We start from the raw sequence: 72,089 nt of genomic DNA on the forward strand, positions 1-72,089 counted from the left end.
ATACATACGTCCACACACGCAAATATACATACCTACACAGCTTTCCATGGTTTACCCCAGACGCTTCACATACTTTGATTCAATCCACTGACAGCACGTCAACCCCGGTATACCACATCGCTCCAATTCACTCTATTCCTTGCCCTCCTTTCACCCTCCTGCATGTTCAGGCCCCGATCACACAAAATCTTTTTCACTCCATCTTTCCACCTCCAATTTGGTCTCCCTCTTCTCCTCGTTCCCTCCACCTCCGACACATATATCCTCTTGGTCAATCTTTCCTCACTCATTCTCTCCATGTGCCCAAACCACTTCAAAACACCCTCTTCTGCTCTCTCAACCACGCTCTTTTTATTTCCACACATCTCTCTTACCCTTACGTTACTTACTCGATCAAACCACCTCACACCACACATTGTCCTCAAACATCTCATTTCCAGCACATCCATCCTCCTGCGCACAACTCTATCCATAGCCCACGCCTCGCAACCATACAACATTGTTGGAACCACTATTCCTTCAAACATACCCATTTTTGCTTTCCGAGATAATGTTCTCGACTTCCACACATTCTTCAAGGCTCCCAGAATTTTCGCCCCCTCCCCCACCCTATGATCCACTTCCGCTTCCATGGTTCCATCCGCTGCCAGATCCACTCCCAGATATCAAAAACACTTCACTTCCTCCAGTTTTTCTCCATTCAAACTCACCTCCCAATTGACTTGACCCTCAACCCTACTGTACCTAATAACCTTGCTCTTATTCACATTTACTCTTAACTTTCTTCTTTCACACACTTTACCAAACTCAGTCACCAGCTTCTGCAGTTTCTCACATGAATCAGCCACCAGCGCTGTATCATCAGCGCACAGCAACTGACTCACTTCCCAAGCTCTCTCATCCCCAACAGACTTCATACTTGCCCCTCTTTCCAAAACTCTTGCATTCATTTCCCTAACAACCCCATCCATAAACAAATTAAACAACCATGGAGACATCACACACCCCTGCCGCAAACCTACATTCACTGAGAACCAATCACTTTCCTCTCTTCCTACACGTACACATGCCTTACATCCTCGATAAACACTTTTCACTGCTTCTAACAACTTGCCTCCCACACCATCAATAAAGATCTGTCGGCTCCCCAGAAGGAACCCGAAAGGCATTTAAGTACATTTAGTCTTTTACTGCAATTTGTTACTAGATAGTCGACATGACTTTTCCAATTTAGTCTTTTATCAAAATTTAAGCCGAAGAATTCAACCGTATTTCGAAACGGGATCGGGTTGTTGTCTAACGTTAAAAGCAAATTCGGGATATTAATTTTTCGGGTGAAGACAACCGCGATACTTTTGTTGGGTGAGAACTTAAATCCCCATTGTAGCGCCCAACGATGAACGGACTCAAGCGTAGCTTGAACCCGCTCAGCCAAAAATTGTGCACTAGGCGAAGATGTGCCATAGCGCACAATCATCAGCATAAACCGAGTATTTAAGATCTCGCGGGACGGAAGTTGGAGACAGAATATCATTAATCACAATATTAAATAATGTTGGGCTAAGAACGCTGCCTTACGGCACACCATTCTCTTGGACAAATGTGTCCGAAGTGACACCGAGCGCTGCAAGTTTCACAGAAAAAGTTCTATCGTTTAAAAAGTTTTTAATACATATGGGTAAATAACCTCTTAAACCAAAAGCATAAAGTTTGCTTAAAATTCCGTTTCGCCATGTCATGTCCAAGGCTTTTTCTAAATCGAAAAATACGGCAACCAAAAAACGCACTTTACTGATTGACTCTAGGATAGAATGTTCTAGGTGTATTAAATGATCCAATATGCCTCTGTTACGACGGAAAGCACACTGTTGATCATTTAATAAACCCTTTGATTCTAACAAAAAAAAAAAAGTAGCCTTCTGTTAACCATTCTCTCCATGACCTTACAAATGCAGCTCGTGAGCGCAATAGGTCGAAACGAATTTTGTATTCGCAAGGCGTCCGGAGCCTTTTGGGATGGGGATGACGTGCGCAAAGGCCATGAGTTTGGAAACGTTCGAGACGTCCAAATCTCATTGTACAATGCTAACAACTTAGGTTAGCCTGACTAAGGTGCTGGATCATCCCGTAAGTGATCCCGTTGGGTCCCGGGCTCGAAACTTTACAGGATTTCAGGGCAAGAAGCAATTCCTTCATTGTGAACATTTGGTTGTAATCAAAGTATCTTCTGTGGCAAAGTCTGGTAACTGTAGCTCGGCCTGTCGCTTGTGGTGTAGGAAGCGCGGGTCGTAATTGGCCGAGCTGCTGGTTTCTGAGAATCTCCAGGCGAGTGTGTTGGCCATGTCCACCGGGTCGTCGATTGCTCGATCTTGGCAGAGGATTTGAGGAGGAAGTGGTGGCTTGTATTTTCTCTTTATCTTATTAATTGTGGACCAGACCTGACTTAATGGTGTGTCCTTGTTCACGGTAGAGACAAAGGCGCGCCAGGAGTCTCGTTTGGCTTGTTGGATAGTTCTTCTTGCCTGATCCCTCGCATGTTTGTATGCAACAAAGTTATTATCTGAAGGCTCGTTGTCGACCATCCTGTATCTCCTATTGCGTTCACGCAGTGCATTTCGGCAATCTGGCGTCCACCAAGGAACTCTCTGCTTTGTGGAAATTGTAGAAACCTAAGGTATAGAGGTCTCAGCAGCCCTCAGTATGGTGGAGGTGATAACCTTGAGGACTTTTGCATCAATGTCACCATCGGATATATCCAGGACGGCTTGCCTTGTAAATGACACCCAGTCTGCTTCTTATGGTCAAATTTAGGCGGAGACGAGACGGGTTGGTAATAATGTCGCATGAATAAGAAAGACAGATCGGGAAATGGTCACTTCCTAGGGAGTCGTCATAAATACCCCGATGTCGTTATGTATATCCGGCGATGACAAGGATAAATCCATTACCGAGATATTGCCAGTTCGGTCATCTACACGAGTTCCACTACCATCGTTCAGAAGAGCGAGGTTGGCGTTTATCATAAAATCAACCATTTGTTCTGCCCTGGCGTCTACCCGGATGTTTCCCCACTGATAATGATGAGCATCGAAGTCTCCTAAAACTACTTTGCGGTGGGACAACTGATTAACAAGCAAGTTTACCTCATCATTATCAAGTGCATTGGAACCAGGAGCAATATATTGAACAAATAGCCAGGTATGTGTTATTAAATTTCACTCTACATGCGACAGCGTCTAGAGTAGAATTTAAAGTCACTCGTGTGTGAGGTACATTTTGATGTGCATAGATAGCTGTCCCACGATTGTCGTCTCTTCTATACGAGTGATAGCTATCTAAAGCGGAACAGTCTTCGACTGTGCCGTTTAGAAGGGTCTCCTGTAGACATGTCACGGCTGGCCTATACAGTGCAAGCAACAGTTGTAATTGTGCTTGCTTATGCCTAAGGCCTCTACAAATCCACTGGATGAGGTTGAACGTATTAGTTTAAGAGTTATTTAACCGACCAGTTTTCTTAGCCCGAGTCCCCAGGGGAACATGATCGGTCCCTGGAAGTGGATGTTCTGGCTTCCATCACTTCTATGTCCTCCAACGAAGACGACCTGTGAATCACAGACCTCTTTGGTGGAGGTACTGGTCCGATGACATGCGACGTAGGTTTTCGAGTTTTGTTAATTTTAAGGATATGTTAGTCTTATTCTCTTTCTTATCTTTATGGTTGGATGAGGATGTGGTGTTGGCATAGGACTTTTTGTGGCCTTTGGATGGAGAAATTGGTATAGGATTAGGTGGAGCTGGGTTCTTGGCAGTGGCGGTCGGCGTGTCACAAGGAGTTTGCGTCGAGATCGTACGCATAACCGGCTTACATTTCAGAGCCGACGCGTAGGATTCATTAGGTTTAGGAGTCTCATGAGACTCCTTAACCTTCCTCCTAGCCTCGCCAGTATGAGATGTTATTCTGAGTCTTAGTTCTACACACTTCTTTCTCAAACTGGAACTGGGGACAGGCCCGGTCCGAGCTTGGGTGGTTGCCATTTCAGTTGACACACAACATCCTGTTACTCGTACAATCTTCCGCAGTATGACCCTTCCTCAGCACACTTCCCGCACCTTGCAGAGTGCAAGATTTTGAAGGGTGACCAAATTTCGGGCATTGATAGCAACGTATGGGATTTGGAATATATATATGGACGAACTTGATAACGCATGTAACCAAGAGAGATATTTTCAGGTAAACGAGATTTTCCGAAAGTTAAGGGTTATCAGGGGAGTTCTACGTCGTTCGCCAATGATAAATCTAGTGATGAATCTGGCAGTGATAACGTCCTCGTTTGCCAGTTCCTTCACAATGACGTCCTCTGACATAGCCATGACATCAGTGCAGTGAATGACTCCCCAGCATGAAGTCATGGAAACGGGTTATAGAGACCACAACATCATAAGTATGGAATTTGGTCAACTTAAGTAGTTCCGCCACCTGATTCGTTCATTTCACTTTTACCAATAAGTCACCACTAGCCAGTTTCCTTACCGTTTCAACAAGCCCAGACCATCCATCAATGACCTTCCTGAGTAGGAAGGGACTGAGGGAGGCGAGGGTCGTTTCTCCGGTCGCATGAGCCAAAACATAATCAGCATTTTCGTTTTTGATCGATGGTCCGTCCCCAGTGGATGGCATACCCGGGTCCATCCTAGGGGGCCTAACCCCAAGGTCTAGGGTGGCAAACCACCCCAGACAGTGGGAAAAAAAATTAGCTACCCCCCCAAAAAAAAATATCAGGCAATTGTTCTATGCAGAAAAATTTTCGGGGCTGAGCCGGTTGCACAAGGCCAGGCGACGTTTTGCGGACACCCGTCAATAAAATATCAATTTTGCACAAACCCTTATAAAGATATTGATGAACACTAGCTTTAGAAAAATTACCTTCAAAACAAAGTTAGGGTAGCGACAACGCAGGGGGGAATAGCTACAACTTGGCTCTGAAAGACGACAGCAGCTTCGTACACGTCGGTAGCTGGTGCGCGACTGCGCCGTACCTCTGTACTTCCCTGGGTGACGGCTCCACCATGAGTCTTGCCGGACCGCACAACCATAACTCTCCACCACAACCGAACAAATAATGACGCAGGAGCCAACAACGTAGTCACTAGTCACGGTTCCGAACATCGTAATAAACATAAGCGTTGTCTCAATCCGGCTAAATGACTTACATACCATTTATGTAACGTTCGTCTTGCACTACATGCTACCCAAAGAGGCCAACAGAGTGGCGTGGAGGCATCCAAAAATATAAAATGAAATTGAAGGTTTTATTAAATCCCCTTTGGCGGCGCCGAACGCCATTACAAGGGAATAGTGACATCTAAAGAGAGAGACAAATTGAAGGTTTACTTAAAAGACCCTTTGGGTGTGCCAAAGTCCAATGAAGTGGCATAGCGGCATCCAAAAATAAGAAGAGAAATTAAAGGTTTAATATAATCCCCTTCGGAGGCGCCAAAGGAAATTACAGGGGCATAGCGGCATCGAAATGCAAAGAGACAAATGGAAAGTTTACTTTAGTGCCCCTTTGGGGATGCCAAAGACCAAAAGAGTGGCGTGGAGGCATCCAAAAATATAAAATGAAATTGAAGGTTTTATTTAAGTCCCCTTTGGCGGCGTCAAACGCCTTTACAGGGGAATAGAGGAATCTAAAGGGAAAGAGACAAATGGAAAGTTTACTTAAAAGACCCTTTGGGTGTGCCAAAGTCCAATAGAGTGGCATGGCGGCATCCAAATTAAAAAGAGAAATAAAAAATTTAATTTGAATCCCCTTTGGCGGCGCCAAAGGCAATTTCAGGGGAATAGCGGCATCCAAATGCAAAGAAATAAATGAAAGGTTTACTTTAATGCTCCTTTAGGGGTGCCAAAGGCCATTAGAGTGACGTGGAGTCATCCAAAAATATAAGGGAAAATTGAAGGTTTTATTTAAATCCCATTTGGTGGCGCCAAACGCCATTCCAAGGGAATAGCGGCATCTAAAGGGAAAGAGACAAATAGAAAGTTTACTTAAAAGACCTTTTGGGGGTGCCAAAGTCTAATAGAGTGGCATGGCGGCATCCAAAAATAAGAAGAGAAATCAAAGGTTCAATTTAAATCCCCTTTGGCGGCGCCAAAGGCAATTACAGGGGCATAGCGGCATCCAAAGGCAAAGAGATAGATCGAAGGTTTACATCAATGTCCCTTTGGGGGTGCCAAAGGCCAATAGAGTGGCGTGGAGGCATCCAAAATTATAGAATTGAAGGTTCAATTCAAATCCCCTTTGGCGTCGCCAAAAGCCTTTACAGGAGAATATTGGCATCTAAAGGGAAAGAGACAAATTGAAAGTTTACTTAAAAGACCCTTTGGGGATGCCAAAGTCCACTAAAGGGAAAGAGACAAATTTAAAGTTTATTTAAAAGACCCTTTAGGGGAGCTAAAATCCAATAGAGTGGCATGGTGGCATCCAAAAATAAAAAGAGAAATTAAAGGTTTAATATAAATCCTTTTTGGCGGCGCCAAAGGCAATTGCAGGGGCATAGCGTCATCCAAAGGCAAAGAAACAAATGGAAAGTTTACTTTAATGTCCCTTTGGGGCTGCCAAATGGCAAGAGAGTTGCGTGGAGGCATCCAAAAATATAGAGGGAAATTGAAGGTTTAATTCAAATCCCCTTTGGCGTCGCCAGAGGCCTTTATAGATGAATATTGGCATCTAAAGGGAAAGGGACAAATTGAAATTTATTTAAAAGACCCTTTGGGGGTGCCAAAGTCCAATTGAGTGGCATCCAGAAATAAAAAGAAGAATTATAGGATTCATTCAAATCCCCTTTGGCGGCGCCAAAGGCAATTACAGGGGCATAGACGCATCCAAAGGCAAAGAAACAAATGGAAAGATTACTTCAATGTCCCTTTCGGAGTGCCAAATGGCAAGAGAGTGGCGTAGAGGCATCTAAAAATATAGAGGGAAATTGAAGGTTTAATTTAAATCCCCTTTGGCGTCGCCAAAGGCCTTTACAGGGGAAGAGTGTCATCTAAAGGAAAAGAGGCAATTTGAAAGTTTACTTAAAAGACCCTTTGGGGGTGCCAAAGTCTAATACAGTGGCATGGTGGCATCCAAAAATAAAAAGACAAATCAGAGGTTTAATTTAGATCCCCTTCGGCGGCGCCAAAGGCAATTACAGGGGCATAAAAGCATCGAAAGGCAAAGAGACAAGGTGAATGTTTACTCAGAAGACCCTTTGGGGGGGTGTCAAAATCCAACAGACTGCCATGGCGAAATCCAAATATTAAAAGGGAAATTGAAGGTTTAATTTAAATCCCCTTTGGCGTCGCCAAAGGCCATTACATTGAAATAGTGGCATCCAAAGGGAAAGAGTCAAATTGAAAGTTTACTTGAAAGACTCTTTGGGGGTGCCAAACTCCAATACAGTGGCATGGTGGCATCCAAAAATAAAAAGACAAATAAAAGGTTTAATATAAATCCCCTTTGGCGGCGCCAAATGTAATTACAGATGCATAGAGGCATCCAAAGGCAAAGAAACAAAATGAAAGTTTACTTTAATGTCCCTTTGGGACATTAAAGAGAGTGGCGTGGAGGCATCCAAAAATATAGAGGAAAATTGAAGTTTGTATCTAAATCTCCTTTGGCGTCGCCAAAGGCCTTTACAGGTGAATAGCGGCATCTGAAGAGAAAGAGACAAATTGAAAGTTTACTGAAAAGACCCTTTGGGGGTGCCAATGTCCAATAGAGTGGCATGATGGCATCTAAAAATAAAAAGACAAATTTAAGGTTTGATTTAAATCTTTGACGGCGGAAAAGACAATTACAAGGACATACAGGCATCCAAAGGCAAAGAGACAAATAGAAGGCTTATTCTAATGCCCTTTGGGGGTGCCAAAGGGCAAGAGAGTTGCGTGGAGTCATCCAAAAATATCAAGGGAAATTGAAGTTTATATCTAAATCCCCTTTGGCGTCGCCAAAGGCCTTCACAGGGGAATAGCGGCATCTAAAGTGAAATAGACAAATTGAGAGTTTACTTAAAAGACCCTTTGGTGGCGTCAAAGTCCATTAAAAGGAAAGAGACAAATTGAAAGTTTATTTAAAAGATCCCTTTGCGGGTGCTAAAGACCAATAGAGTGGCATGGTGGCATCCAAAAATAAAAAGACAGATTAAAGGTTTAATCTAAATCCCCTTTGGTGACGTCAAAGGCAATTACAGGGGCATAGAGGCATCCAAAGGCAAAGAAACAAATGGAAAGTTTACTATAATGCCCCTTTGGGGATGCTAAATGGCAAGAGTGTTGCGTGGAGCATCCAAAAATGTAGAGGGAAATTGAAGGTTTAATTCCAATCCACTTTGGCGTCGCCAAAGGCCTTTACAGGGGAATGGTGGCATGTAAAGTGAAAGAGACAAATTGAAATGTACGTAAAAGACCCTTTGGGAGTGCCAAAGTCCAATAGAGTGGCATGGTGGCATCCAAAAATAGAAAGAGAAATTAGACGTTTAATTCAAATCACCTTTGGCGGCGCCAAAGGCAATTACAGGGGCATAGAGGCATCCAAACGCAAAGAAACAAATGGAAGGTTTACTTTAATGTCCCTTTCTAGGTGCCAAATGGCAAGAGAGTGGAGTGGAGGCATCCAAAAATATAGAGGGAAATTGAAGGTTTAATTCAAATCCCCTTTAGCGTTGCCAAAGGCCTTTACAGGAGAATAATGGCATTTAAAGGGAAAGAGACAAATTGAAAGTTTACCTAAAAGACCCTCTGGGGGTGCCAAAGTCCAATATAGTGGCATGGTCGCATCAAAAAATAAAAAGAGAAATAGAAGGTTTAATTCAGATCCCCTTTGGTGGCGCCAAAGGCAATTGCAGGAGCATAGCGGCATCCAAAGGCAAAGAGACAAATGGAAGGTTTACCTTAATTCCCCTTTGGGTGTGCCAAAGGCCAATAGAGTGGCGCGGAGGCATCCAAAAGTATAGAGGGGAAATTGAAGGTTTCCTTTAGATCCCCTTTGGCGGCGCCAAACGCCAATACAGGGGAATATCGGCATCGAAAGGGTAAGACACAAATTGAAAGTTTACTTAAAAGACCTTTTGGGAGTGCCAAAGTCCAATAGAGCGGCATGGACGCATCCAAAAATATAAAGAGAAATTGAAGGTCTAATCTAAATCCCCTTTGGCGGCGCCAAAGGCCTTTACAGGGGCATAGCGGCATCCAAAGGCAAAGAGACAAATGGAAGGTTTATCATAATGGCCCTTTGGGGGTGTCAAAGGCCAATAGAGTGGCGTGGAGGCATTCAAAAATTATAGAAGGAAATTGAAGGCTTTATTTAGATCCCCTTTGGCGGTGCCAAACGCCAATATAGGGGAATGTCGGCATCGAAAGGGAAAGTGACAAATTGAAACTTTACTTAAAAGACTTTTTGGGCGTGCCAAAGTCCAATAGAGTGGCATGGACGTATCCAAAAATATAAAGAGAAATTGAAGGTCTAATCTAAATCCCCTTTGGCGGCGCCAAAGGCCTTTACAGGGGCATAGCGGCATCCAAAGGCAAAGAGACAAATGGAAGGTTTACTTTAATGATCCTTTGGGGGTGCCAAAGTCCAATAGAGTAGCATGGCGGTAATTCAAAATAAAAAGAAAAATTAAAGCTTTAATGTAAATCCCCTTTGGCGTCGCCAAAGGCAATTACAGGGGCATAGCGGCATCCAAATGAAAAGAGACAAATGGAAGGTTTAATTTAATGGCCCTTTGGGGGTGCCAAAGGCCAATAGAGTGGCGTCGAGGCATTCAAAAATATGGAGAGAAATTGAAGGTTTTATTTAAATCCCCTTTGGCGGCGCCAAACGCCATTACAGGGGAATAGCGGCATCTAAAGGGAAAGAGACAAATTGAAACTTTACTTAAAAGACTTTTTGGGAGTGCCAAAGTCCAATAGAGCGGCATGAACGCATCCAAAAATATAAAGAGAAATCGAAGGTTTGATTTAAATCCCCTTTGGCGGCGCCAAAGGCCTTTACAGGGGCATAGCGGCATCCAAAGGCAAAGAGATAAATGGAAGGTTCACTTTAATGCTCTTCTGGAGGTGCCAAAGGCCAATAGAGTGGCTTGAAGACATCCAAAAGTATGGAAGGAATTTGAAGGTTTAATTTAAATCCCCTTTGACGTCGCTAAAGGCCATTACAGGGGAGTAGCGGCATCCAAAGGGAAAGACACAAGTTGAAAGTTTACTTAAAAGACCCTTTGAGGGTGTCAAAGTCCAATAGCGTGGCATAGCGGTATCCAAAAATAAAAAGAGTAATTAAAAGTTCAATTCAAATCCCCTATGGAGGCCCCAAAGGAAATTACAGGGGCACAGCGGCATCGAAAGGCAAAGAGACAAATGAAAGGTTTCCTTTAATGGCCCTTTTGGGGTGCCAAAGTCCAATAGAGTGGTGTGGAGGCATCCAAAAGCTTAGAGGGAAATTGAGGTTTTTATTTAGATCCCCTTTGGTGGCGCCAAACGCTATCACAGGGGAATAGCGGCATCTAAAGTGAAAGAGACATATTGAAAGTTTACTTAAAAGATCCTTTGGGGTTGCCCAAGTCCAATAGAGTGGCATTGGGTCATCCAAAAATAAAAAGAGAAATTGAAGGTTTAATTTGATTCCCCTTTGGCGGCGCCAGAGGCAATTACAGGGGCATAGCGGCATCCAAAGGCAGAGACAAATGGAAGGTTTACTTTGATGCTCCTTTGGGGGTGCCAAGGGCCAATAGAGTGGCTTGAAGGCATCCAAAAGTATAAAGGGAAATTGAAGGTTTAATTTAAATCCCCTTTGGCGTCGCCAAAGGACATTATAAGGGAATAGCGGCATCCAAAGGGAAAGACACAAATTGAAAGTTTACTTAAAAGACCCTTTGGGGGTGCTAAAGTCCAATGATAGATAGAGTGGCATTGCGGCTTTCAAAAATAAAGAGAAATTAAAGGTTTACTTTAAATCCCCTTTGGCGGCGCCAAAGGCAATTACGTGGGCATAGCGGCATCCAAAGTCAAAGAGACAAATGGAAGGTTTTCTTTAATACCCCTTTGGGGGTGCCAAAGGCAATAGAGTGCCTTGAAGGTATCCAAATTCGTAGAGGGAAATTGAAGGTTTAATATAATCCCCTTTGGCGTCGCCAAAGGCTATTACAAGGGAATAGCGGCATCCAAAGGGAAAGAGGCAAATTGAACGTTTACTTAAAAGACCCTTTGGGGGTGCCACAGTCCACTAGAGTGGCATGGCGGCATCCAAATATAAAAAGGGAAATAGAAGGTTTAATTCAGATCCCCTTTGGTGGCGCCAAAGGCAATTGCAGGAGCATAGCGGCATCCAAAGGCAAAGAGACAAATGGAAGGTTTACCTTAATGCCCCTTTGGGTGTGCCAAAGGCCAATAGAGTGGCGCGGAGGCATCCAAAAATATAATGGGAAATTGAAGGTTTCCTTTAGATTCCCTCTGGCGGCGCCAAACGCCTTTACAGGGGGATAGCGGCATCCAAAGGGAAAGACAAATTGAAAGTTTACTTAAAAGACCTTTTGGGAGTGCCAAAGTCCAATAGAGTGGCATGGCGGCATCCAAAATTAAAAAAAAGGAATCGAAGTTTTAATCTAAATCCCCTTTGGCGGCGCCAAAGGCCATTAGAGGGGCATAGCAAGTCGGGTTAGCGCCTCCAGCACTGCATTTTTGGTACAGGATTCACACCACGCCCACCTGCTGGTAAAACTAGAGTGGTCTCCCCCTCGAGGGTGGCTATGCCGGTGCTCTTCCTGCCCATTTTCTATCACAGCGACCGTCACTTGTTTACATTTGGAGGGTGAGTGAATGTGGAGGAGCGGGTGATGGGTTGATGTTGACATGAGTGGCGTTACAGGATCCCCAACTGTTACAGTGATGTTTGAAGTGTGAGAAAAACGATGGATCACGACCTGACCAGTGATAGGTTTATGGAGTTTGACGGGGATGATGATGCCTTACTTATTCAAAGAATCGACTCGAACGAGATCGTCTACTGCCCTCCTAGAAGAAAGTACAAGGTAATCAAGGCTTAAATGGACCCAATTTAGCGAGTGATAAATCACTCATTGGGGTGGGTTTCTTTGTTAACGTGGATGCTTTCATTCGGATATCTCCTAAATCGTCAGTTCATGTCTAAATATGATGAGTTGCTACTGAAAGGGAAAATAAATGCCCATCCCTTGTAATGATACAAAGCTTATCTGAATTTTCTCTACACTTGTATATCTTGTAATTTCAATTGCCGCTATGAAGATTATGTTATGGCTTTATAAAGTGACAAGCTGTATAAAGTGACAAGCACTGGCTATGTTTGCTTGAAACGTTATTCTTTGTGATTGGTAACATCCAAATATGCTTCAAATGTGCTACAGATAATACTGATTAGAATTCTGAACAAGCATGTAGTTGATAGGCACTTCGGAAGTCATTTGTTAAAGTAGAAGAAAAGCATATCAGTGGTCTCTTAACACTCAGCAGGAGTGATGCAGAAGGGTGCTGATGACAAATGACAGGTGCACAATTATAGACAAGGGACAGTGGGGAGGGCTATGAAAATCAGGGAAAGGATAGGGTTGTTTTAAGAGTAGGTAGAAGACTTCTATAAAGCAACAGATCCTATGTAAGCATTACCTAACTTTATATAGGAGCCAAGATTGACCTCTTTGTTATTATAGTCTTAACATAGCGGTGACATGTCTTCATTCTCCTTCCACTTGGTGAAGAATGATCACTAAAAGCAGTTACATTTGGTGAGAAGGGCTGTGAAGAAAACACACTTACACTGCCTAAACCTTTCTGCAGCTAACTATAAACATAAAGCCAAAAATTCTTTTCCTTTTAGATCACTTGGAAACTTAGGTAGATTTAGTTGAGAAGGAGAGGTTTTTATAGGTTCTATTGATTTATATATTTTTCATCCACTTATGCCCACAGTTTCCCTAATCAACACATTTCTCTCACTGAAACTTACCTATTTTAAGATGACTTGTATTATATCTCACCATTGCCCTTATAAATCACTTTTGTTAAGGATATGAGTCCATTGATATAATTTTCTTCAATTTCGATAAATATCTTCCTTAAATTATGATCCCAGTGATTTTTAAAAGCTCCCCTCACACACCTCACAAAACATATCCTAGATAGCTTTATCTAACCACAGTCCCCCTTCCACTGTAGACATCATCAAAGCATTTGATGCTGATACATGCCTTATGCAAGATATACTGATACCATCCCCTACAACACTGTCAAACATTGGTTTGCCAAATTCATACCATACTGTTAAGCTAGACTCATTCACAAAGGCATTACCTTTGAAACCCCTCAGATCTACAGTTGAGTTCCACAAGGAGCAAATCTTTCTCCACCCCTCTTCATTCTCTTACCGCATGACCCCCTATCACCACCTGCAGACCTCAGTGTGAAGGTCCTCCTATATGTTGATGACTTTGCAATCAAATCACAGCACCCTGACACCCCAGTAGCAACAACAAACATGCAACACCATTACACAATAAGAACAGTGACTCACTCACCACTGAAAGACTGTATCCCCAGAGAAGTCTTCAGAGACACAAGTCCACCTTGCACCTTCCCATCACCTTGAATGGCCAATCTCCCACTCAACAAAACCCTAACTATTCTGGGCATCACATTTGACATATGTGACATTCACTCCCCACAGCACAAACATCAGTACAAACAATGAAATAAATGCCCTTAGAACACTTACTGGCATCAGATTTGTACAAGAAAAGAATTCTTAGCATACTCTACAGAAAATTCATCTGCTTCACTCTAAAGTACCCCACACCTTCCTTGGTCCTTCTCTTTCTCAAAAGCAGATATATCAAAGCAGTAAACCACATAAAAAAGCTTTCCAAACAAGCTCTGGCTGTCTAGCAATCACAGATAATCAATGCTTACATGTTTAAACAAAGATCCATCCATTGCTTTCCCACTTCAACATGCTCATCTCTCAGTTCTTTAAAGCAACACTAGACCACCCACCCAAACCATTCTATAACCAACTACCAACCCTAGCTTCACAGTTCAACAATCTCTACTCACACGTTCCCCATCCCCAGCAAACATAATGCTGACTAAAACGTGTACACTGAAATGACACAAAACGCTGAACAACTGCCCTCCCATCTTATTCTTGAATTCCATCATTCTAGACATACATCCATCTGAAACCAAATTTCCCATGAAAATACAAGTCACACTTTCCCATTTATCCCCTGGACATCACCCATCCCAGTGTTATTACAAACACCAGTTCACAACATCCCAGGACCCTTTATGCCCATGATGCATTACCCCAATAAAGACACCAAACTCACTCTGCTAAGATGCCTCACACTCTTCTCACAGGTGACACCAAAACTCACCCTACTCAGAGGCCCCATTTCTCCTCACATTGAAAGACACACACAACATCAGCACTCTTTATAGTCCATGGTCCTGCCCAGTTGATGTAACTGGTTTCCTGAGCAGTGTGAAAGTTTCATAAAGATGGAAGGGATGTGTGGGGCTGGAAATGATTAAATGTTAATAATTGGTTAGCTAGGATTTTCATTGAATATATGTATCATGGTGATTACTTGAGGATTGGCAGAATGCAAAGGGTACAAAGGTGAATGGATGAATTTCAGTGGACTAAAGTAACTGTTGAGTGTACCTGATAAGCTGTATGAGAGAATGGTGGCTTGCCTGGAGCATCATATTGGTTGAGGAACATTGTGGTTTTCAGAAGTAATAGAGAATGTGGTGATCAGATGTTTGCTTTGAAGAATTTGCCCGAAAAATATTTACAGACACAAGGATTTGAATGTGATACTTATGGGTTTGGAGGAAGCATATATTAATGTTCATCAAGATGATTTGCAGAAAGAATTATGAGAAAAATTGTCAAATGATACTTGTTTGAAGCAGAGGAGTTTCTATTAAGAAAGTAAGGCATATATGCAAGTAGATAGAGAGAAGAACGAATGGTTCCACGTGAAGGTAAGTATGTGGCTCGGTTGTGTAATGTCACCATGGCTGTCTCAATTGTTTATAGATGGGATGGTGAGCAAGGTGAATGTGAGGGTTTTGGGGAGGGGTTGGTCTGCAGTCTGTATGGTATGGGGAGGGGGGAAGCTTGTGAGACGAGTCAGTTTGCTGATGATACGTTTTTGGCAGATTTAAGTGAGAAGCACCAGAAAATGGTTTCTGAGTTTGGGAGAGCAAGTGAAGGAGAAAGTTGGGAGTAAATGTAAATGAAACCAAATTCATTAGATTTTGCAGTGCAAAGACAGTTTAGTTGGGGTTTGAGTGTATATGGAGAAAGCATGGTTCAAGTTAAGCATTTCAGATTCCTGGGAGTGGATATTGTAATGAATGGAGCCATGGGCACTGAAGTAAGTCATAGGTGAGGGGATGAAAGTTCTGGTTGCATTGAGGAGTGTGTGGAAAGAGAGGTCACTGTCTGGAAATACACATATCAGCATGTTTGATGGTATAGTAGTTCCAGCAGTGTTGTATGGTTGCAAGGTTTGATATGTAGATGAAAATATACAAAAAGGGTGAATGTGTTTGAAATTCAATGTTTGAGGACAATACGTGGTGTGAGGAGGGTTGATCAAGTAAGAAATGATAAGAGTGAGATGTGGTAATAAGAATGTGTTTCAGAAAGCTGAAGAGGATGTGCCAAAATGGTTTGGACATATGGAGAGAATGAGTGAGGAGATATCGACAAAGAGGATAAACAAATCAGAAGTGCAGGAGACAAGGAGAATGGGAAGACTGAATTGGAGATGAAAAGATTGCTTTGAAAAGGTATTGAATGCCAAGCGTGAACATGCATGGGATAGGGTGAATTGGAGCAGTACGTTATACAAGGGGCAATATGCTGTCGTTTGATTGAACCAGGCATATGAAGCGGTCAGGTGAAACCACTGAAAGGTCTATGGGGCCTGGTGTGGATATGGGGCTGTAGTTTTGGTGCATTACACATGACAGCTAGAGAATGGATGTGAGCAAATGAGATCATTCCTTCATATGTTTGTGGATATGGGACTGTGATTTTGTTGCATTGCACATGACAGCTAGAGAATGGATATGAGCGAGTGAGGCCATCCCATCATATGTTAATGGCACTGCCTTGCTGATATGGGAAATGGCTAGCAAGAATGAAAAAAAGCTGGGGCAGAAGTGTAGATCATCCTTTATGTAATGTGGTGATACATGATCAGTTGTGTGGCCATGTGCTTTACAGTTTTCATCTCAGCATTGTCGTCGTTGGCATCATTGGTGCAGCTATTGTCACTTTAGTCTGTATAAGGAATGTATTTGGAATGCTGTCTGGCCCAAGTGCTGATCTGTACTGTTGCTTTCCTTATGCTCCTTTCTGTTATTCCAGCATCATTTATGTCATTCTTATCATACTGATTAGATACTTCATCACCCCTTTTTTCTATAATTTCTGTACTGATTACTGATTTGCACTGATCATATAGAATCTTGAATATTTCCTTGGGGTTCCTTTCGCATCATATATTCTTCCTCTCTGAGAGGCTAGTTTTTTTTTTCATATATGAAAGTACTTAGTACTTTTGGAATCTGTTCCATGCTATGGTATTCATGTGAGATTCCATAATTTATTTGCCAGCATTTTTCTTTATTTTTTGTCGTCCAGCAACTGTCCCTTTTGTGCATATTGCTAACATTTCTTCATTTTCCATGCATACATCTATTTATCCAGTGTTTTCTGTCCCTTGGTGCTTTTAATTCATGCAATTTTTCTTTTTAAGTGATAGCTATCAGTCCCTTTGATTATTTTACTTACTCTCATGAGAATATTGTGTTGTTGTTAATGCTGTATTTGCACTTACATTGTTAATTTTTTTCACTTGATCTTGTTGCAGTGGAAATTCATGTTGCACACTATCCATTCATTTTCCTTTGCTGTCATGTTTATCTTTATCCATATTGACCTTATAGGGTGTCCTTATATAAGTAATATTGTGATCTAGAGAAAATCTTTGGAAAACATTGATTTGAAGAATTTTTCTCCATAGGGTTTGTTTGTCCTACAAGTCCTAAGAGAATCTCTAGAATCACAGGAGGCTGTAAATTTGAGTTTGATTTGTACTGGGAATGGAGGCTGAAAAAAATCATTTGCACACGGAAAGGTTTAAGATACTGAATTTGTTTACTTCATCTTCATATTCAGTGATTTCTCTTATCCACCTCCTTCATGTTGTTATGTAGTCAGGGCTTGTGGGATAAACTAACTGGAGGAGAAGCATGTAAGTCTTCCTGTAGTTGTTGTTTCCTGTCCTGTCTTTCCCTCTCTTTCGAGAAACAGTTTGATATCCACGTTTGAGAATTATGAGGCAGGTCAGTCAGTACTGCAACTTTGGGACAAAAATGTCATCATCAAATGGAGGCTTCTGATTGGGTGGAGGGTTGACCAGAGGCAAACCATAGGCCACTATTGTTGAATATGTGGTTAGAGAAGGTTGAGAGGCATTTACCTCACCTGTAGGCATTGGATTTTAAGGTTTGTAACCCTTACAGATTGTAGAGATTCTCTTAAGACTCACTTGAATCAATCCTACAGAAAATATTTTTCCTACTCAAGAACTTACCATTCTGTTTGCTGGAAGCAACACGGTGACTGGAGGGTAATGAAGGCCAATTTGCTGTTGCCTTAAAAACTAACTTAGTCATTTGTAGCCTTAAATAGTATTAGGACAAGATAGAGCTATTGTCCTCAGAGGTTAGCCTGTTCAGGTTCAGAAAAGTTTTACAATATGATTTTTTCCTTTTCTCCCATCAGTTAGTCGGCAAATATGTTATGGGTGACAAATTAGGAGAGGGAAGCTATGGGAAAGTGAAAGAATGCCTGGATTCAGATACCCTGCAACGACGAGCAGTCAAGATTATGAAACGCAAGACTCTTCGAAGAATTCCGAATGGTGACCAAAATGTTCAGCGTGAAATAAGACTACTACGTAGACTGAGGCATCGGAATGTTATTAGTTTATTCCACGTGTACCACAATGATGAAAAAGGCAAAGTAAGGATTTTAAAGTATAACTTATAAATTGTCTTATAATCCTAATAGGGTTAGTCTGTTAGTGTTCATCACATCATACTCTCTCTTTACAAATTGTATATTTGCTGCTAAAGTTTTAGAAAACAAACTACTGGCTGAAAAGAGTCTTAGAAAGTGTATATATTTTGAGATATGGTGATACTAGATGATTCAAAGCATCCTGCATAGGCCATCCCATCCAGAATGTGAAGAAAAGTACATTTGTTTTTTAGATAAGCATATATACTATACTGAAGGTTACTGATTGCTATAAAAGTTCTTTTATTTTATTTATCTATTTTGCTTTGTCGCTGTCTTCCGCGTTAGCGAGGTAGTGCAAGGAAACAGATGAAAGAAAGGCCCAGCCCACCCACATACACATGTATATACATACACGTCCACACATGCAAATATACATGCCTATACATCTCAACGTATATATATATATATATATATATATATATATTTTTATATATATATATTTTTTTTGCTTTGTCGCTGTCTCCCGCATTTGCGAGGTAGCGCAAGGAAACAGACGAAAGAAATGGCCCAACCCACCCCCCATACACATGTACATACATACACGTCCACACACGCAAAATACATACCTACACAGCTTTCCATGGTTTACCCCAGACGCTTCACATGCCTTGCTTCAATCCACTGACAGCACGTCAACCCCTGTATACCACATCGATCCAATTCACTCTATTCCTTACCCGCCTTTCACCCTCCTGCATGTTCAGGCCCCGCTCACTCAAAATCTTTTTTACTCCATCTTTCCACCTCCAGTTTGGTCTCCCACTTCTCCTTGTTCCCTCCACCTCTGACACATATATCCTCTTTGTCAATCTTTCCTCACTCATTCTCTCCATGTGACCAAACCATTTCAAAACACCTTTTTCTGCTCTCTCAACCACACTCTTTTTATTACCACACATCTCTCTTACCCTATTATTACTTACTTGATCAAACCACCTCACACCACATATTGTCCTCAAACATCTCATTTCCAGCACATCCACCCTCCTGCGCACAACTCTATCCATAGCCCACACCTCGCAACCATACAACATTGTTGGAACGACTATTCCTTCAGACATACCCATTTTTGCTTTCCGAGATAATGTTCTCAACTTCCACACATTCTTCAAGGCTCCCAGAATTTTCGCCCCCCTCCCCCACCCTGTGATCCACTTCCGCTTCCATGGTTCCATCCACTGCCAAATCCACTCCCAGATATCTAAAACACTTTATTTCCTCCAGTTTTTCTCCATTCAAACTTACCTCCCAATTGACTTGACCCTCAACCCTACTGTACCTAATAACCTTAATGTTATTCACATTTACTCTCAGCTTTCTTCTTTCACACACTTTACCAGACTCAGTCACCAGCTTCTGTAGTTTCTCACATGAATCAGCCACCAGCACTGTATCATCAGCGAACAACAACTGACTCACTTCCCAAGCTCTCTCATCCACAACAGACTGCTTACTTGCCCCTCTTTCCAAAACTCTTGCTTTCATCTCCCTGAACAACCCCATCCATAAACAAATTAAACAACCATGGAGACATCACACACCCCTGCCACAAACCTACATTCATTGAGAACCAATCACTTTCCTCTCTTCCTACGCATACACATGCCTTACATCCTCGATAAAATCTTTTCACTGCTTCTAACAACTTGCCTCCCACGCCATATATTCTTAATACCTTCAACAGAGCATCTTTATCAACTCTATCGTATGTCTTCTCCAGATCCATAAATGCTACATACAAATCCATTTGCTTTTCTAAGTATTTCTCACATACATTCTTCAAAGCAAACACCTGATCCACACATCCTCTACCACTTTTGAAACCACACTGCTCTTCCCCAATCTGATGCTCTGTACATGCCTTCACCCTCTCAATCAATACCCTCCCATATAATTTCCCGGGAATACTCAACAAACTTATACCTCTGTAATTTGAGCACTCACTCTTATCCCCTTTACCTTTGTACAATGGCACTATGCAAGCATTCCGCCAATCCTCAGGCACCTCACCATGAATCATACATACATTAAATAATCTTACCAATCAGTCAACAATACAGTCATCCCCTTTTTTGATAAATTCCACTGCAATACCATCCAAACCCGCTGCCTTGCCGGCTTTCATCTTCCGCAAAGCTTTTACTACCTCTTCTCTGTTTACCAAATCATTTTCCATAACCCTCTCACTTTGCACACCACCTCGACCAAAACACCCTATATCTGCCACTCTATCATCAAACACATTCAACAAACCTTCAAAATACTCACTCCATCTTCTTCTCACATCACCACTACTTGTTATCACCTCCCCATTAGCTCCCTTCACTGAAGTTCCCATTTGTTCCCTTATGCACTTTATTTACCTCCTTCCGAAACATCTTTTATTCTCCCTAAAATTTAATGATACTCTCTCACCCTAACTCTCATTTGCCTTCTATTTCACCTCTTGCGCCTTTCTCTTGACCTCCTACCTCTTTCTTTTATACATCTCCCAGTCATTTGCATTTTTTCCCTGCGAAATCGTCCAAATGCCTCTCTCTTCTCTTTTACTAATAATCTTACTTCTTCATCCCACCACTCACTACCCTTTCTAATCTGCCCACCTCCCATGCTTCTCATGCCACAAGCATCTTTTGCGCATGCCATCACTGCTTCCCTAAATACATCCAATTCCACCCCCACTCCCCTTATGTCGTTTGTTCTCACCTTTTTCCACTCTGTACTCAGTCTCTCCTAGTACTTCCTCATACAAGTCTCCTTCCCAAGCTCACTTACTCTCACCACTCTTTTCACTCCAACATTCTCTCTTCTTTTCTGAAAACCCATACAAATCTTCACCTTCACCTCCACAAGATAATGATCAGACATCCCTCCAGTTGCACCTCTCAGCACATTAACATCCAAAAGTCTCTCTTTCAGGCTCCTATCAATTAACACATAATCCAATAACGCTCTCTGGCCATCCCTCCTACTTACATACGTATACTTATGTATATCTCTCATTTTAAACCAGATATTCCCAATCACCAGTCCTTTTTCAGCACATAAATCTACAATCTCTTCACCATTTCCATTTACAACACTGAATAACCTTCTTTCTTTCTTTCATACTATTCGCCATTTCCCGCGTTAGCAAGGTAGCGTTAAGAACAGAGGACTGGGCCTCTGAGGGAATATCCTCACCTGGCCTCGTTCTCTGCCACATTACTCATCTTTGCATTCAAATCGCCCATCACTATAAACTGGTCTCGTGCATCAAAACTACTAACACACTCACTCAGCTGCTCCCAAAATACTTGCCTCTCATGATCTTTCTTCTCATGCCCAGGTGCATATGTACCAATAATCACCCATCTCTCTCCATCCACTTTCAGTTTTACCCATATGAATCTAGAGTTTACTTTCTTACACTCTATCACATACTCCCACCTCTCCTGTTTCAGGAGTAGTGCTACTCCTTCCCTTGCTCTTGTCCTCTCACTAACCCCTGACTTTACTCCCAGGACACTCCCAAACCACTCTTCCCCTTTCCCCTTGAGCTTCATTTCACTCAGAGCCAAAACATCCAGGTTCCTTTCCTCAAACATACTACCTATCTCTCCTTTTTTGTCATCTTGGTTACATCCACACACATTTAGACACCCCAGTCTGAGCCTTCGAGGAGGATGAGCACTCCCCGCGTGACTCCTTCGTCTGTTTCCCCTTTTAGAAAGTTAAAATACAAGGAGGGGAGGGTTTCTAGTCCCCTTTAGTCGCCTTCTACGACACGTGAGGAATGCGTGGGAAGTATTGTTGTGTGTAAAGATTTTTTTCCAATGGATTTGCTCCTATTATGTTTTCCATTTGATAAGGACTGTATATGAGATTTGTATAAGAATGAAATGACTGCTTTGATTTTTGTTATTTTTCCCACATTGTTCACCATTTTCCACATTAGTGGGGTAGCACCAGGAATAGACTAAGAAGATGCCTCATTCACTCATATCCATTTTCTAGATGTGAATGTTAACTGAAACCACACTAGTCTTTGTTCTGAATCATTTTATTTAGCTGTTTTGTCTTCAGTTTTTATTTTAGTTAGGTTAAGAGGACTGAAAATTACCATACAGGAATTTACTTTCAATTTATAACATTATTTTTATGGGAAAAATATTTTTGATTTACACTTTTTTTATATGTGCATCATAGATATCAGGATCTTGAGCTTTAATTGAGAAGTGTATGAATCTTCAATGAGGGAGTGGTGCCTATTAAAAGCTTTTTGTTACAAGGCCTTGACAGTGCTTTATTTTTTTTAGAAAAGCTCGTCAGAGACAGACCACAGGGAAACTAGAAAAATTAGAAGTTTGTTTGGGGAAAAAATACAAACTCATGAGTGCCAAGTAATGGGAATATGAAATATAGTTTTCCTAAGAGTAGAAATTAACATTTTTGTAGTCAAGCGTAATCTTTAACTTCAAAGTAATACATGTTCTAAAGTTAAGGGTTATGTTTCCTCTAAGGAACTACAAAGCTATTAAAAAACTGTAGATGAAAGACAGTTACCCATCAAGATATCAGGTGAATGGGAAGGATTTAAGTGTAGCTTGCAAAATGGTAGTGTTTGTACTACCTTCAACAAATGATTATAAAATCTTTGTTTTCTTAGGTTCAGGTGGGTAGTAAAAAAGGAGTAGAAGAGATGAATAACTCATTAATGTAGTAAGAATTAGAATTGTTTGGGTAATGTATGAAAGACCTGTAAGGTAGTATGGCCATGAAGGATATATTTGAGATGATTGGTTAATGAAAATCTTCGAAAGTTTGGTTAAAAGTCTAAGGAAAAAATAAACCAAGAAATAGATGGACAGATGCAGTGAGTAACTGTTTTGGGCTAAAGGTATTCCTTTTGATTTTATGGGAATGTTTTTTTGACCATTTGCATTGGGTGACTGCTATGTGTATGGATGGAGCTGTGAACAGGGAAGTTGGTCTTACTGAAAAAATCAGCTTTGTAAGCAAAGTGAAAAATAATTTCTTATATTAGTGTGAGTACCATTTTGTAATTTTGCGTACTGGATGTAAGTTTAGGTTAAGATGAGTTAAGATTAAGGTTAAGATTAACTTGATTGATCCCAGATATATGGGTGTAAAGGTTATAGATAATTGTATACAATCTCTTGCTACTGCATGCAATTTGAACAAAACAGTAGAGCATACCTTCTCATGGTTATGCAGTCTCGTCTCAGAATGTTTGTCGATAATCTTTTCTTTGATGTTTGTTTGCCTTGAATATTGTAAGCAGATGGAATGAGCTGTAGTTATAACCACCACAACATACTGAATTGATAAGTAGAATTTAAGCATAGCTATTGAGTCCTGGGCACTGTAATATATGTATTTCACTAATGCCTTTACTGTGTGTTAAACACATTATTCCTTCCAGTGTTTAGAAAATAACATTGACAATGTAGGGCATATATTTTTTGATTTAAGGTGAAAGTGCTGATGTTTTTACATTTGCATAATGTTAATGAAAGTTAATGTTTTCAGATATACATGGTGATGGAATTCTGTGTAACTGGGCTTCAGGAAATGCTGGATAGAGCCAAAGATAAAAAATTTCCAATCTGGCAAGCTCATATGTGAGTTGTCTTGGAGTTTACATTATTGAAATTATTGAATAAGCTCTTTGTGTACTTTTCAAAAGTTTTCTTAACTATTTTATTGGTGCTCATGTGTGATAGTAGTTTCATGATATCATGGATAGGGAAACAGATGAAAGAAAGGCCCAGCCCACCCACATACACATGTATATACATACACGTCCACACATGCAAATATACATGCCTATACATCTCAACGTATATATAATAATATATATATATATATATATATATATATAAAATATATATATTTTTTTTTGCTTTGTCGCTGTCTCCCGCATTTGCGAGGTAGCGCAAGGAAACAGACGAAAGAAATGGCCCAACCCACCCCCATACACATGTATATACATACACGTCCACACACGCAAAATACATACCTACACAGCTTTCCATGGTTTACCCCAGACGCTTCACATGCCCTGATTCAATCCACTGACAGCACGTCAACCCCAGTATACCACATCGATCCAATTCACTCTATTCCTTACCCGCCTTTCACCCTCCTGCATGTTCAGGCCCCGCTCACTCAAAATCTTTTTTACTCCATCTTTCCACCTCCAGTTTGGTCTCCCACTTCTCCTTGTTCCCTCCACCTCTGACACATATATCCTCTTTGTCAATCTTTCCTCACTCATTCTCTCCATGTGACCAAACCATTTCAAAACACCTTTTTCTGCTCTCTCAACCACACTCTTTTTATTACCACACATCTCTCTTACCCTATTATTACTTACTTGATCAAACCACCTCACACCACATATTGTCCTCAAACATCTCATTTCCAGCACATCCACCCTCCTGCGCACAACTCTATCCATAGCCCACACCTCGCAACCATACAACATTGTTGGAACGACTATTCCTTCAGACATACCCATTTTTGCTTTCCGAGATAATGTTCTCAACTTCCACACATTCTTCAAGGCTCCCAGAATTTTCGCCCCCCTCCCCCACCCTGTGATCCACTTCCGCTTCCATGGTTCCATCCACTGCCAAATCCACTCCCAGATATCTAAAACACTTTATTTCCTCCAGTTTTTCTCCATTCAAACTTACCTCCCAATTGACTTGACCCTCAACCCTACTGTACCTAATAACCTTAATGTTATTCACATTTACTCTCAGCTTTCTTCTTTCACACACTTTACCAGACTCAGTCACCAGCTTCTGTAGTTTCTCACATGAATCAGCCACCAGCACTGTATCATCAGCGAACAACAACTGACTCACTTCCCAAGCTCTCTCATCCACAACAGACTGCTTACTTGCCCCTCTTTCCAAAACTCTTGCTTTCATCTCCCTGAACAACCCCATCCATAAACAAATTAAACAACCATGGAGACATCACACACCCCTGCCACAAACCTACATTCATTGAGAACCAATCACTTTCCTCTCTTCCTACGCATACACATGCCTTACATCCTCGATAAAATCTTTTCACTGCTTCTAACAACTTGCCTCCCACGCCATATATTCTTAATACCTTCAACAGAGCATCTTTATCAACTCTATCGTATGTCTTCTCCAGATCCATAAATGCTACATACAAATCCATTTGCTTTTCTAAGTATTTCTCACATACATTCTTCAAAGCAAACACCTGATCCACACATCCTCTACCACTTTTGAAACCACACTGCTCTTCCCCAATCTGATGCTCTGTACATGCCTTCACCCTCTCAATCAATACCCTCCCATATAATTTCCCGGGAATACTCAACAAACTTATACCTCTGTAATTTGAGCACTCACTCTTATCCCCTTTACCTTTGTACAATGGCACTATGGCAAGCATTCCGCCAATCCTCAGGCACCTCACCATGAATCATACATACATTAAATAATCTTACCAATCAGTCAACAATACAGTCATCCCCTTTTTTGATAAATTCCACTGCAATACCATCCAAACCCGCTGCCTTGCCGGCTTTCATCTTCCGCAAAGCTTTTACTACCTCTTCTCTGTTTACCAAATCATTTTCCATAACCCTCTCACTTTGCACACCACCTCGACCAAAACACCCTATATCTGCCACTCTATCATCAAACACATTCAACAAACCTTCAAAATACTCACTCCATCTTCTTCTCACATCACCACTACTTGTTATCACCTCCCCATTAGCTCCCTTCACTGAAGTTCCCATTTGTTCCCTTATGCACTTTATTTACCTCCTTCCGAAACATCTTTTATTCTCCCTAAAATTTAATGATACTCTCTCACCCTAACTCTCATTTGCCTTCTATTTCACCTCTTGCGCCTTTCTCTTGACCTCCTACCTCTTTCTTTTATACATCTCCCAGTCATTTGCATTTTTTCCCTGCGAAATCGTCCAAATGCCTCTCTCTTCTCTTTTACTAATAATCTTACTTCTTCATCCCACCACTCACTACCCTTTCTAATCTGCCCACCTCCCATGCTTCTCATGCCACAAGCATCTTTTGCGCATGCCATCACTGCTTCCCTAAATACATCCAATTCCACCCCCACTCCCCTTATGTCGTTTGTTCTCACCTTTTTCCACTCTGTACTCAGTCTCTCCTAGTACTTCCTCATACAAGTCTCCTTCCCAAGCTCACTTACTCTCACCACTCTTTTCACTCCAACATTCTCTCTTCTTTTCTGAAAACCCATACAAATCTTCACCTTCACCTCCACAAGATAATGATCAGACATCCCTCCAGTTGCACCTCTCAGCACATTAACATCCAAAAGTCTCTCTTTCAGGCTCCTATCAATTAACACATAATCCAATAACGCTCTCTGGCCATCCCTCCTACTTACATACGTATACTTATGTATATCTCTCATTTTAAACCAGATATTCCCAATCACCAGTCCTTTTTCAGCACATAAATCTACAATCTCTTCACCATTTCCATTTACAACACTGAATAACCTTCTTTCTTTCTTTCATACTATTCGCCATTTCCCGCGTTAGCAAGGTAGCGTTAAGAACAGAGGACTGGGCCTCTGAGGGAATATCCTCACCTGGCCTCGTTCTCTGCCACATTACTCATCTTTGCATTCAAATCGCCCATCACTATAAACTGGTCTCGTGCATCAAAACTACTAACACACTCACTCAGCTGCTCCCAAAATACTTGCCTCTCATGATCTTTCTTCTCATGCCCAGGTGCATATGTACCAATAATCACCCATCTCTCTCCATCCACTTTCAGTTTTACCCATATGAATCTAGAGTTTACTTTCTTACACTCTATCACATACTCCCACCTCTCCTGTTTCAGGAGTAGTGCTACTCCTTCCCTTGCTCTTGTCCTCTCACTAACCCCTGACTTTACTCCCAGGACACTCCCAAACCACTCTTCCCCTTTCCCCTTGAGCTTCATTTCACTCAGAGCCAAAACATCCAGGTTCCTTTCCTCAAACATACTACCTATCTCTCCTTTTTTGTCATCTTGGTTACATCCACACACATTTAGACACCCCAGTCTGAGCCTTCGAGGAGGATGAGCACTCCCCGCGTGACTCCTTCGTCTGTTTCCCCTTTTAGAAAGTTAAAATACAAGGAGGGGAGGGTTTCTAGTCCCCTTTAGTCGCCTTCTACGACACGTGAGGAATGCGTGGGAAGTATTGTTGTGTGTAAAGATTTTTTTCCAATGGATTTGCTCCTATTATGTTTTCCATTTGATAAGGACTGTATATGAGATTTGTATAAGAATGAAATGACTGCTTTGATTTTTGTTATTTTTCCCACATTGTTCACCATTTTCCACATTAGTGGGGTAGCACCAGGAATAGACTAAGAAGATGCCTCATTCACTCATATCCATTTTCTAGATGTGAATGTTAACTGAAACCACACTAGTCTTTGTTCTGAATCATTTTATTTAGCTGTTTTGTCTTCAGTTTTTATTTTAGTTAGGTTAAGAGGACTGAAAATTACCATACAGGAATTTACTTTCAATTTATAACATTTTTATGGGAAAAATATTTTTGATTTACACTTTTTTTATATGTGCATCATAGATATCAGGATCTTGAGCTTTAATTGAGAAGTGTATGAATCTTCAATGAGGGAGTGGTGCCTATTAAAAGCTTTTTGTTACAAGGCCTTGACAGTGCTTTATTTTTTTTAGAAAAGCTCGTCAGAGACAGACCACAGGGAAACTAGAAAAATTAGAAGTTTGTTTGGGGAAAAAATACAAACTCATGAGTGCCAAGTAATGGGAATATGAAATATAGTTTTCCTAAGAGTAGAAATTAACATTTTTGTAGTCAAGCGTAATCTTTAACTTCAAAGTAATACATGTTCTAAAGTTAAGGGTTATGTTTCCTCTAAGGAACTACAAAGCTATTAAAAAACTGTAGATGAAAGACAGTTACCCATCAAGATATCAGGTGAATGGGAAGGATTTAAGTGTAGCTTGCAAAATGGTAGTGTTTGTACTACCTTCAACAAATGATTATAAAATCTTTGTTTTCTTAGGTTCAGGTGGGTAGTAAAAAAGGAGTAGAAGAGATGAATAACTCATTAATGTAGTAAGAATTAGAATTGTTTGGGTAATGTATGAAAGACCTGTAAGGTAGTATGGCCATGAAGGATATATTTGAGATGATTGGTTAATGAAAATCTTCGAAAGTTTGGTTAAAAGTCTAAGGAAAAAATAAACCAAGAAATAGATGGACAGATGCAGTGAGTAACTGTTTTGGGCTAAAGGTATTCCTTTTGATTTTATGGGAATGTTTTTTTGACCATTTGCATTGGGTGACTGCTATGTGTATGGATGGAGCTGTGAACAGGGAAGTTGGTCTTACTGAAAAAATCAGCTTTGTAAGCAAAGTGAAAAATAATTTCTTATATTAGTGTGAGTACCATTTTGTAATTTTGCGTACTGGATGTAAGTTTAGGTTAAGATGAGTTAAGATTAAGGTTAAGATTAACTTGATTGATCCCAGATATATGGGTGTAAAGGTTATAGATAATTGTATACAATCTCTTGCTACTGCATGCAATTTGAACAAAACAGTAGAGCATACCTTCTCATGGTTATGCAGTCTCGTCTCAGAATGTTTGTCGATAATCTTTTCTTTGATGTTTGTTTGCCTTGAATATTGTAAGCAGATGGAATGAGCTGTAGTTATAACCACCACAACATACTGAATTGATAAGTAGAATTTAAGCATAGCTATTGAGTCCTGGGCACTGTAATATATGTATTTCACTAATGCCTTTACTGTGTGTTAAACACATTATTCCTTCCAGTGTTTAGAAAATAACATTGACAATGTAGGGCATATATTTTTTGATTTAAGGTGAAAGTGCTGATGTTTTTACATTTGCATAATGTTAATGAAAGTTAATGTTTTCAGATATACATGGTGATGGAATTCTGTGTAACTGGGCTTCAGGAAATGCTGGATAGAGCCAAAGATAAAAAATTTCCAATCTGGCAAGCTCATATGTGAGTTGTCTTGGAGTTTACATTATTGAAATTATTGAATAAGCTCTTTGTGTACTTTTCAAAAGTTTTCTTAACTATTTTATTGGTGCTCATGTGTGATAGTAGTTTCATGATATCATGGATAGGGTAGAAGCTTTTGTCATCTTTAAGTATGTAGTTTGGAGAGGGGTATACAGGAATGCATACGTTACTATATTTTTTTATTCATTATACTTTGCTGCTGTCTCCCGCATTAGCGAGGTACCGTAAGGAAACAGATGAAAGAATGGCCCAACCCACCCACATACACATGTATATACGTACACGTCCACACACACCTATACATGTCAATGTATACATATATATACAAACACATACATATACATATATACACATGTACATAATTCATACTTGCTGCCTTTATTCATTCCTGTCGCCACCCCGCCACACATGAAATGACAACCCCCTCCCCCCACATGCGCGCAATGTAGCGCTAGGAAAAGACAACAAAGGCCACTTTTTTTGTTCACTCTCAGTCTCTAGCTCTCAAGTATAATGCACCAAAACCACAGCTCCCTTTCCACATCCAGGCCCCACAAAACTTTCCATGGGTTACCCCAGACACTTCACATGCCCAGGTTCAATCCATTGACAGCACATCGACCCCGGTATACCACATTGTTCCAATTCACTCTATTCCTTGCACGCCTTTCGCTCTCCTGCTTGTTCAGGCCACGATCGCTCAAAAAATTTTTCATCCATCTTTGCCACCCTTTCCACTCAACAAACTTATACCTCTGTAATTTGAGTGCTCTTTTTTATCACCTTTGCCTTTGTACAGTGGCACTATGCAAGCATTCCACCAATCCTCAGGCACTTCACCATGAGTCATACATACATTAAATATCCTTTCCAACCAGTCAACAACACAGTCCCCCTCTTTTTTAATAAATTCCACTGCAATACCATCCAAACCCGCTACCTTGCCGGTTTTCATCTTCCGCAAAGCTTTTACTACCACTTCTCTGTTTACCAAATCATTCTCCCTAATCCTCTCACTTCATACACCACTTCGACCAAAACACCCTTTATCTGCCACTCTATCATCAAACACATTCAACAAACCTTCAAAATACTCACTCCATCTCCTTCACACATCACCACTACTTGTTATCACCTCCCCATTAGCCCCCTTCACCAATGTTCCCATTTGTTTTCTTGTCTTACGCACTTTATTTACCTCCTTCCAAAGCATCTTTTTATTCTCCCTTAAATTTAATGATACTCTCTCACCCCAACTTTCATTTGCCCTGTTTCTCACCTCTTGCACCTTTCTCTTTACCTCCTGCCTCTTTCTTTTATACATCTCACAGTCATTTGCACTATTTCCCTGCAGAACTCGTCCAAATGCCTCTCTCTTCTCTTTAACTAATAATCTTACTTCTTCATCCCACCACTCACTACCCTTTCTAATTGGCCCACCTCCCACACTTCTCATGCCACAAGCATCTTTTGCACAAGCCATCACTGCTTCCCTAAATACATTCCATTCCTCCCCCACTCCCCTTATGTCCTTTGCTCTCACTTTTTTCCATTCTGCACTCAGTCTCTCTTGGTACTTCCTCACACAAGTCTCCTTCCCAAGCTCACTTACTCTCACCACTCTCTTCACCCCAACATTTTCTCTTCTTTTCTGAAAACCTCTACAAATCTTCACCCTCGCCTCCACAAGATAATACGTTACTATGGGACAAAAAAGAGATATGTTGCTCTGCTTATGTTGATGGTCAGGTCAGCTTGATACACGGCACATGAAAGTTGTTAACTAGCGTGAAAGTTATTAACTAATTATTTTATTTGTTATCAAGAACACTGAGGCTTCTTCCTTGAAGATGATAGATTTGGAAGAATTACAACTATGACTTGTGACGAAGATTATATTCCCAGATAGACAAGAACCTTCATCTTTGTGTAGGGGTTATATTTGTTTGAAAGCTTTACATTTGTATCCTTTCATAGGGGAATTATTTTTTGTTAGGGATTTGCTTGTCTGTTTAGATGTACATATAATTTGTATTGTTCATACAGGTAGTTTCACTTAGATGTTTGTTTACAGTTGACTGTCTTTGATGGTTTTGACAAGCTAAAGTTGAAGACAAATCAAATACTTGATGCACTGCATAAATAGGTATTGATATTGTGCCATCATATGTGCAGAGCTTTTCCATAACACAGCAGGTTTCTCAGCTGAACTTTGGTTGCAATGACAGAAATGAGTGCAGTACACAAGGCAGTGTTGACTGAATCACATATAATCTATGAGAAGTATAAAAATTTAGATGTGATAGGGAGGCATTCATTCATATGTCAACACTTGATGTCTTTGTCATTTTTTTTGTAGTGTCTTGATGTTAACAGTTACCAAGTTAAGCCTTTAGTTACACAAAAACCAGAAATTATATGATAACTCCAAACAGGAATACCAAACAATTACATCAGTAACAGAAGTGTTTTCTGAAAAGTGTTCAGGTAAAGAGTAATGCAAAATTAGTAGATGTGATAATTGTGCAAACTCCCATGGTACAGCAGTTAGCATTCCTGACCATGCTGCATTCACAAGCCAGCTAGGGTCAAGCACATAGGTTTGAATCCTGGTTACAGCAGTTGGTCCACAGTCAACCCATCCGTTCATCTACCCCTAGGGTGGTTGATAAAATGGGTACCTTGCTCAGGGTAGGGTATATGTATATATATATATATATATATATATATATATATATATATATATATATATATATATATATATATATATATATATATGTATATATATATATATATATATAGCGTTAATGGGATGGCCTTGATTAGGACCTCAGCTGTTGCATGCTGTCTCAGTTAACATGAAAGAAATGTGCTACATTTCCTTGACACCGACTAGCTGACAGAGCCTTGCATGGAAAACATTGCCAGTTTCTGTTTGATTGATATCCTATCATATGATAAAAAGCAATATTAAGAATACGAGTACTGCACCATATTACACATAACAGCTAGAAAATGGATGTGAGCAAGTATGATAAAAGAAGAAGGGTAACTGTGGTAGTGATTTTTTTTGTTTGACAAGGTAATTCCTGATACTTTTTTGCTGTTTCCTACCTTATTGGGGTACCACCTATAGCAAATGAACAATGGCCAAATTTGCAAACATTACACACCCATGATGCTGACATACCTTCATTTGAAACCAAGTACCTTCCTCCCTTCCTGCTCACTCACGTACCTTGTTCTGTTCATGAACACTTGTTACTGCCTTTATTAGCTTGTCTCCCAAACCATATGTTGATGTCACTTTCTTCAAGGTATATCTGTCATCCCAATTATATGCTTTCTCTAGAGCTGTAAATGCCATATACAAATCCCTCTTTCTTCAAGTATTTTTCACATAAATTCTTGAAAATGAACTCATGCTTAGGACATCCTCTTCCACTCCTGAAGCCATGGTGTTTCCCCCAAGCTATATGCTCTGTATATGCCACCATCACCTCAGGGATCAGTCTCTCATATACTCTACCAGATATGCTTAACAGATATGCCTCTTCAGTTGAGCACTCTTTTGTAGTCCTTGCCTTTACATGAGATGCACTATGCATCCATTCTTTCTGTTTTCAGGCACCTCAGTTTGGGCCATACATACAATGAAAAGCCTCAATAACTAATCAGTGATACTTTCACCTCTTTGTAGGGTACAGATCTTCATAACTTCAATGTTGTCTGTGTAACTTTTTGAATTTAGTGAATATGACAGAAAAATGAAATTCGTCTAAAGCTCACTTAGCTGAGCTTGCTGTTATATTATTTGGCTTCATGAGTTCCAGTGGCATTATGCCCATACTTCTCACTGAGAGACTTGGTTCATGGAGCTTTCTCTTTATAAAGAAATGCAGAATTGAGTTAACAAGGTCACTACACATTATTTGGAAAAAGAAATGGGACTCTTCTGCTATCAAAGAAAATCTAAAATTGGCCTAATAACTCTGCTGTGTAAAGGAGAAAGCAAAGAACTACTTCTGAAACATAGTAATGATATTACCATCATACATCAAAACTTATGAGAGTCCAAAGATGCACCACAGCTGCAAGGGAGGAAGATCATGATAGTCTCATCAAATTATCTTTCAAGAGCAGTCATAATTACTTTACAATTCTTGTTTGTAATTCATTGATAGATGTTCAGCAGTGCATAAGGTTAAAAGATTTTATTCTTTTTTTATCACTATTATTTTTTGTTAAGATTACAGGTAAGAAGTTTCCAGAATGATACAGATTAGAATAAGTTACTTGGGTTCAGAGTGAGCAAATAATGTTGTTTGTTGTGTATATCTTTTGTGTCTGATTTGCTAGTTTTGTCTGTACTCAGTGGTTGATTTGATGTATCTTACAACAAGATAGAAGGTTCTATTAAGTACAGTGTGTATTCTAAGTGCCTCACGTCTCATCCAATCAGATTTCATCACTGAGTGATTTCACCACACTGGTTGTGATTACGCAAGAATTTCAAAACCATATACAAAGATCCGACATGCATAGTCCTTACCTCATTGGGGTTTTTGTTTGTCATTTCTTCCCAGTATCTCCAATAATTCTCTCTTATACTTCAAAATAGATGTTTTGTACCACAGGCTGTTTCTGATTTCCAAACAGGTATTTTGTGCAGCTTGTGGAGGGATTGGAATACCTTCACAGTCGAGGTGTAGTGCACAAAGACATCAAACCAGGCAACCTTCTCCTCAGTACTGATAGCAGTCTAAAGATCTCAGACTTTGGGGTAGCAGAGGTAGGAGATAAGTGTTTAAAATTTTGTTTCAGTCTGGATAAGTTGAGAATGTTAGTTAATGAACTTAAGAATGTATAGGATGTGGTTTATTTGTAGGCTATAAGAAAATAAGTAAAGATAACATGCAGTTCACATAAAAGATGAAGAAGGAAGATATTAGGTAGATACAGCTCTGTTAAAGTATTTCCATTGAGATAGTATATCAAAAGAAAGTGGTAGAAAAGATATTTTTATTGATGTGAGTAAGCATTTTGTTGATTTATTATTTTGAGATATGTAATGGTTTGATATTGTATGATGTGGAGAAAATATTGCTTGAAATGTTGCATTGAATGTGAGTTACTGAGGCTAGTTGAAGTAGGGGAGTTGAGGACAGCACTGTGGTTGTGTCATACTTCCTAAATTATTCGGGCATAGAACTCTGTGAGAAAAAAGGAGAGATAGGTAGTATGTTTCTGGAAAGGAACCTGGATGTTTTGGCTGTGAGTGAAATGAAGCTCAAGGGTAAAGGGAGAGTGGTTTGGGAATGTCTTGGGAGTAAAGTCAGGGGTTAGTGAGAGGTCGAGAGCAAAAAAGGAGTAGCACTACTGAAACAGAAGTGGTGGGAGTATGTGATAGAGTGTAAGAAAGTAAACTCTAGATTCATATGGGTAAAACTAAAAGTGGATGGAGAGAGATGGGTGATTATTGGTGCATATGCACCTGGGCATGAGAAGAAAGATCATGAGAGGCAAGTGTTTTGGGAGCAACTGATTGAGTGTGTTAGTAGTTTTGATGCACGAGACCAGGTTATAGTGATGGGTGATTTGAATGCAAAGGTGAGTAATGTGGCAGTTAAGAGAATAATAGGTGTACATGGGGTGTTCAGTGTTGTAAATGGAAATGGTGAAAAGCTTGTGGATTTATGTGCTGAAAAAAGACTGGTGATTGGGAATACCTGGTTTAAAAAGAGATTTATACATAAGTGTATGTATGTAAGTAGGAGGGATGGCCAGAGAGCGTTATTGGATTATGTGTTAATTGATAGGCAAGCGTAAGAGAGACTTTTGGATGTTAATGTGCTTAGAGGTGCAACTGGAGGGATGTCTGATCATTATCTCGTGGAGGCGAAGGTGAAGATTTGTAGAGGCTTTCAGAAAAGAAGAGAAAATGTTGGGGTGAAGAGAGTGGTGAGAGTAAGTAAGCTTAGGAAGGAGACTTGTGTGAGAAAGTACTAGGAGAGACTGAGTACAGAATGGAAAAAGGTGAGAACAAAGGAGGTAAGGGGAGTGGGGAAGGAATGGGATGTATTTAGGGAAGCAGTGATGGCTTGTGCAAAAGATGCTTGTGGCATGAGAAGTGTGGGAGGTGGGCAGATTAGAAAGGGTAGTGAGTGGTGGGATGAAGAAGTAAGATTATTAGTGAAAGAGAAGAGAGAGGCATTTGGACAATTTTTGCAGGGAAATAATGTAAATGAATGGGAGTTGTGTAAAAGAAAGAGGCAGGAGGTCAAGAGAAAGTTGCAAGAAGCAAAAAAAGAGGGCAAATGAGAGTTGGGGTTGAGAGAGTATCATTAAATTTTAGGGAGAATAAAAGATGTTTTGGAAGGAGGTGAATATAGTGCATAAGACAAGGGAACAAATGGGAACATCAGCGAAGGGGACAAATGGGGAGGTGATAACAAGTAGTGGCGATGTGAGAAGGAGATGGAGTGAGTATTTTGAAGGTTTGTTAAATGTGTTTGATGATAGGGTGGCAGATATAGGGTGTCTTTTTCGAGATGGTGTGCAAAGTGAGAGGCTTAGGGAGAATGATTTGGTAAACAGAGAAGAGGTAGTAAAAGCTTTGTGGAAGATGAAAGCCGGCAAAGCAGCGGGTTTGGATGGTATTGCAGTGGAATTTATTAAAAAAGGGGGTGACTGTTGTTGACTGGTTGGTAAGGTTATTTAATGTATGTATGACTTAGGGTGAGGTGCCTGAGGATTGGCGGAATGCTTGCATAGTGCCTTTGTACAAAGGCAAAGGGGATAAGAGTGAGTGCTCAAATTACAGAGGTATAAGTTTGTTGAGTATTCCTGGTAAATTATATGGGAGGGTATTGATTGAGAGGGTGAAGGCATATACAGAGCATCAGATTGGGGAAGACCAGTGTGGTTTCAGAAGTGGTAGAGGATGTGTGGATCAGGTGTTTGCTTTGAAGAATGTATGTGAGAAATACTTAGAAAAGCAAATGGATTTGTATGTAGCGTGTATGGATCTGGAGAAGGCATATGATAGAGTTGACAGAGATGCTCTGTGGAAGGTATTAAGAATATATGGTGTGGGAGGTAAGTTGTTGGAAGCAGTGAAAAGATGCTTGTGGCATGAGAAGCATGGGAGGTGGGCAGATTAGAAAGGGTAGTGAGTGGTGGAATGAAGAAGTAAGATTATTAGTGAAAGAGAAGAGAGAGGCATTTGGACAATTTTTGCAGGTAAATAATGCATATGAAAGGGAGTTGTATAAAAGAAAGAGGCAGGAGGTAAAGACAGAAGTGGAAGAGGCAAAAAACAGGGCAAATGAGAGTTGGGATGAGAGAATATCATTAAATTTTAGGGAGAATAAAAAGAAGTTTTGGAAGGAAGTAAATAAAGTGCATAAGACAAGGGAACAAATGGGAACATCAGTGAAGGGGACAAATGGGGAGGTGATAACAAGTAGTGGCGATGTGAGAAGGAGATGGAGTGAGTATTTTGAGGGTTTGTTAAATGTGTTTGATGATAGAGTGGCAGTTATAGGAGGTTTTGGTCGGGGTGGTGTGCAAAGTGAGAAGGTTAGGGAGAATGATTTGGTAAACAGAGAAGAGGTAGTAAAAGCTTTGCAGAAGATGAAAGCTGGCAAGGCAGCAGGTTTGGATGGTATTGCAGTGGAATTTATTAAAAAAGGGGGTGACTCTATTGTTGACTGGTTGGTAAGGTTATTTAATGTATGTATGACTCAGGGTGAGGTGCCTGAGGACTGGCGGAATGCTTGCATAGTGCCTTTGTACAAAGGCAAAGGGGATAAGAGTGAGTGCTCAAATTACAGAGGTATAAGTTTGTTAAGTATTCCTAGGAAGTTGTATGGGAGGGTAGTGATTGAGAGGGTGAAGGCATGTACAGAGCATCAGATTGGGAAGAGGAGAGTGGTTTCAGAAGTGATAGAGGATGTGTGGATCAGGTGTTTGCTTTGAAAAATGCATGTGAGAAATTCTTAGAAAAGCAAATGGATTTGCATGTAGCATTTATGGATCTGGAGAAGGCATATGATAGAGTTGATAGAGATGCTCTGTGGAAGGTATTTAAGAATACATGGTGTGGGAGGTAAGTTGTTAGAAGCAGTGAAAAGTTTTTATCGAGGATGTAAGGCATATGTACGTGTAGGAAGAGAGGAAAGTGATTGGTTGTCAGTGAATGTTGGTTTGCGGCAGGGGTGTGTGATGTCTCCATGGTTGTTTATTATGTTTATGGATGGGGTTGTTAGGGAGGTGAATACAACAGTTTTGGAAAGAGGGGCAAGTATGCAGTCTATTGTGGATGAGAGAGCTTGGGAAGTGAGTCATTTGTTGTTCGCTGATGATACAGTGCTGATGGTTGATTCGGATGAGAAACTGCAGAAGCTGGTGACTGAGTTTGGTAAAGTGTGTGAAAGAAGAAAGCTGAGAGTAAATGTGAATAAGGGCAAGGTTATTAGGCACAGTAGGGTTGAGGGACACATCAATTGGGAGGTAAGTTTGAATGGAGAAAAACTGTAGGATGTGAAGTGTTTTAGATATCTTGGAGTGGATTTGGCAGTGGATGGAACCATGGAAGCGGAAGTGAATCATAGGCTGGGGGAGGGGGCTAAAGTTCTGGGAGCGTTGAAAAATGTGTGGAAGTCGAGAACATTATCTCGGAGCGCAAAAATGGGTATGTTTGAAGGAATAGTGGTTCCAACAATGTTATATGGTTGCAAGGCATAGGCTATAGATAGAGTTTTGTGAAGGAGGGTGGATGTATTGGAAATGAGATGTTTGAGGACAATATGTGGTGTGAGGTGGTTTGATCGAGTAAGCAATGTAAGGGTAAGAGAGATGTGTGGTAATAAAAACAGTGTGGTTGAGAGAGCAGGAGAGGGTGCTTTGAAATGGTTTGGTTACATGGAGAGAATGAGTGAGGAAAGATTGACAAAGAGGATATATATGTCAGAGATAGAGGGAACGAGGAGAAGTGGGAGACCAAATTGGAGGTGGAAAGATGGGATGAAAAAGATTTTGAGTGATTGGGGCCTGAACATGCAGGAGGGTGAAAGGTGTGCAAGGAATTGAGTGAATTGGAATGATGTGGTATACTGGGGTCAACATGCTGTCATTGGATTGAATCAGGGCGTCTGGGGTAAACCATGGAAAGTTTTGTGGGGCCTGGATGTGGAAAGGGAGCTGTGGTTTCGGTGCATTATACATGACATGAAGAATGTGTGGAAGTCATGAACATTATCTTGGAAAGCGAAAATGGGTATGTTTGAAGGAATAGTGCTTCCTACAATGATATATGGTTGCGAAGCGTGGGTTATAGATAGAGCTGTGCGGAGGAGGGTGGATGTGCTGGAAATGAGATGTTTGAGGACAATATGTGGTGTGAGGTGGTTTGATCGAGTAAGTAATGAAAGGGTAAGAGAGATGTGTGGTGATAAAAAGAGTGTGGTTGAGAGAGCAGAAGAGGGTGTTTTGAAAAGGTTTGGTCACATGGAGAAAATGAGTGAGGAAAGATTTACAAAGAGGACATATGTGTCAGAGGTGGAGGGAACGAGAAGAAGTGGGAGACCAAATTGGAGGTGGAAAGATGGTATGAAAAAGATTTTGAGTGATCGGGGCCTAAACATGCGGGAGGGTGAAAGCCGTGGAAGGAATAGAGTGAATTGGAACGATGTGGTATACCGGGATCGATGTGCTGTCAGTGGATTGAACCAGGGCATGTGAAGCGTCTGGGGTAAACATGGAAAGTTATGTGGGGCCTGGATGTGGAAAGGGAGCTGTGGTTTTGGTGCATTATACATGACAGCCAGAGAGTGAGTGTGAATGAATGTGGCCTTTGTTGTCTTTTCCTAGCACTACCTTGCACACATGCGGGGGGAGGGGATTGTTATTTCATGTGTGGCGGGGTGGCGATGGGAATGAATAAGGGCAGGCAGTATGAATTATGTACATGTGTATATATGTATATGTCTGTGTGTATATATATGTATACATTGAGATGTATAGGTATGTATATGTGCGTGTGTGGACGTGTATGTATATACATGTGTATGTTGGTGGGTTGGGTCATTCTTTAGTCTGTTTCCATGCGTTACCTCGCTGATGCGGGAGACAGCAACAAAGTATAATATACTTTGTCGCTGTCTACCGTGTCAACGATGTAGCACAAGGAAACAGACAAAAGAATTGCCCAACCTACCCACATACACATGTATATACATACACATCCACACATGCACATATACATACCTGTACATTTTAATGAATACATATATATACATATACAGACATATATACACATGTACATAATTCATACTTGCTGCCTTTATTCATTTCTGTTGCCACCCTGCCACACATGAAATGACTACCCCCTCCCTTCGCATGCGTGCGAGGTAGCGCTAGGAAAAGACAACAAAGGCCACATTCGTTCACACACAGTCTCTAGCTGTCATGTATAATGCACCAAAACCACAGCTCCCCTTTCCACATCCAGGCCTGGTTCAACCTTGACAGCACGTCGACCCTGGTATACCACATCGTTCCAATTCACTCAGTTCCTTGCACGCCTTTCACCCTCCTGCATGTTCAGGCCCCAATCACTCAAAATCTTTTTCACTCCATCTTTCCACCTCTAATTTGGTCTCCCACTTCTCCTCATTCCTTCCACCTCTGACCCATATATCCTCTTTGTCAATCTTTCCTCACTCATTCTCTCCATGTGACCAAACCATTTCAAAACGCCCTCTTCTGCTCTCTCAACCACACTCTTTTTATTGCCACACATCTCTCTTACCCTTTCAATACTTACTCGATCAAACCACCTTACACCACATATTGTCCTCAAACATCTCATTTCCAATACATCCACCATCCTTCACAAAACTCTATCTATAGCCTATGCCTCGCAACCATAAAACATTATTGGAACCACTATTCCTTCAAACATACCCATTTTTGCGATCCGAGATAATGTTCTCGCCTTCCACACATATTTCAGTGCTCCCAGACTTCTCACCCCCTAGCCCACCCTGTGACTCACTTCCACTTCTATTGTTCCATCCACTGCCAAATCCACTCCCAGGTATCTAAAACACTTCACATCCTACAGTTTTTCTCCATTCAAACTTACCTCCCAGTTGACTTGTCCCTCAACCCTACTGTAACTAATAACCTTGCTCTTATTCACATTTACTCTCAGCTTTCTTCTTTCACCCACTTTACCAAACTTAGTCACCAGCTTCTGTAGTTTCTCACCCTAATCAGCCACCAGCACTGTATCATCAGCGAGCAACAACTGACTCACTTCCCAAGCTCTCTCATCCACAACAGACTGCATATTTGCCCCTCTCTCCAAAACTCTTGTATTCACCTCCCTAACAACTCCATCCGTAAACAAATTGAACGAGCATGGAGACATCACGCACCCCTGCCGCAAACCGACATTCACTGAGAACCAATCACTTTCTTCCCACTCTCACACATGCCTTACATCCTCGATAAAAACTTTTCACTGCTTCTAACAACTTGCCTCCCACACCATATATTCTTAATACCTTCCACAGAGCATCCCTATGAACTCTATCATATGCCTTCTCCAGATCCATAAATGCTACATACAAATCCATTTGCTTTTCTAAGTATTTCTCACATTCTTCAAAGCAAACACCTGATCCACACATCCTCTACCACTTCTGAAACCACACTGCTCTTCCCCAATCTGATGCTCTGTACATGCCTTCACCCTCTCAATCAATACCCTCCCATATAATTTCCCAGGAATACACAACAAATTTATACCCCTGCAATTTGAGCACTCACCTTTATCCCCTTTGCCTTTGTACAATGGCACTATGCATGTATTTCACCAATCCTCAGGCACCTCACCATGAGTCATACATACACTGAATATCCTTACCAGCCAGTCAACAACACAGTCACCCCCTTCTTTAATAAATTCCACTGCAGTACCATCCAAACCTGCTGCCTTGCCAGCTTTCATGTCACAAAGCCTTTACTACCTCTCCTATGTTTACCAAATGATTCTCCCTAACCCTCTTATTATTACATTATTAGTATTATTATATATATGTACATATATGTACATACATATGTACATAAATGGGCTATGGATAGAGTTGTGCGCAGGAGGATGGATGTGCTGGAAATGAGATGTTTGAGGACAATGTGTGGTGTGAGGTGGTTTGATCGAGTGAGTAACGTAAGGGTAAGAGAGATGTGTGGAAATAAAAAGAGCGTGGTTGAGAGAGCAGAAGAGGGTGTTTTGAAGTGGTTTGGGCACATGGAGAGAATGAGTGAGGAAAGATTGACCAAGAGGATATATGTGTCGGAGGTGGAGGGAACGAGGAGAAGAGGGAGACCAAATTGGAGGTGGAAGGATGGAGTGAAAAAGATTTTGTGTGATCGGTGCCTGAACATGCAGGAGGGTGAAAGGAGGGCAAGGAATAGAGTGAATTGGAGCGATGTGGTATACCGGGGTGGACGTGCTGTCAGTGGATTGAATCAAGGCATGTGAAGCGTCTGGGGTAAACCATGGAAAGCTGTGTAGGTGTGTATATTTGCGTGTGTGGACGTATGTATATACATGTGTATGGGGGGGGGTTGGGCCATTTCTTTCGTCTGTTTCCTTGCGCTACCTCGCAAACGCGGGAGACAACGACAAAGTATAAAAAAAAAAAAAAAAAATGCCCATACACGTACATATACATATCGTGGTACTACCCTGCCCCACAGCTCCCTATCCACATGTAGGCCCCACAGACCCTTCCATGGTTTACTCCAGACGTTTCACATTCCCTGGTTCAATCCATTGACAGCATGTGAGTGAGGTTGTGCCAAGAACAAATGACTGAACCTTAGAAGGGAAAATCTTCACTTGGCTCTTTCCTATGTTCCCTCTTTTTGAAGTAATACAGGAGGGGAGAATTTCCTGCCTCCCCTGTCATTATTCACCCATATTTTTCAGATTTTTCGTATATATTTTTGATGTTCTCTGCAATTTATAGTATTCTTTAAGGATTTTTGCTTATATCTTCTTGCCTCTCCTGCCTTAGTGAGATAGCTTTGGGAATCAGGCTGAAAAAAAGAAAAATACTTTCTTGGTTTTTTCTGTTCTCACTTTCAGAAAGTGGTAAAACATGAGGGGAAGATTTTCAATCCCAACTTCCACCCATCCTTAATCACTTCTGTGAAAAGCAAGGGATAGCAGACAATACTTTTTCTCTTCTATCTTCATGAAATTTATTTTTCTCAAGTGTGTGAATGTTAAGATATGTGCAATGCCTTGAATTTTTAAGAGCTTACTAGAGTTCATCCTCAGAAATAAGTATCCATAAGAAATAAGAAGCTTGCAGTGTAGTTAATGATGGGAAAGTTTACCCTTTGCAGAAAATTTTTGTTATACTATGTTTAGAAATTTTTCATGATAATTTTCAGATTTTTTTTCTTTTTTCAGCAACTAGATGTAACAACAGGAAGTGATGAGATCACTACCAGCCAGGGCTCTCCCCTTTTCCAACCTCCAGAAGTGGCAGGTGGAGCAAGAGCATATCCTGGGTTTAAAGTGGATGTCTGGAGTGCTGGTTGTACCCTGTAAGTTTTGAATGTTAAGATTTTAGATTTTGTAATCATTCATTATTCTGCTGTTGAAGTAAACAGCGTTATTGTGTGGGAAAGAAGACAGAAAAGTTTTAGAAGCTCCCAGTGTGAAAACTGGTGAGGAAGTAGAGTAATGAGTATGAGTTTGAAGGAATTAGGTGTGATGAGTAGCATGTAGGGAAGTCTCTCATTGATACATCTGGTAAACCTCAAAGTATGGGCTGTGATGGAAAGGATGTTTGTGTGGGCTATGATGGTGACAAAATTCTGATGCAGTTGATGAAGCAGAGGCTGACAGCTTGCAGCCTGGACTAAATGCTGTTTGTGGTGAGCTAATTTCACAAGCTGCTTGTTTGATGAGAGTGGTTGGGTATCAGGAGTTATTGAAAGAATTAACACTTATTGGAGAAACTTAAGGATTGAAAATTTGAAAAGGGTGCCTTTAACTTTAGATGCAGATTTTTTGTTTCCCATTATGAAGTTAAGGAAATGCAAGTTTTTAGAAATAAGGAATATGTACAAATTAAAAACCGATGTAACTTGTGTGGGATAGATGCCCTGACACCTGACACTGGTTGGTGGATAGGGCAAGGAGGGGTTTGGGGGAGAAACATGGGAGATGGTGATGTAAAGTCAAGAATAACACTTATCTGTATATTAAAGAAGTATGTGTAAATATAAAGGATATGTAAAAACAAGTGAGCTATCATGATGACTTACATGTCTGTGAGGTATACCTTAAGCTCAAAGTTGGCTTTTTACCTTAAATGGCAGGTATGGTTAAGAAATTCCATCATGGTTTGTGGGAAAAAATTAGTGAAAGGGTAGACTAACATTCAGAATAACTGAAAATACATGGAGAGTGATATTATGTCCTTTGTAATAGCCTGGCCTAATGCTGAGTGAAGGGAGAGAGTGTGTGGATGTCATTTCTGACACCTCAAAAGAGTAGTGAGGATTTGGAGATGATGTTTCTTTATGTCTCTTGTGGTTGTTTTCTCACTGTACTCGTAAATCATACACAGGCAAAGCATGATCGTACATAACAGGAACATATGTAGAAATTTAAAACATCACTAAATGTTAGTGTGAGAGAAATTGGCTGATGGGTTTTGGGGAATACTGAAGGATTTACTTCTTTTTTAGATTTTATATGAAGACACAGCTTTGGTTGTGAATAACATACATATATTCAGAGGTATTACAATATTTATGATTGAGTGGCTAGGCATGTGTGGTAAGGACATTGGAGGTGTTTTTTCTTTAGAAATATTTTCAGTAGCTCTTTTCTATCATATTTATTTATTATTTATTATACTTTGCTGCTATATCCCGTATTAGCGAGGTAGCGCAAGGAGACAGACGAAAGAATGGCCCAACCCACCCACATACACATGTATATACATACACATCCACACACGCTCATATACATAACTATACATCTCAACGTATACATATATATACACACACAGACATATACATATATACTCATGTACATACTTTATACTGTCTGCCCTTATTCATTCCCGTCGGCACCCCGCCACACATGAAATGAAAAACCCCCTCCCCCCACATGTGCGCGAAGTAGCGCTAGGAAAAGACAACAAAAGCCACATTCATTCATACTCAGTCTCTAGCTGTCATGTATAATGCACCGAAACCACAGCTCCCTTTCCACATCCAGGCCCCACAAAACTTTCCATGGTTTACCCCAGATGCTTCACATGCCCTGGTTCAATCCATTGACAGCATGTTGACCCCAGTATACCACGTAGTTACAAATCACACTATTCCATGCACGCTTTTCACCCTCCTGCATATTCAGGCCCCGATCACTCAAAATCTTTTTCACTCTATCTTTCCACCTCCAATTTGGTCTCCCACTTCTCCTCGTTCCCTCCACCTCTGACACATATATCCTATTTGTCAATCTTTCCTCTCTTATTCTCTCCATGTGACCAAACCATTTCAAAACACCCTCTTCTGCTCTTTGAACCACACTCATTTTATTACCACACATCTCTCTTACCCTTTCATTACTTAATCAAACCACCTCACACCTCATATTGTCCTCAAACATCTCATTTCCAGCTTATCCACCCCCCTCCGCACAACTCTATCTACAGCCCATGCCTCGCAACCATATAACATTGTTGGAACCACTATTCCTTCAAACATACCCATTTTTGCTTTCCAAGATAACGTTCTCGACTTCCACACATTTTTCAACGCTCCCAGAACATTCGCCCCCTCCCCCCACCCTATGATTCACTTCTGCTTCCATGGTTCCATCCACTGCCAAATCCACTCCCAGATATCAAAAACACTTCACTTCCTCCAGTTTTTCTCCATTCAAACTTACCTCCCAATTGACTTGTCCCTCAACCCTACTGTACCTAATAATTACCTTGCTGTTATTCACATTTACTCTCAGCTTTCTTCTTCACACACTTTACCAAACTCAGTCACCAGCTTCTGCAGTTTCTCACCCGAATCAGCCACCTGCGTTGTATCATCAGCAAACAACAACTGACTCACTTCCCAAGCCCTCACATCCACAACTGACTGCATACTTTCCCCCTCTTTCCAAAACTCTTGCATTCACCTCCATAACAACCCCATCCATAAACAAATTAAACAACCATAGAGACATCACGCACCCCTGTCGCAAACCTACATTCACTGAGAACCAATCACTTTCCTCTCTTCCTACACGTACACATGCCTTACATCCTCGATAAAAACTTTTCACTGCTTCTAACAACTTGCCTCCCACACCATATATTCTTAATACCTTCCACAGAGCATCTCTATCAACTCTTATCATATGCCTTTTCTTTCTATCAGATGTTATCAAAATCCTTCACCGCTCCATTATTACATAAAGAAAAATTTGAGTGCATTAGTTATGTAATTTTTTCACAAGCTTGAGGTTAGTGGGGTCGCGAACAGTTTTGCCGTTTCTCCATCTTATGTGATTCTGCCAAAATCGCTCACAAAGTTTTCATCTTTAACATATATTCAATATTCTTCTTCTATCCTCAGAAGTGATTCATTTGATAAAGCGGTTCTCCCCATCACTTAGTTCATTCAACAGTCAATGCATTTTCCACGGAGTCACTGTTTACCTATAACCTACTGTTCGATGGCCCTTTGCATATAATAGTTGTATAGGTACTGATAAGAGCTGAACTTTTTTCTGTGCCTTCCTGATGATGGAAGAGCTTTCTTTCGGATGCTTATGATATAGTAAGTGAACTGGATACGTAAACATTAATTAACACATTGATTGGTATGGATCTCAGGAAGCATCAGTTGATTTGGAGAGATGTTTAAGGCAAGAAGACAGGAAGCTCTGTGAATTGGCTGAGAAAACATTTTGAATCACCCAAAGGAAGAATATGCAGAACAGTTTTTTAAAAGGTTTTCTGCACATTCAAGGCAAATGTCTTGATAGTGCAAAAAGAAACCCTAAGAGGGCAGAGGCATTTTTTTTTTAATCAGTCTTTGTCCACCAGTTCAAAGAGAACTACTGTACAGTAGTTCATTAAGAATAGGGAGTCATCTTTAAATCTTAGAGTTTGGGAATTTCAACTGATAAACCATTTCACAAGTTAAGTCAGTGTCTGACAAAAGGCAGGGTCACTCAGTTTCTTGGAATTAGAATTGCTGCCCTGTTGATGTTGCTTCAGCCTTACTTATTTTCAAAGCTGATGAACCTTTGGTATCCATTAGCATCTCCCAGTCACTCCCATCATCTCAAAGGCCATATACATAGGAATTATGTGTATGGCCTCAGAATTTTCATGAAACCCTGAGGATGTTCAAAATTTTCAATTGGTGATTATAAATTGATGTTTTGATAGTTTTAATGATTCCTGTATTTGATAAGCCTGAAGCCAAAATAACCAGCCTGCCATTCCCAGTGGTTTCTGTTGCATGTGTAATTGATAAAATGTTAAGGAATTGTTGGTGTTGGGTGAAGGTAGACCAACTGGTAGTTCACTGTGATGTGTTATGTGAGCAGAGTGATAGTGCAGGGAGAGTGGGTTTAAAGATGGATGAAGAGTGTGTTGGTGTTGTTTAGTTGATTGGCTGTATTGGAGTGTGACTAAATAGACTTAATTTATCTCATCTCATATTTGTGGAGGAGTTTCAGAATTATGTGTTTTGTGTGGGAAATGGATTGTTGAATGGATTGCTTTGAGATATGATTGTTTACATGTTTTGATTTGATGGTGTTAGGCATGAGAAGGGTTTTGTTAAGGGTTTGTGGGGAATGTGTAGTAGTACATTTTATATATCTTTGTGATTGGAGTAGGTTGAGCATTAGATGGCAGGAGTGTATGGGTTGTGGCTATGAACTGGATACCTTTCTTATTTAAGTGATCTCAGATAACCACTTGCTTGCCTGTTACCTGTAAGCATCCTCACCCAACTCAGCAGTTCATATGGCTGTCATCAGTATTAAGGGGAAACAAGTTTCTTTTTGCAATTTTTCCTGTTTGTAATTGTAACATTAACCTTGATAGTGAATTTAGGCTGTAAAATCAATGCCTTTTTCAGTTTTAACCTGAGCAGTGGAAAATATCCATTTGAAGGAGAAAACATGTTCCGTCTCTTTGAAAACATATGCGAGAAGCCTCTAGTTTTACCAGAAGAGCTGGACCCAGTGCTTAAATCTTTGCTGGAAGGCATGCTGGTTAAGGATCCATATCAGCGCATGTCATTGGCACAAGTCAGAGTTCATGAGTGAGTATTATAATAATCACATTTTCATGTTCCTTCTGTGCAAGTAACATTGATGTAATTGATATTAAGCTTCATTCTTTAATTTTTGATGCTGATAGTTTTTGTTTATTACTAAGAATACTTGGAACAGCAAATATTATTAGGAATTTATCCACTCACATCTTCAGATTAGCTATGAATACATGAAATTATGATACAGATATTCCTTACAGTATCTGTATTTTGTACAAGGAGATTTTGTCGCTTTACATGTTTCTCTCACTTTATCTTGTATATTACTTTTAACTTAATAGTACTGGTTCCCATTAAACTTCCCTCAGACAACTTTATCACATCTCAGTTTTTACCTTACTGATACATTCTCATATATTCACCTTTGACTTATCAGTCATCTTCATCTCTTATCTTTCCACTTTCTCTCTGTCTGATCTCCTTACCTAGATGTATGTGTAGTACTTTTTGTTATGTCCATTTCTACCATTTACAGACCACCTCAATGCAGAAGTAATTAGTCTGATCAGCCACCACTCTCACTCTGATATACTCATATAGTTACTCTATCTAGTTTTTTAAACTACACCCTACTTGTATTATTGTCATAATCTCAGACTGTATGCTAAGAAGTGTGGATTAGGGTGTTATGGCACCTGTTCAGGCCTAGTTGGACCAAATTGGATATATATTTATCAAATTTATCTATATCTCTGATGCAACTGCATAGATATCTAATCTAGAATTACTAGGAGATAGGGGAGAAAGAATACTTCCCATGTATTCCCTGTGCATCGTAGAAGGCAACTAAAAGGGGAGGGAGTGGGGGGCTGGAAATCCTCCCCCTCTCATTCTTAATTTTCATAAAGAGGGAACAGATAAGGGGGCCAAGTGAAGACATTCCCTCAAAGGTTCAGTCCTCTGTTCTTAACGCTACCTCGCTGTTGCAGGAAATGGCAAATAGTATGAAAGCACAAAATTTACTTAATAGTGGTCATACTATCTCCAACCATGGTTGGAGATGGCTAGTAGTACTTAAATAATGAATATTGAGTAAAGGTTAATATGTCAATATCTATCTATATCTCTGATGCCTGTTCCCTTTGGGAACTCTCATCAAAGGGTGGCCACGGCATATGACTCTCCACTTATCCTTGTCCCTACATGCCTTCCTTGCAAACACCATCTACACATTCTTCCACTATTTCTCTCTCTCCAGTATTACTTCACCCTATTTGCCCATGTCACAGATGATCTTCCACTCACACCAACCCCTTTAATTGTAGTATCATTCACTCTTCTTGTAAACTCCCAGTCTTGCATTCTTTCCACATGCCCAAAACCACCTCTAGGTATTGCATTATACCCATTCTTCCACTCCACGATTTGCTCCCTTTGCATTCCCTTGCCATACCATATCTCTCATACACCCTTTCATTTCTTTCTTCACTCCATCTAGTTACACCACATGCTCTTCTCAAATAGCTCATTTCCACAGCCTGGATTCTTGACCTCCGTGACTCATTCCATGCCCATGTTTTGGTTGCATAGGTCAGGGTTGGGAGGACTGTGCTGTCCCTTAATTCTCTCTTCACTTCCATACTTATACCTTAACCCTTTATTATTTTATTAAGGACCCAGTGACTCTTCTACTCTGTACTGCTTTCTCTTATCTCTCCTTCCATATCCCCACACGTACCCAAGACAGCTCTTAGATACTTAAATTCTCTCATTTCTTCCAGTCTGTTTCCCCCCATATCCAAAGCACAATTTAGTACACTTTCTTCTTTCAATCTTCATGGTTCTACAAAATCTATACTTTCACTCTGTTTCCTTTCAGACACCATTACTTTACTTTTACTTGCATTTACCTTCAGTCTTCTATGCTTACTCACATCATAAAACACACAGCTATCTGCAACTCCTCCTCACCCTCAGCAGTCAACAAAGTATCATCTGCAAACAGGCTTGCCATTAGCCACCATATCTCATTGATACACTCCATCTCTGCACCCCTTTTCCCTAATTTTGCTTTCATCGCTGTTATCACTTCATCCATATATATTATTATTATTATTATACTTTGTTGCTGTCCCGCGTTAGGGAGGTAGCACAAGGAAACAGACGAAAGAATGGCCCAACCCACCCACATACACATAAAGATACATACATGTCCATTCACAACACATATACATACCTATACATCTCAACGCATACATATATATATTTTTTTTTTTTTTTTTTTTTTTTTTTTTATACTTTGTCGCTGTCTCCCGCGTTTGCGAGGTAGCGCAAGGAAACAGACGAAAGAAATGGCCCAACCCCCCCCATACACATGTACATACACACGTCCACACACGCAAATATACATACCTACACAGCTTTCCATGGTTTACCCCAGACGCTTCACATGCCTTGATTCAATCCACTGACAGCACGTCAACCCCTGTATACCACATCGCTCCAATTCACTCTATTCCTTGCCCTCCTTTCACCCTCCTGCATGTTCAGGCCCCGATCACACAAAATCCTTTTCACTCCATCTTTCCACCTCCAATTTGGTCTCCCTCTTCTCCTCGTTCCCTCCACCTCCGACACATATATATACATATATATATATATATATATATATATATATATATATATATATATATATATATATATTTCTTTCGTCTGTTTCCTTGCGCTACCTCGCAAACGCGGGAGACAGCGACAAAGTATAAAAAAAAAAAAAAAAAAAAATATATATATATATATATATATATATATATATATATATATATATATATATATATATATATATACACACACAGACATATACATGTATACACATGTACATAATTCATACTGTCTGCCCTTATTCATTCCCACCACCACCCTGCCACACATGAAATAACAATCCTCTCCCCCTGCATGTGCTTGAGGTAGCGCTAGGAAAAGACAACAAAGGCCACATTCGTTCACACTCAGTCTCTAGCTGTTATGTATAATGCACCAAAACCACAGCTCCCTTTCCACATCCAGGCCCTACAGAACTTTCCATGGTTTACCCCAGACACTTCACATGCCCTGGTTCAATCCAGTGACAGCACATCGACCCCGGTATACCACATCGTTCCAATTCGCTCTATTCCTTGCACACCTTTCACCCTCCTGCATGTTCAGGCCCCGATCACTCAAAATCTTTTTCACTCCATCTTTCCACCTCCAATTTGGTCTCCCACTTCTCCTAGTTCCCTCTACCTCTGACACATATATCCTCTTTGTCAATCTTTCCTCACTTATTCTCTCCATGTGCCCAAACCATTTCAAAACACCCTCTTCTGCCCTCCGAACCACACTCTTTTTATTACCTCACATCTCTCTTACCCTTTCATTACTTGCTCAATCAAACCACCTCACACCACATATTGTCCTCAAACATCTCATTTCCAGCACATCCACCCTCCTCCGCACAATTCTATCTTTAGACCATGCCTCGCAACCATATATCATTGTTGGAACCACTGTTCCTTCAAACATACCCATTTTTGCTTTCCAAGATAACGTTCTCGACTTCCACACATTCTTCAACGCTCCCAGAACTTTCGCCCCCTCCCCCACCCTATGATTCACTTCCACTTCCATGGTTACATCCACTGCCAAATCCACTCCCAGATATCTAAAACACTTCACTTCCTCCAGTTTTTCTCCATTTAAACTTACCTCCCAGCTGATTTGTCCCTCAACCCTACTGTATCCAATAACCTTGCTCTTATTCACATTTGCTCTCAGCTTTCTTCTTTCACACACTTTACCAAACTCAGTCACCAGCTTCTGCAGTTTCTCACCTGAATCAGCCATCAGCGCTGTATCATCAGCAAACAACATTTGACTCACTTCCCAAGCTCTCTCATCCACAACAGACTGCATACTTACCCCTCTCTCCAAAACTCTTGCATTCACCTCCCTAACAACCCCATCCATAAACAAATCAAATAACCATGGAGACATCACGCACCCCTGCCGCAAACCGGCATTCACTGACAACCAATCACTTTCCTCTCTTTTTACTCGTACACATGCCTTACTACCTCGATAAAACTTTTCGCTGCTTCTAGCAACTTGCCTCTCACACCATATATTCTTAATACCTTCCATAGAGCATCTCTATCAACTCGATCATATGCCTTCTCCAGATCTATAAATGCTGCATACAAATCCATTTGCTTTCTTAAGTATTTCTTACATATATTCTTCAAAGCAAACACTTAATCCACACATCCTCTACCATATATATATTAAGAAGCCACAGTGACATCACACGGCCTTGCCTCAAGCCTAGATGTATCCCAAAACTTTTGTTTAGCTCTCCTTCCACTCTTACACATAGACTCATTTAAAAGAAAAATGCTATTTCATTTACAGCCAAGGTTTGGAATTGAGGGAGAATACACTGACAGTTGTGTTTCATAGGTTTGTACTTTGATCACATTTTTGACTCGTCATTTTATGCATGTAATGTGTGCTTTAACAGCTGGTGTTGCAAGAAGCATCCACGCACAGATGAAGAAGTTTCAATTGGTGGGGAGGATGACCGCCATAGCATAACCATAGTCCCATATTTACGATCCCGTTATTATGATTCTGAATCAGAAGATGAGCTTATCACTGAGCATGAACTCAATGGTATGTATGGATTATTTCTTTTTCCTAATATGGTTGTTCTGAGAATTATGAGGCAGCCAATGTGGCTAGTTTGGCAGCCAGTGAGATGATGATATCTTCACTGGGTAGTAGTTGATTAAGAGAGGGTTTGATCTGGACCAAGCTGCAGAGCATACCTGCTGAATAGATGGTTAGGAAAGGGTTAGAGGTATTTACCTCACCAATAAGGAAAGGATTAGAGAGGTTTCTAACCATTAGGGATTGTATTGATTCAAATCTCATGGGATGTCACCCTTCATCCCTTTTAGCTGTTGAATTAGAGTTTTTTAGTCAGGGAAAGTGTGAATACTTCATTCCTGGACTTAAGAAAATATCATTTGTTCAGTGCCATAACAAGAGTCACCAGCTTTGTCAAGTTCAGAAAGCCATTAAAAAATTCACCTTTTCTTTCTCATATAAAGAACTTTCTATGAATATCAGAATTCCCAAGTTATTAATGTGGTTTATAACATCTCCTGTTTTATTGTGCACTTATTTTACTTTATCCATTCTGTATTTTCAACAGAGTCAAGGAATCAGGCTGAGAATCGGTCAGAGATGTCTGGTGCTGATCTTCAGGACACACACAGTGTCCACAACAAGAGGAGACGTAAACCGATCTCATGCATTAGTGTCAAATCGATTGCTTCTTGCAAACAGTCTTGACACTACACTTGCATACCTTACTGATGTTGTTATCCGGCAAGTGTTCACCATGGACTGGGGTAAGGGGTAGGAGGGGTGCTTGGAGTTGGGTACCGTGTGGGAGGGATTCTTTTTAGCTTGTCTTGTACATTCATTCTTGCATGAAAATCCTTTCTGATACTTCATGAAATTTATCACTTTTCATTATGGTATATTGTTAGCCTTATTAGTGATTTGGTTGACTGAAAATGTTATTATTATCATTTTGATTATTATTATTATTATTATTATTAGTAGTAGTAGTAGTAGTAGTATTTAATTATTATTATTATTATTATTATTATTATTATTATTATTATTATTGTTATTATTATTATTTTTATTATTATTAGATTATTATTTTTGTTATTATTATTATTATTATTTTCTTTTTTATGGTATATACACCATCTTTTAGCTTGCAGCATCATGTTTTCATTGAGTGGCAACTTGATAAGCATTTTGAAGTGATGTCTTTCTTTGTGAAGTGACAGATGCAGGCAGAAGCAGCACCTGAAAGAACTTCAGCAATGAGTATTTATAGTGAAATTTTGTGCTGTGAAATGATATATAGCAACTTAGACTGGCAGTGGGCTAGTCTTGACAGTTATAATTGTCAGCATAATTTATGACAAAACATAGCTTTATTTTCTTAAATGGATTATGATTTATAGAAAATGAACAAGATTTTTGGCTTGATTAGAGTTCTGGTAGACCTTTGATTGCCATACATGCTCATGCACATACACATGCTCAGCCATATACACATATATACACATGTACATATTCGTACTCACTTGCCTTCTTCCATTCCCAGTGCTACCCCACCCCACAGGAAACAGAATCACTACCCCCTGCATCAGCAAGGAAGCGCCAGGAAAACAGACAAAATATGCCACATTTGTTCAGAGTCTCTAGCTGTCATGTGTAATGCACCAAAACCACAACTCCCTATCCACATGCAGGCCCCATAGACCTTTCCATGGTTTACCCCAGACATTTCACATGCCCTGGTTCAGTCCATTAACAGCACGTTGACGCTGGTATATTATTTATTATACTTTGTGTCAATTTTTAAGAAAGGAAACAGAGTACAATAGATAATATATTTATATATTATCCATATATTTATATATTATTTCACCCTCCTGCATGTTCAGGCCCTGATCACTCAAAATGTTTTTCACTCCATCTTTCCACCTCCAATTTGGTCTCCCAAGTCTCCTTGTTTCAGTGGTGGAGGGAACGAGGAGAAGTGGGAGACCAAATTGGAGGTGGAAAGATGGAGTGAAAGAGATTTTGAGTGATCGGGGCCTGAACATGCAGGATGATGAAAGGCGTGCAAGGAATAGAGTGAATTGGAACGATGTGGTATACCGGGGTCGATGTGCTGTCAGTGGATTGAACCAGGGCATGTGAAGCATCTGGGGTAAACCATGGAAAGTTTGTGGGGCCTGGATGTGGAAAGGGAGCTGTGGTTTCGGTGCATTATACATAACAGCTGGAGACTGAGTGTGAACAAATGTGGCCTTTGTTGTCTTCCTAGCACTACCTCACGCACAGGCAGGGGGAGGGGGTTGTCATTTCATGTGTTGCGGGATGGCAGCGGGAATGAATAAGGGCAGACAGTATGAATTATGTACATGTGTATATATGTATATGTCTGTGTGTGTATATATATGTATACGTTAAGATGTATAGGTATGTATATGTGTGTGTGTGGATGTGTATGTATATACATGTGTATGTGGGTGGGTTGGGCCATTCTTTCAGTTGTTTCCTTGTGCTACCTCACTAACGCGGGAGACAGCGACAAAGTATAATAAAGAAAAATAATGTATCTATATATTCAGTTAAGATTAAACAGAGAAGGGAAAACAAAGTAAGCACCTTCATATTATGCATGTTCAGTGTAGTTCATCAAATCTTTTAGTCACTTCATCTATTTTTTTTCGTTGTCAATCACATCACATTGTTATTTTGCAGAAATTCATGAAAATGTACTAAACATACAGTATGCTCACTAAGAAAGCTTTTCATGATTTATGTCACCCAGTAAAAGCAAACAAAAATAATAGAATTGGTGTCTCAGTGTGATAAGTAACAGGCAATGCATACAAATGAAGAAAGTCTGCCATCTTGACACACCTAGTAGGCATGGATACATACATAATGTACATATGCACTGGCATTTCTCCCTGCAGGTTAGTGCAGACAGTATTGCATATCAGATTTTTCTGTACCTGACGGACATTAAGAGACCAAGTCATGTTGCTTGGATGATTTTCTTTGCCGTGCACCTCAGAAGGAATCCTGCTGCATGATGATAGCATCCCACCACATCCATCTTTGTGACTGTTTGTACCCCCATCTTGGTCAGGCATTCCAGGTGTTTTGCTCCTCAAGCAGAACTTGTGGCTTGCATTTATTCTAGCTTGCCAGTTTTCTGTCAGGCCGATGGTAAAATAATGAATAGCTAAAGAATGGTTTATTAAGTTCATGCAGGTGCTGTTTCACATTACATGGTATATATATTCAAGAAACAATTTTCAAGATGGTTAAGGAAATGGATTCACAATAGCAGTTTATTTACCTCATGATGTTTAGTGACCTACTTCAATGTGGCATGGCTCATCATGTGTAATGATCATTGGATGCTCAACACTAAGAAAGACAGGGATTGAACATGAATCCAGCAATTTCCTCACTTTTATTACCGCTCTTGATCAGCTTGTGGTAGAATACCCCTACTTGGCTGCTGATTGCCATGATCAGACACATTTTTACTTTTCAGCCTATATGTATGAATTACAGAACCACACTCCAAGCACAATGTACTCTCTTGACCAGAGATTTACAAGTTGAAGGTAGACTCATCTAACACTTAGGTTCAACTTGTCTCATATCCCAATCGCAGCATACTGCAACATAGCTAGAAATCAAAAAGGAGCTTTAGAGTAGAAAAATAGACATGCATGTAACTTTGTATGTCATGTTAGAAATGTGATGTTCACTAATGTGGTGTACATTATATAAGTATTTGGTCATATAGAAATGTGATGTTCACAAATGTGGTGTACATTATATAAGTATTTGGTCATATTGAAAGCTTTTCTCCCTGTGTTTTTCTGTCCCCAGGAATATTTTTCATTTGTTTTACAGGACTCGGCAAGAGATGAAATGCCCAGTACAATATTGAAATAGGAATTTTGTGATTTGTCCACCTTCACCTTCCTGAGAGCCACCACATTATGGTGCAGCAGTGTGATAATTGACTAATCTCTCATAAGTCTGATACAAAGGTCAGCCATGTCATTTTTTTATATTCTTTTGATGATTACTGTCTGATGGATTTGCAATTTTTTTCCGTCATCAGATATTTTCAATTAGAAATCATGATTGCATCCTTTTCTGCTTGCTTCTGGTATTTGTTGTGTTCTTAGTGACAGACACACTTGTACATCATCTTGCTAGCAATGAGATGACCACATGGTGGGCATGACTGATGTCACTGTGGGTCATGCTTCAAGAACCGTTGATAAATGAAATATTCCAATATCAGCCAATTGGCTCCATGAAACAAATTGCTTGGATTGGCTTACTTCATTACACCAGACAGTACTCATAGATTTGAAATTGGCCATTGATATTAATTCTGTTATTGAAGATCATTTAGATTTAATAGTTGCGTTGTATTTAGTTGGTATATATTGAAAATAGATTCGTATTCTTGTTCATTTTTTATTAAACTCAGATTTTCAGTTGAATGACTCCTGTTACTTTCATATAACAGAAGTTACTTCCAAGTTTGAACTGTCACTCATTTAGATACAGATGTCATTTCGAGATCATTTCTATCTTTCACATGAAAATGTAGTTTTGATGGGAAGTTGTTCATTTACTGAAACATATCGTTCACAGGTAGAACCATATGAAAAAATGTTGCCTCAGGCTGAAAATTGATGGACTATACAAACAAAAATATCTCCATTTATGCTTTGATATATGATTTATGATCCTTGAAGTGCCCAGAGTAAGGGTTAGATAGTAATTATGCCTTTAGAAATTGTACATAGACAGTAATAGGAAAAATTAAGAAGAGGCATTAACCTGCGTTGAGTATTCTGAGCATTGAAGATGACTATATCTGTGAACTCTGGGCTTGGACGATAATTGTACTGTTACTCAGCCTACTATTGTACACGGAATGTAGAGATTCTGGCAGTGATCTTCTTTCATGATGGGTACAGTTGTAGAGACTGATGATTTAGAATTCGTGTTCCTGGTAAAGAATCTTGAATTGACATTATGTACCTGTCTATAGTTGAGAAATGTTTCCCATGCTTGAAGGAGGTTAAACCACACAGATATTTCCATATCATTGTGACTACTTTACACATTCATACATATTCATGTCATATATACAGCAAAAGCTCTTAGAATATTTGCTAATGTACTTGCATGGTTGTTAATTTAAGCTGTCAAACAAGTGAAGGAGTTGTCTTCTGCATGCACCACAGTCTGTTTTTAGATTTTACAATTTGTTATGTCACTTAGACCTGTGTGAAAATTGAATTTTACTCTATTTTTGTTTAATATGTTGTCATTATTAAAACGAAAAAAATTATTTGTGATAATGGTATTAAGAAACTAGTTGTATGATTTAAGGAAGGAATGTTTTCTTTTTGTTAATCTTATTGAGGAGGTAATGATAAGTGCTTCTGCCACAAGCTAGATAAGAATGCTTCTGCAGAAGTTGCCTGAATCAAAATAAAATTGTCTGCCCAAAGCTTATATATTAGCAGAAAACCATGTTATGTAATCATAGAAGAGCTCAGAAATTAGGAATTTGCTAATCTACATTGTGCCACCTGCTAAGCCTTATAGACGGGGTAAGATTTTATCAGCCTTGATGTATTGCAGCTGTAGGTACAACTACAAAAGTAATATGAAAAGCACTTTATGTTAAAAAAGATATGATACTGTGACTGCTTTGTTGAAGTAAATTAGACCTACTTGTAAATATTCATTTACAGATGGATTTACCAATATCTTAAAAGTTACCTGGGCTTGCACTAACAACTGGCTACTTTCACAAAATACTCTCGAATTGGCTGTTGAAGATGACAAATTGGCCTGAGCCAAATATACAGGCCATTAATGTAATATAGCTATTGTAAGTAATGTTCAGATAACTACAGAGATAGTGCTGTAATACAAACGATAAAACACATTTTTTCCTTAAATCCATTCATTGCAAATTCTGTTATTATTATGCCCTGATTAATCAGATGTACTCTGTTCAAAACTTTAACATAGAGCAGCTTCTCAGATGCTCTTATTAAAAAAAAGCTTTTGATGTAAAGGCATAAAGTGACTTTCCAGATGACGGTATATCAGACTTTAATAGAATTTTCATCTTTTTTCTTATTTGATACAAACATTGGAAAAGTATTTGATCATAATGAACATTAGTCTTCACTGAGAGTTAAGTTATCCTTACTGCTTTGCACTATGTTGGCCATCTTGCTAAATGCTGTTACTAGACCTCTGTAAAACAATGCTGTCAAACATCCACTGTCCAGTAAACATGGAATTTTTTTGCCTTTGTACTTTATAAATGACAGCTAGACAGTGGATGTGAATTAATAAGGCCATTTCTTTGTTTGTTCCTGGTGCTACCTTGCTATTATGGGAAAATGGTGAATATATGAGAAAGAAAATACTTTGCCTTTACTACTCCTGATCAGGCAAATGGCAGGTGCAAGCCCAGGTTGTATTATGTAGATTTTATACCAGTTATGAGGCTTGAATCCAGTAATTTTCTTTGATTGTGGTATCATAACAAAAAGAGGGATGAAACCGTTATTAGATGGTAGTGATTTTTGACATGGACACCCATGTTTATACGATTCAGCCTTCATAAATCTGATATGAGAATGATACTCCAGTCTCACATTATAAGCTCCTTAGGTTGTATGACATGTGCTCATTCCATCAGCATGAGAGGCATTTGAAATAACTCCAGAGAAATGTAAAGCTTTTAGTGTGAATGGATACTTGCCTCTTTGTATCAGCATATGAAATATTCTGGTCAAATAATGTTACACATTTATTGATAAGGATTTAGTTCAACATTTGCAAGATATTGTCCATTTTGGCCCTATGACTTGGCTTGGAACCACATTTGGTTTAGCTATATAAAATGGAGATGTATTGCACATGGCTAACTCTCCTCCCTTCTCCCTGCCCTTGGCAGCTACATCACAGGCCTCTTGTGCCTATGTGCCAGATAACCTCCATTATAATGCATTTATGTCTGTGAGTGATGTTATATGTTAATAGTAGGAAATTTGTTGTGCAGTGGTGAACTTCTACACATAAGCATTAATTGTATCAGTTTAACTTGATGTTATCATGTTATTTGCAATGTTTATGTCATGTGTCATGAAGTCTCTGACAAAATATAGCGAGCTTTGTCCTTGTTTATTCCAGTATATACTTTTGCAGTTATGACATGAAAAAAACTATTTTTGTTTATATTCTTGTACTATTTAAGGAAGAAGGTCCCAGTACCTCATATATGTGTTTCATATGCTTGATAATATTCCAAGTTAAGAATCAAATCAGAAAGTTTTTTGAGTTAGTCATTTAAAATCATGCTATCTGTATGACTATCAGAAGTGAGGTAATTGGAGAAATTCAGATGAAATGTTTTAATCTGTCTCTCTCTTTTGTTACAAATTTTATCCATACACCCTTTTTCCTTTTCTGCTCAGAGCACAGAACTAAGATGAAAGCTTAGAGGAAAGGCATCTGGTGTCTATTGATAGTTATCAGTCTTGAGAGTTCTGTGTACCATTTCTTGTCAAGTTGGGTAGTGCCTACACTTGACAGTAGGGAATGAGCTAGTCAATTAATGCACAGTTGAATGCTTTATCAGTGCAAAGTTCTTTTTGGGATTAAAGTTGAAACTCAGATTGCCGTACATATATAACATCTTAAGCATATGATTCTCTTAACTATATATTACAGTTTAGAGATGACAAAATAACTATAACTTGTTCATCTTCACACTGCCCCACATAATGTAACTGTATCATCACCAGTGCCATATTATTCATATGCTTTATTAATAAAACTTGTATACAGTTTTTTAGATTATGTCATCCTTTCCCCATGAATTGACTAAGCAAAATATAACTAGTCCTCCTTTTTTTTCAAGCTTGTTTGAACTGTGCATAATTATTATATTTCTTGTTGTATAAACTTTCATTGCTTCAAATGGCTTCAAACCTGTCAAAAAGTTCAGACTGTCTGACTGGATATAGAAATATGAATCATTAGATTAATTTGCAGCCATACTTCTACCCTCTACTCATACATTTTTCACTCACTTTAAGTGAATACTTCATAAAGAGAAAAATATACAGAATTTATCCATATCCATATAATAGAGTCTCATTACGAACCCTGTATTGTTCATGTCCCAGAATTTGTCCACATTTATTATTGTTTCCATGCCCCTTGCCCTTGTATACTTTTTTATATATCACTTTACCTTTTCTAGATGTTGGCATATTCTTAATATTTACTGCCATTGACATTCCTCTTTCTTAGTCACCTTCAATATAAGAAACATTGTAATATGGACATAACAATCTACCATCAAAACCCATTAGACTTTTAAATTTTAGGGATGGCAAAGTTGGCAGTATATTATTTGATATTGTATGCAGAAAATTTGTTGCTCATATATAGCAAGGCCTCTAATTAAGATGACTCTATTCCCCCAAGGAGGATACCATCATGTATTATTTGGAAATAGCTGAAGTGATCTAGGCATATTTCTAATTCAATTATTTATTCTCTCATTTTCACCTTAAACTTACATCTTTTACTTTATTATCCATTATTTGAATCTCAGATTATTTTCAGTCTTACCCTCATTTGCTAATTCTGTAACATCTCAGCATGTGTATATTTGTGATTTGCAGCCTGTAAGTCATCCTACTTTTGCACATCCAAGTTAGAGATTGGGTTACTTCAGTAAACGTAAATTCTTTCAAGTACTTTGTTCAAAACAGGTAAATACTCCTTTAAAACTTTTAATGTAATATCTTTCTCATCTGTAATTATGAATTTTTAGCTAAAACTTTTTTAAGCTGTTAACTAATTTCATTTAACTTTTATTGCAGACTGTAAGATGCAAGTTGAAATATGTGACTGAGGAGAATTGTTAGGAAAAGATTTAATGCATAGTGCTAATGACTGTCTGAAGCTAGGCTTTTGGTTACTTTTAACATTCCCATTTACTGTAGTAGGGAGATGGCTGTTGGCTTTGAATTTCCTTGTTTTGAATATAGGAGAAATTCTTGCCAGTGCTTGAAGCTTATTCCTCCTCCTAAGTTGCATAACCTTTATACAGCACTGTAACAATATCACTCACAGGCCACATGAAATCAACTCTTGTAACCCATATGTTTTCTAAAATTCTCAAGCTTTATCATCATTGAATACAATATAGTCTCATTTTGCATCCCCTATTCCCTGTCCCTGGGGATAGGGGAGAAAGAATACTTCCCACGCATTCCTCATGTGTTGTAGAACGTGACTAAAGGGGACGGGAGCGGGGGGCTAGAAACCCTCCCCTCCTTGTATTTTAACTTTCTAAACAGGGAAACAGAAGGAGTCACGCAAGAAGTGCTCATCCTCCTCGAAGGCTCAGAATGGGGTGTCTAAATGTGTGTGGGTGTAACCAAGATGAGAAAAAAGGAGAGATAGGTAGAATGTTTGGGGAAAGGAACCTGGATGTTTTGGCTCTAAGTGAAATGAAGCTCAAGGGTAAAGGGGAAGAGTGGTTTGGGAATGTCTTGGGAGTAAAGTCAGGGGTTAGTGAGAGGACAAGAGCAAGGGAAGGAGTAGCACTACACCTGAAACAGGAGTGGTGGGAGTATGTGATAGAATGTAAAAAAGTAAACTCTAGATTGATATGGGTAAAACTGAAAGTGGATGGAGAGAGATGGGTGATTATTGGTGCATATGCACCTGGGCATGAGAAGAAAGATCACGAGAGGCAAGTGTTTTGGGAGCAGCTGAGTGAGTGTGTTAGTAGTTTTGATGCACGAGACCGGGTTATAGTGATGGGAGATTTGAATGCAAAGGTGAGTAATGTGGCAGTTGAGGGAATAATTGGTGTACATGGGGTGTTCAGTGTTGTAAATGGAAATGGTGAAGAGCTTGTAGATTTATGTGCTGAAAAAGGACTGGTGATTGGGAATACCTGGTTTAAAAAGAGAGATATACATAAGTATACGTATGTAAGTAGGAGAGATGACAAGAGAGCGTTATTGGATTATGTGTTAATTGATAGGCGCAAAAGAGACTTTTGGATGTTAACGTGCTGAGAGGTGCAACTAGAGGGATGTCTCATCATTATCTTGTGGAGGCGAAGGTGAAGATTTGTAGAGGTTTTCAGAAAAGAAGAGAGAATGTTGGGGTGAAGAGAGTGGTGAGAGTAAGTGAGCTTGGGAAGGAGACTTGTGTGAGGAAGTACCAGGAGAGACTGAGTACAGAATGGAAAAAGGTGAGAACAAAGGACATAAGGGGAGTGGGGGAGGAATGGGATGTATTTAGGGAAGCAGTGATGGCTTGTGCAAAAGATACTTGTGACATGAGAAGTGTGGGAGGTGGGCAGATTAGAAAGGGTAGTGAGTGGTGGGATGAAGAAGTAAGATTATTTGTGAAAGAGAAGAGAGAGGCATTTGGACAATTTTTGCAGGGAAATGATGCAAATGACTGTGAGATGTATAAAAGAAAGAGGCAGGAGGTCAAGAGAAAGTTACAAGAGGCGAAAAAGAGGGCAAATGAGAGTTGGGGTGAGAGAGTATCATTAAATTTTAGGGAGAATAAAAAGATGTTTTGGAGGGAGGTAAATAAAGTGTATAAGACAAGGGAACAAATGGGAACATCAGTGAAGGGGGCTAATGGGAGGTCATAACAAGTAGTGGTGATGTGAGAAGGAGATGGAGTTGAGTATTTAGAAGGTTTGTTGAATGTGTTTGATGATAGGGGGGCAGATATAGGGTGTTTTGTTCGAGGTTGTGTGCAAAGTGAGAGGGTTAAGGAGAATGATTTGGTAGAGAAGAGGTAGTAAAAGCTTTGCGGAAGATGAAAGCTGGCAAGGCAGTGGGTATGGATGGCATTGCAGTGGAATTTATGAAAAAAGGGGATGACTGTATTGTTGACTGGTTGGTGAGGTTATTTAATGTATGTATGACTTAGGGTGAGGTGCCTGTGGACTGGCGGAATGCTTACATAGTGCCATTGTACAAAGGCAAAGGGGATAAGAGTGAGTGCTCAAATTACAGAGGTATAAGTTTGTTGAGTATTCCTGGGAAATTATATGGGAAGGTATTGATTGAGAGGGTGAAGGCATGTACAGAGCATCAGATTGGGGAAGAGCAGTGTGTTTGCTTTGAAAAATGTATGTGAGAAATACTTAGAAAAGCAAATGGATTTGTATGTAGCATTTATGGATCTGGAGAAGGCATATGATAGAGTTGATAGAGATGCTATGTGGAAGGTATTAAGAATATATGGTGTGGGAGGTAAGTTGTTCGAAGCAGTGAAAAGTTTTTACCGAGGATGTGAGGCATGTGTACATGTAGGAAAAGAGGAAAGTGATTGGTTGTCAGTGAATGTTGGTTTGCGGCAGGGGTGCGTGATGTCTCTATGGTTGTTTAATTTGTTTATGGGTGGAGTTGTTAGGGAGGTGAATGCAAGAGTTTTGGAAAGAGGGGCAAGTATGCAGTCTGTTGTGGATAAGAGAGCTTGGGAAGTGAGTCAGTTGTTGTTTGCTTATGATACAGTGCTGTTGACTGATTCGGGTGAGAAACTGCAGAAGCTGGTTGACTGAGTTTGGTAGTGTGTGAAAGAAGAAAGCTGAGAGTAAATGTGAATAAGAGCAAGGTTATTAGGTACAGTAGGGTTGAGCGACAAGTCAACTGGGAGGTAAGTTTGAATGGAGAAAAACTGGAGGAAGTGAAGTGTTTTAGATATCTGGGAGTGGATTTGGCAGCGGATGGAACCATGGAAGCAGAAGTGAATCATAGGGTGGGGGAGGGGGCAAAAGTTGTGGGAGCATTGAAAAATGTGTGGAAGTCGAGAACGTTATCTTGGAAAGCAAAGATGGGTATGTTTGAAGGAATAGTGGTTCCAACAATGTTATATGGTTGCGAGGCATGGGCTAGAGATAGAGTTGTGCGGAGGAGGGTGGATGTGCTGGAAATGAGATGTTTGAGGACAGCATGTGGTGTGAGGTGGTTTGATCGAGTAAGTAATGAAAGGGAAAGAGAGATGTAATAAAATGAGTGTGGTTGAGAGAGCAGAAGAGGGTGTTTTGAAATGGTTTGGTCACATGGAGAGAATGAGTGAGGAAAGATTGGCAAAGAGGATATATGTATCAGAGGTGGAGGGAACGAGTAGAAGTGGGAGACCAAATTGGAGGTGGAAAGATGGAGTGAAAAAGATTTTCAGTGATCGGGGTCTGAACATGCAGGAGGGTGAAAGGCGTGCAAGGAATAGAGTGAATTGGAACGATGTGGTATACCGGGGTCAACATGCTGTCAATGGATTGAACCAGCACATGTGAAGCGTCTGGGGTAAACCATGGAAAGTTTTGTAGGGCCTGGATGTGGAAAGGGAGCTGTGGTTTTGGTGCATTATACATGACAGCTAGAGACTGAGTGTGAACGAATTTGGCCTTTGTTGTCTTTTCCTAGTGCAACCTCGCGCACATGCATGGGGAGGGGGTTTTCATTTCATGTGTGGCTGGTGGCAACGGGAATGAATAAGGGCGGACTATTAATTATATACATGTGTATATTTGTATCTGTCTGTGTGTATATATATATGTATGTGTTGAGATATATAGGTATGTATATGTGCGTGTGCGGACATGTATGTATATACATATGTATGTGGGTTGGTTGGGCCATTCTTTAGTCTATTTCCTTGCACTACCTCGCTAATGCGGGAGACAGCGACAAAGTATGATAAATATTGATCTTTTTTGGCTCTGTAACAGAGTGGTCCTAACACTTTAGTTCCATTTATTAACACCGCTCTTACGATCTCAGTATTGCCTTCCGCCTCAATATTTCCTTTTTCTACAGTACGAGATTAGTCTCATCTCTTTTTGATCGTGTTTTAATTGTATTTTTTCTCATAGTCTCTGCTTATGTCCTAGTCTCTCTATATCCTTGCTCTATCACTACTGTAGCAGTGAAAATAGAGATAACAAAATGCCATATCAAATCCCTGTTAGTTTGTTACATAAACTTGCCAGTTGCCCATTCCCTACTAGCAGTCTTTGATAGGATCCTATAACGCAGACAATTGCCCATGCTTCATGCATTTCAGTCAATTCCTAAAAAAAAGCCTAGGTGACTAATTTATTTTTTCCTTTACATTAGATTGTAAGTATCTGAAGTCTTTTTCAAAAAATTGTAATCACTCTCATAGTAATCACATTTATTATTATCTATTCTTGGCTCTGAATTAAATAAATGACTCGATTTACGTAGATTTGAATCGTGGAAAAACATATAAGGTAGTTTAATACAATTTTGTTCCCTAAACAGTAATTTGAAATGAGGCTTTAACCTGTGATATATAGGATTATTGTACATTGAATTAAACTTTTTATATTCTGTATCATATATTTGTAGACTGATGGAAATTAACGTAAGTGGTAAGAGAATATTTACACTGATAAGACCAAACCAAAGGTTAGTCAGAACTGGAACCTTCTTCTTTCAAGATTGTCAGTGATTTCCTTAACATTTACCCACATAGATACGAAGTCATTGTGACAAGTTTTGTTGGAGGTGTTGAGTATTCTATTGTAGGGTATATAAGTCCTTTGCTATGTTTAAGAAGATAAAAATCATAAAGATATTGTAAGCTAAATAGAAATTATAGCTGAAGTAGTTAAAAAAAACATGATCATGTGCATGTGACTCGTATAGTCTTTGATTACATTTATGCTCTTTTTTTTCTAGCTCACTTTTCCTTCCCTCCATATTAAGGAAGATGCTGGGGAGGATGCTTGTGCCTGAAGTGAAGACATTGTGTGGTGTGAGTGTTCTGTCATGATGGTGCAGATTTATTTGTGTTGATGAAAATATTAAGATATGTGAATGAATGTCAACCTGGGGAAACAGTTGACATTTGCTATTAAGATTTTGAGTCTTAGCATTCTGTTTGTAAAATTAGAACTTTAGCTGATTTTTTAATGGATATGTTTGAGAAAACTAGGAGATAGTGATTGTAAAAAGTGAAGATAACTAGATAAACTGTACAACAGTTCATCCACTTCCTTAAGAGACTACTGAATTTTACACCCAGTATATGTAGTGAACAAGTATTAAGGGAAAGTTGAAAAGAACTTTGAAGAGAGAGTTCAAGAGTATGTGAAACTGTCAAGAGCCAAACATGTGGAGGCTTAAAGGTCAAAGTGAGAGAATTCAGCCTGTCAGTAGAATGTCCAGCTGGTAGATGTCACTGGGAGCCAGGAGCTGGAAATCATCCCCTCCAGTTATTACTTTTCTAAAAGAAGGAACAGAAAAGGGAGCCAAGTGAGGATTGTCACTCTGAGACTCAGTCCTCTGTTCTTGACACTACCTCTCTAATGTGGGAAATGGCGAAGATATATGAAAAAAAAATCCCTGGGGATAGGGAAGAAAGAATACTGCCCACACATTCCCTGCGTATCATGTAAGGAAACTAAAAGGGGTGGGAGCAGGAGGCTGGAAATTCTTTCCCCCCCTCCTGTTTTACTTTTCCAAAAGAGGAACAGAGAAAGGGACGAGGTGAGGATTTTTTCCTCTAAGTCTCAGAGTGTTCTTGATGCTACCTCACTAATGCAGGCAATGGTGAATATGGTGTGTTCAGTGTTGTAAATGGAAATAGTTAAGAGCTTGTAGATTTGTGCGCTGAAAAACGACTGGTGATTGGGAATGCCTGGATGAAAAAGAGAGATATACATAAGTATATGTATGTAAGTAGTTATTAGGAATGCCTGGTTTAAAAAGAGAGATATACATAAGTATACCTATGTAAGTAGGAGAGATGGCCAGAGAGCGTTATTGGATTACGTGTTAATTGAGAGGTGCGTGAAAAAGAGACTTTTGGATGTTAACGTGCTGAGAGGTGCAACTGGAGGGATGTCTCATCATTATCTTGTGGAGGCGAGGGTGAAGATTTGTAGAGGTTTTCAGAAAAGAAGAATGTTGGGGTGAAGAGAGTGGTGAGAGTAAGTGAGCGTGGGAAGGAGACTTGTGTGAGGAAGTACCAAGAGAGACTGAGTACAGATGGGAAAAAGATGAGAACAAAGGACATAAGGGGAGTGGGGGAGGAATGGGATGTATTTAGGGAAGCAGTGATGACTTGTGCAAAAGATGCATGTGGCATGAGAAAGGTGGGAGGTGGGCAGATTAGAAAGGGTAGTGAATGGTGGGATGAAGATGTAAGATTCTTAGTGAAAGAGAAGAGAGAGGCATTTGGACGATTTTTTCAGGGAAATAATGCAAATTACTGGGAGATGTATAAAAGAAAGAGGTAGGAGGTCAAGAGAAAGGGTCAAGGGTCAAGAGGTGAAAAAGAGGGCAAATGAGAGTTGGGGTGAGAGAGTATCATTAGATTTTAGGGAGAATAGAAAGATGTTTTGGAAGGAGGTAAATAAAGTGTGTAAGACAAGGGAACAAATGGGAACATCAGTGAAGGGGGCTAATGGGGAGGTGATAACAAGTAGTGGTGATGTGAGAAGGAGATGGAGTGAGTATTTTGAAGGTTTGTTGAATGTGTTTGATGATAGAGTGGCAGATATAGGGTGTTTTGTTCAAGGTGGTGTGCAAAGTGAGAGTGTTAAGGAGAATGAATTGGTAAACAGAGAAGAGGTAGTAAAAGCTTTGTGGAAGATGAAAGCCGGCAAGGCAGCGGGTTTGGAAGGTATTGCAGTGGAATTTATTAAAAAAGAGGGTGACTGTGTTGTTGACTGGTTGGTAAGGCTAAATAGCCTTAGGTGCCTGAGGATTGGCGGAATGCCTGCATAGTGCCATTATACAGAGGCAAAGGGGATAAAGGTGAGTGCTCAAATTACAGAGGTGTAAGTTTGTTGAGTATTCCTGGGAAATTATATGGGAAGGTATTGAATGAGAGGGTGAAGGCATGTACAGAGCATCAGATTGGGGAAGAACATTGTGGTTTCAGAAGTGGTAGAGGATGTGTGGATCAGGTGTTTGCTTTGAAGAATGTATGGGAGAAATACTTAGAAATGCAAATTGATTTGTATGTAGCATCTATGGATGTTGAGAAGGCATATGATAGAGTTGATAGAGATGCTCTGTGGAAGGTAGTAAGAGTACATGGTGTGGGAGGCAAGTTGTTAGAAGCAGTGGAAAGTTTTTGTCGAGGATGTAAGGCATGTGTACGATTAGGAAGAGAGGAAAGTGATTGGTTCTCCGTAAATATTGGTTTGCAGCAGGGGTGCGTGATGTCTCCATGGCTGTTTAATTTGTTTGTGGATGGGGTTGTTAGGGAGGTGAATGCAAGAGTTTTGGAAAGAGGGGCAAGTATGCAGTCTATTGTGGATGAGAGAGCTTGGGAAGTGAGTCAGTTGTTGTTCGCTGATGATACAGCGCTGATGGCTGATTCATGTGAGAAACTGCAGAAGCTGGTGACTGAGTTTGGTAAAGTGTATGAAAGAATAGAGCTGAGAGTAAATGTGAATAAGAGCAAGGTTATTAGGTACAGTAGGGTTGAGGGACAAGTCAATTGGGAGGTAAGTTTGATTGGAGAAAAACTGGAGGAAGTGAAGTGTTTTAGATACCTGGGAGTGGATTTGGCAGCGGATGGAACCATGGAAGCAGAAGTGAGTCATAGGGTGGGGGAGGGGGCGAAAGTTCTGGGAGCATTGAGAAATGTGTGGAAGGCGAAAATGTTATCTTGGAAAGCAAAAATGGGTATGTTTGAAGGAATAGTGGTTCCAACAATGTTATATGGTTGCGAGGCGTGGGCTATAGATAGAGTGGTGCGAAGGAGGGTGGATGTGCTGGAAATGGGATGTTTGAGGACACTATGTTGTGTGAGGTGGTTTGATCGAGTAAGTAATGAATGGGTAAGAGAGATATGTGGTGGTGAGAAGAGTGTCGTTGCGAGAGCAGAAGAGTTTGTTTTGAAATGGTTTGGCCACATGGAGAGAGTGAGTGAGGAAAGATTGACCAAGAGGATACATGTGTCAGAGGTGGAGGGAACGAGAAGTGGGAGACCAAATTGGAGGTGGAAAGATGGAGTGAAAAAGATTTTAAGTGATCGGGGCCTGAACATACAGGAAGGTGAAAGGTGTGCAAGGAATAGAGTGAATTGGAAGATGTGGTATACCGGGGTCAACATGCTGTCAATGGATTGAACCAGCACATGTGAAGCGTCTGGGGTAAACCATGGAAAGTTTTGTAGGGCCTGGATGTGGAAAGGGAGCTGTGGTTTTGGTGCATTATACATGACAGCTAGAGACTGAGTGTGAACGAATTTGGCCTTTGTTGTCTTTTCCTAGTGCAACCTCGCGCACATGCATGGGGAGGGGGTTTTCATTTCATGTGTGGCTGGTGGCAACGGGAATGAATAAGGGCGGACTATTAATTATATACATGTGTATATTTGTATCTGTCTGTGTGTATATATATATGTATGTGTTGAGATATATAGGTATGTATATGTGCGTGTGCGGACATGTATGTATATACATATGTATGTGGGTTGGTTGGGCCATTCTTTAGTCTATTTCCTTGCACTACCTCGCTAATGCGGGAGACAGCGACAAAGTATGATAAATATTGATCTTTTTTGGCTCTGTAACAGAGTGGTCCTAACACTTTAGTTCCATTTATTAACACCGCTCTTACGATCTCAGTATTGCCTTCCGCCTCAATATTTCCTTTTTCTACAGTACGAGATTAGTCTCATCTCTTTTTGATCGTGTTTTAATTGTATTTTTTCTCATAGTCTCTGCTTATGTCCTAGTCTCTCTATATCCTTGCTCTATCACTACTGTAGCAGTGAAAATAGAGATAACAAAATGCCATATCAAATCCCTGTTAGTTTGTTACATAAACTTGCCAGTTGCCCATTCCCTACTAGCAGTCTTTGATAGGATCCTATAACGCAGACAATTGCCCATGCTTCATGCATTTCAGTCAATTCCTAAAAAAAAGCCTAGGTGACTAATTTATTTTTTCCTTTACATTAGATTGTAAGTATCTGAAGTCTTTTTCAAAAAATTGTAATCACTCTCATAGTAATCACATTTATTATTATCTATTCTTGGCTCTGAATTAAATAAATGACTCGATTTACGTAGATTTGAATCGTGGAAAAACATATAAGGTAGTTTAATACAATTTTGTTCCCTAAACAGTAATTTGAAATGAGGCTTTAACCTGTGATATATAGGATTATTGTACATTGAATTAAACTTTTTATATTCTGTATCATATATTTGTAGACTGATGGAAATTAACGTAAGTGGTAAGAGAATATTTACACTGATAAGACCAAACCAAAGGTTAGTCAGAACTGGAACCTTCTTCTTTCAAGATTGTCAGTGATTTCCTTAACATTTACCCACATAGATACGAAGTCATTGTGACAAGTTTTGTTGGAGGTGTTGAGTATTCTATTGTAGGGTATATAAGTCCTTTGCTATGTTTAAGAAGATAAAAATCATAAAGATATTGTAAGCTAAATAGAAATTATAGCTGAAGTAGTTAAAAAAAACATGATCATGTGCATGTGACTCGTATAGTCTTTGATTACATTTATGCTCTTTTTTTTCTAGCTCACTTTTCCTTCCCTCCATATTAAGGAAGATGCTGGGGAGGATGCTTGTGCCTGAAGTGAAGACATTGTGTGGTGTGAGTGTTCTGTCATGATGGTGCAGATTTATTTGTGTTGATGAAAATATTAAGATATGTGAATGAATGTCAACCTGGGGAAACAGTTGACATTTGCTATTAAGATTTTGAGTCTTAGCATTCTGTTTGTAAAATTAGAACTTTAGCTGATTTTTTAATGGATATGTTTGAGAAAACTAGGAGATAGTGATTGTAAAAAGTGAAGATAACTAGATAAACTGTACAACAGTTCATCCACTTCCTTAAGAGACTACTGAATTTTACACCCAGTATATGTAGTGAACAAGTATTAAGGGAAAGTTGAAAAGAACTTTGAAGAGAGAGTTCAAGAGTATGTGAAACTGTCAAGAGCCAAACATGTGGAGGCTTAAAGGTCAAAGTGAGAGAATTCAGCCTGTCAGTAGAATGTCCAGCTGGTAGATGTCACTGGGAGCCAGGAGCTGGAAATCATCCCCTCCAGTTATTACTTTTCTAAAAGAAGGAACAGAAAAGGGAGCCAAGTGAGGATTGTCACTCTGAGACTCAGTCCTCTGTTCTTGACACTACCTCTCTAATGTGGGAAATGGCGAAGATATATGAAAAAAAAATCCCTGGGGATAGGGAAGAAAGAATACTGCCCACACATTCCCTGCGTATCATGTAAGGAAACTAAAAGGGGTGGGAGCAGGAGGCTGGAAATTCTTTCCCCCCCTCCTGTTTTACTTTTCCAAAAGAGGAACAGAGAAAGGGACGAGGTGAGGATTTTTTCCTCTAAGTCTCAGAGTGTTCTTGATGCTACCTCACTAATGCAGGCAATGGTGAATATGGTGTGTTCAGTGTTGTAAATGGAAATAGTTAAGAGCTTGTAGATTTGTGCGCTGAAAAACGACTGGTGATTGGGAATGCCTGGATGAAAAAGAGAGATATACATAAGTATATGTATGTAAGTAGTTATTAGGAATGCCTGGTTTAAAAAGAGAGATATACATAAGTATACCTATGTAAGTAGGAGAGATGGCCAGAGAGCGTTATTGGATTACGTGTTAATTGAGAGGTGCGTGAAAAAGAGACTTTTGGATGTTAACGTGCTGAGAGGTGCAACTGGAGGG

The 72,089-nt window shown here is 39.9% G+C and overlaps 1 protein-coding gene across 1 annotated transcript; it reads left to right on the forward strand.

Annotated features, from left to right (window-relative positions):
- The first annotated feature begins 11,838 nt into the window (after positions 1-11,838).
- On the forward strand, positions 11,839-56,330 carry LOC139757172 (serine/threonine-protein kinase stk11-like). The gene is made up of 9 exons (XM_071677299.1): positions 11,839-12,069; positions 17,883-18,122; positions 23,715-23,806; positions 33,941-34,073; positions 42,774-42,910; positions 47,483-47,668; positions 52,176-52,327; positions 52,872-53,070; positions 56,192-56,330. Exons 1-8 carry the CDS (start codon positions 11,950-11,952, stop codon positions 53,009-53,011), a joined length of 1,200 nt encoding a protein of 399 aa, XP_071533400.1. The 5' UTR covers positions 11,839-11,949; the 3' UTR covers positions 53,012-53,070; positions 56,192-56,330.
- Positions 56,331-72,089: the final 15,759 nt, after the last annotated feature.

Source organism: Panulirus ornatus, chromosome 25 (genome assembly GCF_036320965.1).
Source record: "Panulirus ornatus isolate Po-2019 chromosome 25, ASM3632096v1, whole genome shotgun sequence".
In the NCBI taxonomy this organism is placed as follows: Eukaryota; Metazoa; Arthropoda; class Malacostraca; order Decapoda; family Palinuridae; genus Panulirus; species Panulirus ornatus.

Excerpts from the sequence above, each read along its gene's own strand:
- LOC139757172 (XM_071677299.1), top strand. The coding sequence starts at position 11,950 with ATGGATCACGACCTGACCAGTGATAGGTTTATGGAGTTTGACGGGGAT. Across the intron at positions 34,074-42,773 it reads CAGACTTTGGGGTAGCAGAG|CAACTAGATGTAACAACAGG; the intron begins GTAGGAGATAAG and ends TTCTTTTTTCAG. Across the intron at positions 47,669-52,175 it reads GCACAAGTCAGAGTTCATGA|CTGGTGTTGCAAGAAGCATC; the intron begins GTGAGTATTATA and ends GTGCTTTAACAG.